The 72,089-nt window shown below is 40.5% G+C and overlaps 2 protein-coding genes across 2 annotated transcripts; one reads left to right on the plus strand and one right to left on the minus strand.

Moving 5' to 3' along the window:
* Positions 1 to 3,781: 3,781 nt before the first annotated feature.
* On the minus strand, positions 3,782 to 35,971 carry LOC148755029 (zinc finger protein 487-like; the record flags this gene model as incomplete). The annotated part of the gene is made up of 3 exons (XM_088793422.1): positions 3,782 to 6,111; positions 33,874 to 33,955; positions 35,852 to 35,971. Coding segments are annotated over 3 exons (726 nt in total), but the record flags the coding sequence as incomplete, so codon positions are not given.
* Positions 35,972 to 49,313: 13,342 nt separating this feature from the next.
* On the plus strand, positions 49,314 to 69,826 carry LOC148755030 (uncharacterized). The gene is given in 4 exon segments (XM_088792870.1): positions 49,314 to 49,467; positions 61,832 to 61,924; positions 66,633 to 68,385; positions 68,387 to 69,826. Coding segments are annotated over 4 exon segments (2,157 nt in total). The 5' UTR covers positions 49,314 to 49,328; the 3' UTR covers positions 68,559 to 69,826.
* Positions 69,827 to 72,089: the final 2,263 nt, after the last annotated feature.

Here is a 72,089-nt window from a genome sequence, read left to right on the forward strand (position 1 = left end):
TAGTTTACATAATATATACAAAGGTGCGTGCGTGTGTGTCAAAACAGCAATGTTCCCAAGTCCTGAGCCGAGGGACAGAATGGGATTTCACACCCTTTTCAATTCATTAACTGATTTAACTCATTTTCACAGATAAAAACTGCTCAGTCTCCTAGGAGCTTTCACAGCTTTGCAAATAGAACTCACAGGGACTTCCCAACACCTCCAGTCAGGGTACAGGCACTTACCTCTCCTTATGCTTTATAATTAAAGAGCTCATTGTGCTTTGGTTGTGTTCTTTCCTGAGAACCAATGGAGTTCATTTCCCAGTTTCCCATCTCTCATCATCCCACGGTGTGGGGACGCAGACCTCAGTGTCACTGCATTAGAATGCACTGCCCAGCACAGGTGTCTAGGCAACTTTCCCTCGAGACACTGTGACCAACCAGGGGTCTCTCTAGCTGCCTTACAGGGCACCCCACTTCTGGGCAAAATCTCCAAATACTCTGGACCACAGTCTACTCACAGTCAAGACAGAAACAGATTGCTCAAAATCTCTTCCCAGAATGAAGCAATACCCTATAAGTAAAGAGGGCCTCCAAGGCATCAAGCCGATAAAAGATTGTAAGGCTCAGGGCCTCATTATCTCCTGAACAGATCCATAAGGCAGGGAGGAGAGAGGAACATTCATGTTTAAGGCTCAGATAACATTCTCTATTAGACGAAGTGGTGTGGGGAGCGTCCTCTGGACATGTGCCAGCAAAGAGGGGAAGCGGGAAAGGCCTGGGTCCCACATCACTAGGACTCTGCCTCTGGGCTTCTCAGGAATGAATCTCAGCCAGTTGGTTAAGTCTGTTCTACCTTGTGGATACCTGACTGAGATGAAATGAAATGCTATTCCAACCACAATTTTTAAATCTTTATTTAAGGGGGCATAATATTCTAAATATTTTGGCAAACACTTAACATTTTCCAAAATATGAATACAGGATTTGCTCTATAATGCAGACTGTTACAACAGCAGATTAAATGTTCTCATGATCAAAAGTAAAAGGATGGTTTGACAAAAGCAAAAAGGTTTCAAAAAAATAATACTGGACACAGGATCCAATCTGGATGAACATCAGCTGGCTTTGTCTCAGAAGATTGACCAACAAAACAAAACTATTAACACTAATTAAGGATTATAACCTACTGCATGAAGCCAGTATCTGATCTATACAAATATAAATTTAAAATTTTGGAAAGAGGAAACCTGTTTCATACCATGATGAGGACAGAAGGAATACTGGGAAAAATAGCATGATTTTTCCAACTATGGTTAAGTTGATTTGGCCAATGACCAGCAATAAATGCTAAAATTGGTGAAAATTGAGGATTTCGAAGACATAGAGTTATAGCCTGAATGAATCTCAGAAAATTACTAAATGACTTTTTTGGGAAGATGGAAGATACCACAGTAACCAAACAATGCAATTTATTATCGCTATTCATGTGACCAATTAACAAACAGCATGTGCGTCCTGGTATAATGTACCAGGAAATCTTCAATACTGCTTTTGTATTGCTACAGATTACACAACCTAAATGTAATTATAAGAAAACACCAAACAAATCCTGTTATTTACATGATTAATAATATAGAAGAGCTATGGTTAATAGCTACTGATCATTCAGGAATTGTCAGAGATTCCCTCCATGTGACTCTTCTGATACATACCCAATTGTCACTTTCACAGAGGTCACAGTCACAGCTTGATAGCTGAGAGATGTCTAAGACAGGTCAGTAACAGGTAGATTAAAACCAACAACAGGTCAGCAGAGAACAAGTTCTTTCTTCCTTGTAAAAGTCACACTGTCAGAGGAGGAAACTATTTTAGACTAATTCTTGAACCATGACTCCTTCCATGTGCTACTCTTCCCTCATCATTGTAGGGAAAAGGAACAGCACACAATACATAGCATGAAAATGTTTTAATGGGACTTGTTTAAGCACTGACAGATATATTTCACTACGATTTGGTGACATTACCGCATTATGATGAAAGAGTGCATGGGAAATTCAGAGTAGTCGTGAGTCTAAGAAGAAAAGGAAATGATTATTGGTGAACATGTAGTATACAGGATAGGGATCTCTATTAGCTTTATTATTTATGTATATTTTATATTGAGGATTGACTTCTGGTCTTTGATCCATTTTGAATTAATTTTGGTACATGGTAACAGATAGCAATCCAGTTTCATTATTTTGCACATGGCTATCCAATTCTGCCAGCATCATTTATTGAAGAGGCTGTCTTTTCTCCATTGTATGTTTTTTGCTTCTTTGTCAAAAATTATCTGTCCATATTTATGTGGGTTTATTTCTGGGTTCTCAATTCTATTCCATTGGTCTGTGTGTCTGTTTTTCTTCCAATACCATACTGTTTTGATTATCGTTGCCCTGTAGTACAAGTGGAAGTCAGGGGGTGTGATACCTCCAGCATTGTTCTTCTTTCTTAGGACTGCTTTGGTTATTGGGGGTCTTTTCTGGTTCCATACAAATCTGATGAGTTTTTGTTTTGTCTTTAAAATAATGCCATTGGGATTTTGATGGGAATTGTATGAAATCTGTATATTGCTTTGGGTGATATGACCATTTTAACTATGTTGATTCTTCTAATCCATGAACATGGAATGTCTTTCCATTTCCTTGTGTCTTCTTCAATTTCTTTAAAAAATGTCTTATTGTTTATAGTATATAAGTCTTTCACATTCTGGTTGAGTTTATTGCTACACATTTTATTGTTTTTGTTGCAATTGAAAAATAATTGTTTTTTCAATTTTCTTTTTCTGAGGTTTCATTGTTAGTACACAGGAATGCAATAAACTTTTGTACATTGATTTTGTAGCAGGTAAATGTACTGTATCCATTTATTGTTTCTAATAGCTTTCTGGTGGTGTCTTTAGTGTTTTCTATATATCGTGTTTCCCCAAAAATAAGACCCAGCTGGACCATCAGCTCTAATACATCTTTTGGAGGAAAACTTAATATAAGATCCGGTCTTATTTAACTATAAGACTGGATGTTATAACACCAGGTCTTATATTTATGCTCCAAAAGAGCATTAGATCTGATGGTCTGGCTAGGGTCTTAGTTTCAGGGAAACATGGCGTAGCATCATGCAAAGAGTGACAACTTCATTCCCAGTTTGTATGCCTTTTACTTCTTTGTTTTGCATGATTGCTTTGGCTAGGACTTCCATACTATATTGAAAAGCAGAAGTGATAGAGGACAGCCTTATTGTGGTCCTGAACATAGAGCAAAGGGCTTCAGTTTTTCAATTAATTGATATTAGCTGAAGGTAGGTCATATATGGCCTTTACTATGTTAAGGTATTTTCCTTCTATACCTACTTTATTGTTTAAATCATGAATGTATACTATATCTTGTCAAACGCTTTTTCTGCATCTATTGATAAAATCATGATTTTTGCCCTTTATTTTGCTCATGTGGTGCATCACATTGATTGATTTGCATATGTTGAACCATCCTTGTGCCCCTGGGATGAACCCGACTTGGTCATGATGTATAATCTTTTTAACTGCATAAACACATCTTTTTTTTTTTTTTTTTTAATTAAATTTATTGGGGTGACAATTGTTAGTAAAATTACATAGATTTCAGGTGTACAATTCTGTATTACATCATCTATAAATCCCATTGTGTGTTCATCACCCAGAGTCAGTTCTCCTTCCATCACCATATATTCGATCCCCCTTACCCTCATCTCCCACCCCCCACCCCCCGCCCCCCTTACCCTCTGGCAACCACTAAACTATTGTCTGTGTCTATGAGTTTCTGTTTCTCATTTGTTTGTCTTGTTCTTTTGTTGTTTTTGGTTTATATACCACATATCAGTGAAATCACATGGTTCTCTGCTTTTTCTGTCTGACTTGGCATAAACACATCTTAATGAAACAATAACACTCTTCTCCCATTGGTGTCCTCGAATATTGACCTTCCCAAAACGAACCAGTTGTAGAAGTTTTAAACCACTTTTTCTTTCTCTGGACACTTGTTTGCAAAAGTATTGCCCTTTTATTTAAATGGCATACAAGCCTCTAGCTCTGATCACCTCTTTGAAGTTTTCATTACATTTATGTGAGAATCTCCATATACGTTTGAAATAAACCATTTTTTTCCTGCTGTCTTCCAATTTTTAGGGCTCCAAGCACTGAACCTAGCAGAGTACAAGAAAAAGTTATCTTCCATCCCCCTGGCATTTTACATCTGCCAACTCTCTGATGATTTTCCCACATTGCCACCTTTATAAATCTTTACATAAGATTTTCCCCTTTGTGAGTTTTCTGATATTTTCACAGGTGAGAGTCATTGCTGAAGTGCCTATGTAAATCACTCCACTCCACTGTGTGAATTGTCTCATAAGTTCAATTTTGAGAATTAAGTTGGAAGCAACAGCTTTTCTGCATCAGTTACATTGTACCATTTCTCACTGTGCAGTCTCTGACATAGCATGAGGGCTGATTTCCAAAGACAAAATTTCTCACATTTCATACATTCACAGAGATTTTCCTCCACATGAATTCTCTGATATCTTTTGAAGTATGACATGAAAATAAACTATTCCAGATTCATAGGTTATCTCTCCTGTGGTGAGTGTTCCTATGTTTTTTAAGTTGTGACTTCTGGAGGAAAGTCTTTCATATTCATTACATTCGTAGGGTTTCTCTCCGGTGAGAATTCCCTCATGAATTTTAAGGTATGATGTGCTGCTGAAGGTTTTTCAACAATCAATGCATTCATACGGTTTTTCCCCCGTGTGAGTTCTCTGATGTACAATGTGCTGTGACATGGAGGTGAAAGCTTTTCCACAGTCATTACATTCATATGGTTTCTCCCCTGTGTGAGTTCTCTGATGACTTACAAGGTTTGACATCTTACTTGAAGTTTTTCCACATGCATTACATTTATAAGGTTTTCCCCTGTGTGAGTTCTCTTATGTACTGCAAGGTCCGTTTTCTGTGTGAAACTTTTCCCACATTCAGTACATTCATAGGGTTTCTCCTGTGTGTGATTTCTCTGATGTTTTACAAGGCTTGACTTCCAGGCATAACTTTTACCACATTCATTACATTGATAGGGTTTGTCCCCTGTGTGAGTTCTCCGATGTACAACTAGGGACACTTTCTGGGAAAAAGCTGTCCCACATTCATTGCATTCATACATTTTCTTACCTGTGTGACTTCTGTGATGTAAAATTAGGGATGATCTCCTACAAAAGGATTTTTGACATTCATTACACTCATAGTGTTGTTGCCTCCTGTGGGGTCCCTGCTGTATACCAAAAGCTGACTGGGAACTGAAAGTTTCCTTACGTGTCTTATCATCACAAAGTAGCTCTATTGTGTTTTCTCTCGTACGTTAATGGCTGAATTGTAGTTGAAGTTTTTCCCACACTCAAGGAGTTGTCCTCCTGTGTGACTTCTCTGATATTCTGTGAACTGTGCTTTTTGACCAAAAGTTTTCTCTCTTGTATCAGTTCTCTGAAGTTGAGCAACCCTCCTAAAACTGTTCCACATTTTATTACATTTAGCTTCATGAAATTCAGTGACTCTTCTCTGTGTGAACACTTGGAGAAACAAGAACAAATTCATCAGATAGCTTTCTTTGAAATTCACAATGAGATCTCTGCTTTTTGTAAGCAGTGTTCCATATAATGAAGGCAGCCTTAGCATGCAAAGCATTACCACGTTCATTACATTCAAAAGACTGCTTCAGAGTAAGTTCCTCCACACTACTAAACGTTTGCCCATTTTGATTGTAACCAAAAAGCTTCTCTCTAGTGTTGGTTCTCTCATCTCTAGTATTGAAATGAGATGCATTAAATTCATCAATCTTCTTTTCTGAGTCATTATGTGGAGCCAATGGGTAGAGATCCATGTATGTAAGCCCCATAGTGTCACATGAAGATAGTATTTTTCTTGAAGGAACAATGTCTGTGCCAAGATTAAATGGTTTTCCTGAAACTTTCTCTTGCTCTGTAGTCAATGGTCTGTTGGTGGTGAATGAAACTTGACATAAATACTTGACTTGCTTTTCCTTCTCTGAAAGATCAAGTTGACAGTCTTCTACAAATGGGAAAATTAAAAAATTCCTTATGAAATTTATTTTTAATGTAGAAAGCAGTACAGACATTTACCATTTTATATATTTCACAATTTTATTTTTTGTTAAGTCTTCCAACACTGCGGTAATTTCAAGTATATATTAACTATATTCTCCTTCCTGTGGAGGGAAGAGGCTTGCTATATGGAGAAAAAAGGAAAACAACTGGAGGTGGCTATGAGAAGTATTTTGGCATTTTAAAATATAATTTTTAAACTTTGGGGAACAAAGGGTTTGAAGATAGGTGGGTTCCGCGGACAAAACAAATCAGAGAATGGTATGAATTCAACAACAACCAAAATAAATAAATAAATAAATAAATAAATAAATAAATAAATAAATCATGGTTAAGTGTTTTTATGGTTTCCAGCAAAGAAAGGGTTTGGATTAGGAGATTATCAGGATCTAGGTTCTTAAACTATCAAATGCAGATTAAAATGGTAGGATACTCACCAGTCTACATGCTTCCACTTGGAGGTTCCCCATTTTCAGTCTACATATCAATACCAAAATTAGTTTACATTGGAACAAATTTCCTCATATTTAAAGAAATAGTCCTAAAACCCAAGCTCTGATTCTCCTGGCTGTCATTCTTCAGAACACAAATGCCCAGGAGGAAGTGTAAATTAACTGGAGGAAAAGCCATCTTTCCACCTGGATGGGATTCACTGCCCTCTTCTGGCTCTAGTACTTTGGTTTTTATTACTGTTGTTCAAAAGTAAATGATTTTTGAACAGAATATCTTAAGTATCACTTTTAAATATGCTCACTCATGTTCTAAAAACCAGTTTCAACTATGTCCCATATTTAACTCTACTTTCTATACACTTTTCAACATACGTGGTTTTTAACAATAGTGAGAACATTAAGGATCACATGTTTCTACCTCCTCCCATAAATTTTGGAAATATCCTTTATGTTTAGCTATCATTAAAACAAATATTGTGTGTACTTGACTATTACCCTACTGCTACCCATATGCCATTCAAGCATGTCAGGGTTAGCTAAATACCTAAGATGATGTATTGCCTACTACCCAACTCCCACCCCTCAAAAGATGAAAGAATTAAGAGATATCCTTCTAGAAAATTTAGTTTTACATTACCTGTATTACTTTACATGTTCCAACTATCATTACACAAATGTACAAATCCACAGTATTTTCTACCATAGTCTGGTCCAGCCTATTTTCCTCTACAAGGGTTCATTTCAAAAAGACCACCTGGTACTCACATTCTTTCCTGACTTCCCCGTACATCCACTTTTGCAATACTCATACTCTAGGTAGCATTCAGGGAAAACTGTTTACACACTCAAATTAAAATATTACCTAGAGATAAACATAAAACAATTCATTTACAGAATCTGTATGCTGAAAATCCAAAAACAGTGATGAAAGAAATCAAAGAATATCTAAGTAAATGGAGAAACGCACTATGTCATGATTTGGAAGACTCAATCTAGGAAAGATGTCAATTACCAAAATTACTCTATAGATTTAAGCCAAGTCCCATGAAAATCCCAGCAAGATTATTTATAGACATGTTTTTTCTCAAATTTATGTGAAAAGACAAAGACACCACAATAGCTATAACAATTTTGTAAAAGACGAATAAAGTTTACTTTATATTCAGCCTTATTAAGTAGCTATAGTAATCAAGACAGCGTAGTATTGACAGAGAAACAAAAATATAGATCAATGAAACAAAAAAGAGAACTAAATAACTGATCAACACAGGCACAGCCAAATGATTTCTCACAAAGATGTAAAAGTAATTCAATGCAAAAATAGTCTTTTCATCAATGGTGCTCACCAACTGGACCACCATGGACAAAATAATGAATGTTGGCCTATACCCATCATGTACAATTATTAATGCAAGATGTGTCATGGATTTAGATGTAAAGCATAAAACTATAAACTTATTTTTTTAATTGGGAAGGGGAACAGGACTTTATTGGGGAACAGTGTGTACTTCCAGGGCTTTTTTCCAAGTCAAGTTGCTGTCCTTTCAATCACATTCAGCTTCGAGTTGTTGTCCTTTCAGTCTTAGTTGTGGAGGGCGCAGCTCAGCTCCAGGTCTAGTGCCGTTTTTTTCTAGTTGCAGGGGGCGCAGCCCACCGTCCCTTGGGGGAGTCGAACCGGCAACCTTGTGATTGAGAGGACGAGCTCCAACCAACTGAGCCATCCCAGAGCTCAGCGGCAGCACAGCAGGCAGCTCAGCTCATGGTGCCATGTTCAATCTTAGTTGAAGGGGGCTCTGCCCACCATCCCTTGTGGGACTCAAGGAGTTGAACCGGCAACCTTGTGATTGAGAGCCCACTGGCCCATGTGGGAATCGAGCCGGCAGCCTTCGGAGTTAGGAGCACGGAGCTCTAACTGCCTGAGACACCGGGCCAGCCCAAAAGTATAAAACTTTTGAACAGACAAATAGGAGAAAAAATTGGAGACTGAGGGGTAGTCAAGGAGTTTACAGACAAAAGAACAAAACAATCCATTTTTTAAAATGTATTAAATTGGACGTTATCAAAATTGAAAATGTTGTTGCAATGAAAGACTTAAGACTCTGAAAAGGCTGGTTATAGACTGACAGATAAAACGTGCAAAAGATAGAACAGGTATTTCCCTAAAGATGATATAAACATAACAATAAAAGTACATGAAAAGTCCTGCAACATTATTATCCATCAGGGAATGTAAATTAAAACAAATTAAGACATCTGCACACCAATTAGAATGGTTAAAAAAAAACACACTGATAATAAATGCTGATGATACTGCAAAAAAAAAAAAATGGATCTCTCATACATTGATGGTCAAAATGTAAATTAGCACAGCCTCCCTGGAAAACTAGTGGCAATTTCTTATAAAACTAAACATGTGCATACCACATGAACATAAAGTTGAATCCTTCGGGTACTTTATCCAGGAGAAACGAAAATTATGTTCACTCAAAAATCTATACAAAAATATTCATAGTAGCCTAATTTACAATAGGAAAACACTAGAAACAACCCAATTATCCTTCAGTGGGTCAATAATCACTCATACAGGCAACAATTTGGATAAACCTCAAGGGTATTATGCTTGATTAAAAAAAAATTGAATCTCAAAGGTTATGTGATATATGATTCTATTTATATAACTTCCTTGAAATGACAAAAGCATAGAAATGAAGAGCACATTAGTGGTGGCCAGAGGAAACAAACAACCTTTAGGGGAATGGTGGTGAGGAAGTATAAATAAAAAAAAGGTAGCACAGAGTCCTTTATGTTAATGTCACAGTTCTGATTGTTAACTGTGGCGGTACTTACACAAACATATTTATGAGATAAAACTTCATGGACCTATATGCTCGCACTCGCGTGCACACACACACACAAAGACAGAAATCAATGCAAGTTAAAAGAATAGTAAAAACTGAAAAAGGTCTGTGGTCACCTAATTAACAGTAATGTACCAATACCAGTTTCCAGGTTTTGACACTCTACTCCAGCTACTAAGATGTCACCATTGGAGAAACATGGCGAAAGTGTTCACAAATTATTTGTTTTATTTTTGCTACTTCCTGTGAGTCTATATTTTAAAAAAAAGTGAAAGAAATGCCAAACCAGGTTTGTTTGATGTTATTACTGTTATAGGAATTCCAAAGGAAGATGGAAAAATCAGAAGAGATGATCAACTTGCCTTACATTAAATTTGTACATGTAAAGCATATTTACCAAAACTGTCATTAAACACCTCTATGAAGTTTTCCTGTATTTATCACAGTATTGGTAGCACTTTGCATAATATTTTGCAACAAAACTATAGTATCGTCAATTATCATTTCAGTTATTATCTTCAATGTTTACGTAGCCAAAACCCTACTTCTGTATTTAAACCTCTAGACCCTTTTAGGTCAGTTATTTTCAACTGGGGATGTATTACAGACTTACTGATGGAGATTTATACAATGACGTTTCTCTGGGCCTTACTCCAGACTTACAGAATCTGTTTACTTGATGTTATTGTATATTAATGGGTATATTATTGGTCAACTATGACTCAGGATTATTATTATAATGTCAGTTTCCCTCTAAAAATTGTTGTTCATGCATTTTGATGAATTGAATGTACAACCACTGACTTCTTTGAAAACAGGCTTATTTCTTGTCCCTAAAGATTGTTGTGCCTAAACCTTTTTTTACAAGTGGGTTTATTATATTTTTCCTATCAAGGAAACAACCAAATTTTCTTGTCACTGCATTATTCTTATTATGAAGCCACGGCAGCTTTTTCCTATTTGAAAGTTATTACTTACAATTATTAACCACAACCATGAAAATTCTGACATCTACACATGGTGTTTAACTCTGATGCTTGCCTGAAAGCTCTGCTATAAGCTAGGCCAGAGTTCGTCTCATCAACAAAGGACAATCTCTAACCCTCGGGAAAAGAGGGGGTACTAACTATTTCAAACTGCTGACACTTCAATGAAAAGATTCTTATACAGATGCTTTCGAACTAACATCATTCAGAAAACTTTCAGGTCATTAACGTGCAGTGTCAGAATTTTTTTAGTCAAGAAGCAGAAAATTTCATGAGACTGGCAACCCAAGACACAGCAGAAAAATAATTAGTTACATGTAACTGAAGAATTAATTACATGTTAATTATATATAATTGATGGGGGGACAGAAACTTCCCTTGGGCATTGGCATTTTGGATAGAACTTTCAGAGTGAATCAATACGAAATACCTCTCATCTACCTGCCTTTGGATGTAATAAACAATGTAATTATAGACTTTTTATTCATATTACTTATCAGAGTAAGAATGAACAAAACCGAGACCATTCTTTTTAATAGATTTCCAGGATGGGAAAGTGCTCTTTCAAGAAATGTATGTAGTCTGGCATAGAGTATGTGAAAAGTTTCATTTTCTTGTGAAATAGCCATGAGATGGATTGGGAGATTTACAAAAAGGAGAAATTAAAGTAGGCTAAAATATCCTATGAATATTTATTTTATAGAAGTAGGAATTTTAGCCAAAATTTAATGTGCAGTAATTAACAGAAATAAGAGACCTTCCCTAGTGGCCAGGCATGCTCAGAAATTTAGTGAATTTAACAACCTATATAGAAAAAGCATACAATAATGGAGAGTGGGATGTAGGGAAGAATGTCACAAGGATTGGTGACACTTAGGAGACTGGATCAGATAAGCTCTGGCAACAAGGTAGGCAACATAAATACATCTGATGATGCAACAGGGGTTCACATTGGACAGTCAGTAATATAACAGTAATTTAAATTTCATATATTGTTATATAAAACCCTACATTTATAAGCCATATGTTATTTTGTAAACCCCGAGCAAGGTGAATTTGATGCATTATGTAAAAATGAACACTAATTAGAAATAACAATGGCCAAGGCATTAAAGAGGAAGCCTCTAGTTTTGGGGAATGTTATGAAGTCAGTGAGAATATGAAAAGACTGAGTAGAAAGAAAAACTAAAGTGTCAGAAAGTGTTGAAGGATCAGTATGAGGATGACCGAGATGAGCAATCAGCACTTTCAAGTGATTTCATGGTTGTGTTATGAGAGTAGGTAGTAGAACAAAATAACTATGTCAGAAGTGAAAACATAAGGATTTCTGAGTTGTGAGAGAAAAATTTCATCTTCATTTGGTTCTTCTGAGAATAAAGACAGCATAACACTGAGGTACAGCTGCCCTAAAGGTGAGATGAGGTCATCGGGATGAGGCAAAAAGGCTGGAATTACAGGAATGGATGACACAGGCATAGAGGGAGCTACTGTACAGGAAGAAGAGCTCAAAGACAGACAAATTAGGAGGAGAAAGAGACTGGGAATCAAACTTTATTCCCTCACAAATATCCACTGTATGCCTATTCCTGTTCCTTATTGTGATTGAGGTACTAGGGATACAACGTTACACCAGGCCAACGACATGTGAGCAAGCAACTCAGGGAAGCACAGACAAAAGTAGGATCAAATCCAAGGAGGGACTGAGATCGGGAATCATGATTAGTAGGATCACAGGAAGCAGAAAACGTGTGGGAGGGAGGAGTAGGCCTCTGAAATTTTCAAATAGGACACACAGGTGGAGATTTTGAAATATAATGTCAGAAGTAAGGGGACCTGGTGAGTGCTTAGGAGAAAAATAAAACAAGACCATAGATGGACTGACTGCTGGAGAAGAAGAGAGCTGATATAAATAGGGCGTCCTGGAAGGACATAGTTAGAAAGTAATGACAAGATCTGAATTCTTCATAGAAACAACACATTTGTGAGAAATGTATATAGCAAGTGCCTCCCACTCATTACTCTGTCCCTTCTTAGCAGTTAGAACATGGAAACCAAAACAAATACACATAAATGCCTTCCACATAAATTCACCGAAAATTGACATTTGTGGTAGTGTATAAAGTTTTCCTAGAAATGACTTTTGCAACTCTGCACTGTCACCCTGATCATAAATCAGTTGTCATTAGAGCACGCAGTTGTTTCTGGGGTCTGTACTCTGTTTCAAACGTCTATAATTATTCCCATGCCAGTACCATTCTGTACCGGTTACAACAGATTTACAATACACCTTTAGTACCTGTTAGAAAATATCGTACAACATGTCACTCTTCAAGTATGTTGATAAACATGGGTGAGGTGAGAATTCCAATCTCTGAACATGATATGTATTCATTTCTTTCAGTTTTACTTCATGTTGCTTGGTTTTTTAAAATTTCCATATTTGTGCAGCTGTATTTCTATTTGCATTGCAACTTTTTCTCTTTTTTCCAGCATATAAATTCTGACAATTAAGTTTGCGAACTTGTTGCAATGATGTTGCTAACTTTTTTAGACATCAGAGGGATTATTCATTATGAATCTGTACCAAATGGACAAATAGTTAATCAAGTTTATTATTTGGAAGTGCTGAAAAGGCTGTGTGAAAAAGTTAGACAACCTTAACTTTTCGCCAACAATTCATGGCTCTTGCATCAACAACGCACCAGCTCACACAACACTGTTTCTGAAGGAATTTTTAGCCAGTAAACAAATAACTGTATTGGAACACCCTCCCTACTCAGCTGATCTGGCCCCCACTGGTTTCTTTCTTTACTCAAAGATAAAGAGAATATTGAAAGGAAGACATTTTGATGACATGCAGGACATCAAGTGTACTACGAAAAGAGTTCTGATACCATTCCAGAAAAAGAGTCCCAAAATTGCTTTGAAGGGTGGACTAGGCACTGGCAGTGCATAGCTTTCCAAGGGGAGTACTTCGAAGGTGACCGTAGTGATATTCAGCAATGAGGGATGTAGCTCTTTTTGTGAAATGAGTTTGTGAACTTAATTGTCTGACCTTGTAGGACAACTACTATATGCATGTTATTTCTTTTTATTCCAAGAACGGTTTTGCATATACTTAATTTATACCATTATAGCTTTTCAATTAATCCATATATATATATATATATATGTAATTTTTTAAAATTAATTACTTCTGTTTTTGTTAAGTCTTCTCAAAATTCTTTGTTTTTCAAACTTTCCATGAAGAAGTACTACATGCATTCCCCAAAAGTTATATGCAGGAAAGATTTAATTCAGCAGGTTTGGGGTTTTCTCATCCTGCACATTCCAAAGAAATGATTGCTTTCTGACCAACTCTTGGGGGTAGCTTGTAAGCCCATGGAACATTCTGCCTGGTAAGAGTGTGCTTACATACCTGGGGGCTGGGGCCACACCAGACAGTTCAGGCTCACACTGGGATTTATGGTTGGGGCCTTGGGTCTCACTGGAGGGGCTACACGCTGAGTAAACAATGTCAGTAACATGGATGCTCCAGCCCTACATGACAGACCCCCAATAAATACTTGGACACAAAGCTCGGGTCAATTTCTTTGCTTGGCAATACTTCATTTGTGCTGTCATACATCGATGCTGGCAAAACTAAGCACTTCCATACAATTCCACTGGGAAAAGAGAATAGTTTGTATTGAGTCTCTCTTGGATTCTGCCCTCCGTGACTTTTACCTTTGCTGATTTTATCTGTACCCTTTGGCTATAATAAACTGTAAGGGTTAATATAGCAGCTTTGCTGAGCTACCAGAGACCTGTGGACCAAGGTTCACAAATACATTTTATATTTTTATAGTTATAATTTTGAGGTACCTCTTGATCAAATAGATTTTTCAAAAGTGTATATATATATATTTATTTTTAATTTACAAATGGCGTATTTTTTCTCTTGGCTAGTTGAGGCCAAGTCTTACTCCAGTGTCATTCCTGATGACAGCTGTAGCAAATGTTTGGGCCATCTTAGGTGGCCTCCCTCCTCGTGGGATCAAACCTGGGTCAGTCTGTGAGGGCAAGGGCAGCAACCATTGAGCCTGTCTCTGATCTTTTTCTTTATCGATCTGTACCCTAGACTCCCTTTCCACTTCATCCCCATTAAAGATCTGAAAAACTGTATCTAAGAGGACTGGGAGAGGAGTCTGTGGACTCCGCTCTAAAATCTGAAGCTTCCCTCTGATGTCTGGAACTGATTGTCCAATAAAATGCAAGGCAAGTACAGTGATACCCTCGCAGTCAGATGGATCTAGGTTAGTATATTTATAGAGGCCGTCAGCTAAGCAGAATTGAAAGAAGGCTGGGTTTTCATCCAGTCCTTGAGTAATAACCCTGTTTCTCATGGTTAACTGGTTTAATAATGCCTTTTTTAATGCCCTCAATAAGACAGGTAACCATATGGTCTTGTCTAATCCTGACCTATAGACCAGCTTGATAATTCCAATCAGTTTTATGTTTGAGAAGAGCCTCGGCCCAAACCCTGTATTGTCCTAGATTCTGGGCAGCTAGCTCGTCTGCATATCTTTGGGCAAGAGCCCAGATACAGGTTTTTCTTCTAAGGAACAGCAAGTGGTTAAAATGATGTGAACGACCTGCCAAGTAAGATCAAAGGCTATGGTTAGGCCCTGGAATTCCTTAATGAACTTACAAGGGTCTTCAGAATAGGTCTCTAATTTTGTCTCTGAGCTAGATCTGCCATAGGGAGAGGGACATGAACATTAATTGTACCGGCCTCTCATTTGTGATCTCCTGGAGGGCATGGAGTCTGCGTTAAAACCAGCTCCACTACATGTGATGCCTGCAGGACTGGGAGCTGGGGCAGAATAGGGAGGGGGAGCTGGAGAAGAGGTGCAGGGGGCAGAGAGATTTGAAGAAGGAGAGGTAGGAAGGGTAGGAGGTGAGCTTCGAGGAGCTCTAGGAGGGACCTGAGATAAAAAGGGGTCGTCTGAAACATCCGGAGGGGGACAATGAGGAAATTTAACAAGACGCATGTGGCATTACTTCCGGAGGTCTGGGTTCTGGCTCAGAGCCATAAAGGCTTGGACATATGGAGCCTCAGACCACTTGCAAAGGCGCCTACACAAAGATCTAGTTGCATGACGGTATTATAGTTCAGAGTGCCATTAGTCGGCCTGACCTCCTGATTGTCCAGTTTATATAGGGGCCAGGAGGTTCTGCAAAAGAAAAGCATTTTGTTCTATTTGAGAGGAGAGGGCGAATTTGGTCCAATTCTTAAAAAGACAGCTAAGGGAGGCGTCGAGAGGGACAGAGCAAGGGCCACCCATGGTGCTAAGGATGGTGGTCTTGTGATAGCCAGCCTAGGAGATCAAGGGATGTCCCCCAAGGTTCTCTGGAGTCTCTGGCTCAGGAGTTGTGGAATTAATGCAGTTCTTACTGCATACTCTGGAGAAAGACAGAAATGACCATTAATTGTGAGGCCATCCCCGCCACACCTAAGGTTGAGGGTTGTGGATCCCGTCCATGGAATTCCCGGTGCCCCACAGATGTCTCAAGGCATGTCACTTACTGAACAAAGGCCTGTTGTCCCATGGGGGTGGCAATGGAAGTCCAGAGAAGCAAAAGAAGGGGGAGCAAGTCATCAAAAAGAACTACAGGGAGTGGCCAGTGGAAAGCGAGTCTGTGTACCTTTGACTTACGTGCATATCTGATGAATGCTTCTTTGTCTTGCCCCTGGTGGGACCTACACATGGAGCCCCGACCGCTACCAGATTATTCTGCCACAGAATTCTTTAAAGTGGCAGACGCCTTGGAGGAATTCATGTGCCCATCCCATATCCACTAAGAGGGCGGCCAAGGAGACTTGCCGATCCCAAGAAATAGAAAGGAGCCTCACACAAGGTCTGGCTATGGGATTCCCCAACCATCAGAGAGCTTGGACTTAGGATTCCACCAGAGAGTAGCCCTGGCCAGGAAATGTCAATTTCCTACCCTCAAGGGTGAGTATCCGAGAGAGGCTCCGAATGTGGATGCGGGGAAAAGGAGGACTAGTCCAACTCCTGGGTTCGGCACGAAAATGTATTAATTAGAATTAACCCCTGGTCTTTTGCAAAAGTTGAAAGGATTCACAAGTCTCAAAAAAGTGGGAAAGCAAACACAGTTTTATTGAAGGTTGGGCAGAGAGAGAATGCCCATGGCTAAAGGAGACAGCTGACCCCAGGTGACAGAATGTAGGGGTTTTATTTTTTTTTTATGCTGACGCAGGGGCCAGTTATCTTGCAATTGTTTAGTTGAGTCTGGGCCCTTCTGAGAACTATTGTAAGGCTGGCTTCATCCAAAAACTGTCCAGGTGTTTGTCAGTCTGCAAGGGTAGTGGTATCCGGAGTATCAGAGTTTAAGTGGTTAATGTTTAAACCTATTCTTCTAGCTCGCAGGCTTATTACTAACTTTTTCAGACTCATCAGTTAATCTTTAGGCATATTCCTGTTAGCTCCTACACTCATTCCCGTTAGCACTTTTTATGACTCATCACTCCTTTTAGTTGTTTCCAGTCCCAAATAATATCAGAGGCCAAACACTCACTATAACATTATTGTTTCCTTTCCCCCCTTAATTTCCACCTGGAAATACAGAGGGTATCAAAAAAAATGTATACACATTTTAAGAAAGGAAAAAACAGTACTAAAATTGTAACATGTACCGATAACAAAAGATGAATACAAGTCATGTTTGACTTCTGCAATTACAAGAGGAGCTCAAACTGCTTACCATCAGCATCCAGACACTTCTGATTATGGTGAACTACTGTTGGAACAACATTGACCAAAGTGTCCACTGCCTTATTTTTTGAAACCCCTGATAGAACTCAACATGGGGCATCATTTTAAAACAGTCTTCACAAGACAAAACGTGAAACTGGTGGCACATATGTCAATGCCCAGCAATGGTATGAGATTTGGAAGAATACTTTTTTCTTGGGGAGATATTACACTAAATACAGGTACTTCTCAGATTAGGTACTTCTCAGAACCTTAGGGGAATTGCTGTAGCTACCACCAAAGTACTAGCCAAAAAGGAAAAATCCATAAATTCCCTTGCATGACTTGTATTAGAGAGCAGAATTGCTCTTGACAATCTAGCTAAACAGGGTAGGGGTTGCTCTAGCGTTAAGAACTCCTCTTATACTTGGATAAAACACCTCTGGTGAAACAGAGATGGAACTAGATAAAATATGGGCACAAGCCAAGTGATTAAATACAGGGCACACTGACACCTCCATGGTTCTCGAATACCTTCAGCTGGCTGCCCTCAGGTATTGACTCCTGCTTCAGGTCTATTCTACAAACTGGACTTATCCTTTTGCTTGTTATTACATGAATATTTGCTGCTCTAAAACTTTGTTTTGCATAGGTCAACGTTATAAACACACCACTCTGACAATGGTCACTCAACGTTTTGAGATGATCACTAAGGCCTTCGAGACTTCACAGGAAAAACCTCAAGAAACTACAGAAGATGTTTGTCCTTAAAGAAACATAATGATAAAGACTTCCTGTGCTCTGGTGCAATTGCTCAAATGTGGCCTAAGGCTCCTAAGGAAAATAAAATCATGCTCCCTTCTATGTGGGACACAATATACTGGGAATGAGACTTCCTGGCGACAAGAGAGCAAGGATGCTTTTCATAAGTGATCAGTGTTGCTTTACCACGATTGATCAGTGAGGCTTTCAAGAAAAGACCTCAATCAAAGGGGAGAAACACAAAAAGTAATATAAATGCAGACACTTTACAATGGAGTTAGAGCTGCCATCCCAGAGGAAGTACCTTGCACATCTTACTCCACAAATCCTTGGAATGTTAAAACTGGGCAAAAGAACCTTTCAAATGGCCCTAAAGCAGCATTTCAGCATAACCAGAAAGCAGATATTATGACTACTGGCTGGAATTTTAAATATTCTTTAGAATTAGCATCAGTATGGGCTGAAAATTAAAAATGTTTTAGAATTAGCATCACAATTTTAACTTGTCAACACATATAGAAATTTCTTCCTTCTATTCATGTAATTGTTCCCCTTCCCTTTCTCATAAATGCCCCTTGCCATGCCTTCTAATTGAAACCCTGTAGTGTTTCTGCCTGAATCAGTGCTTCACCAATAGCCATTCGTTTGGATATAAAATAAATGCTTGTTGCCCCTCATGTTGGTCTTCTACTTTTAGGTTAATAGTTTATAAATGGATTTTGTAAACAATTCAAAGTATTATCCCAAAAATTTATCAGCAAAAACTCTAAGGCCCTGCATGTGTCTGTTTTTTATTGGGACAGGCACAAGTGGAGGAGAGAGCGGAAATGTTGGAGACAAATCAACTGGGCAATTTTCTCACAGCTCCTGCCTTCCCTATGGTTTATATAATATATAGAAGTGTGTGTGTGTGTGTGTGTGTGTGTGTGTGTGTGTGTGTGTGTCAAAGGAGCAAGCTTCTGAATTTCTCAGCCAAAGGACAGGATGGAATATCACACCCTTTTTAACACATTGATTCAACTCATTTCCACTGATAAAAATTACTCAGTCTCCTAGGGGCTTTCATACACTCCGAAATAGAATTCACAGGGACTGCCCAACACCTCCAGTCAGTGTACAAGCCTTAGTTCTTGTCTCTCCTTCTGCTTTATGGTTAAAGACCTCCTTGTGCTTTGGTTGTGTTTTATTCTGAGAAGAAACAGTGCCCATATCCATGTTTCACATTTCTTATCAACCCACATTGTTGGGACACAGACCCCAGTGGCACTACGTTAGAATGCCCAGCCCGGCACGGCCCTGCCACAACGCAGGTGTCCGTGCAGCTTTCCCTCAAAACACTGCTACAACCAGGGGTCTTTCTAGCTGCCTCACGGGGCACCCACTTCTGCGCAAAACCTCCAAGTGCTCTCGACAGGATCCAAAGAGTAACCCCCAATAAGACTCAAACAGATTCCTCCAAACCTCTCCCCAGAATGAATCAATACCCCATAAATAAAGAGGATCTCCAAACAATCAAGCCGATAATGAAAGATTATAAGGCTCACGGCCTCATTATCTCCTGAACAGATCCATACGGCAGGGAGGAGAGAGTTCCATCCGTGTTTAGGGCTCAGAGAACATTCTCTAGTGGAGGAAGTGGTGTGGAGAGCGTCCTCTGGACATGTGCCAGCAAAGAGAGAAAGCGGGAAAGGCCTGGTCCCACATCACTAGGACTCTGCATCTAGGTTTCTCAGCAATGATCTCAGCCCCAACCAAAATTTTTAAATCTTTATTTAAGGGGGCATAAAATTCTAAATATTTCTGCAAACACTTAACATGTTCCAAAAAAGTATATGAATAAAGAACTTGCTCTATGATGCAAAATATTACAATGGCAGATTAAATATTATCATAATCAGAACACTTAGGCTTGGTGAAGATGGTTTGGTAAAGCAAAAAGGCATCAGAAACATTAATATTGAACACAGGAGCCAATCTGAATGAACATATCTTGGCTTTATCTCATGATTTGACCATCAAAACAAAATTAAACTAATAACAATAGTAAAGGATTAGAACATAGAACATGAAGAAAGAATCTCAACTTATACAAACACTAATTTAAAATTCTGGAAAAAGGAACTGTTTCATACCACGATAAGGATAGGAGGAAAAATGGGAAAAGTAGCATGATTTTGCAAATATGGTAAAAGTTGACTTGGGCAATGACCAGAAATAAATGCTAAAATTTTTAAAAGCTTGAGAATTATGATAACACACAGAGTATAGCCTGAATGTATCTCCTCAAGATACTTAATGACTTTTTTGTGAAGAAACATGGAAGATACCACAGTAACCAAATAACACAATTTAGTATTTTGCTTATTGAGACCTATTAACAGTACGTGCATCCTGGTATGATGTACTGAAAAATCCTCAACGCTTCTTTTGTATTGCTACAAAAGGTACACAATATAAATGTAATCATCAAATAAATGAAACTTGAAACAAAGCCTGTTATTTATATGAATAATAATAGAGAAGAGCTCTGGTTAATAGCCACTGATCATTCAGGATGTTGTCAGGGGTTCCCTTCATGTGACTCTTCTGACACATATCCACTTGTCACTTTTCACAGAGGTCCCAATCATAGCTTTTCATAGCTGAGGGATGTCTAACACAGGTAGATCCAAACCTGTAACAGCTCAGCAGAGAACAAGTATTTTCTTCCTTGCAAAAGTCACAGTTAGAGGAAACTTTTCCACACATTTCTTGAACCCTGACTCCTTCCATGTGCTACTCTTCCCTCATCGAAGGGAAAAGGAACAGCAGAGAAATATATAGAACGAAAACGTCTTCATAAAACTTGTTTTACCACTGACAGTCATATTCTACTACCTAAAATTTGGTGACACTACCACATTAAGATGAAAGAGTGATTGGGAAATTTAGACTAGTCGTGGGCCTAAGGACAACAGTAAATGGTTATTGGAGACCATGCAGTATATGGCATAGGGGTCTCTTTTTATTAGATTTATTATTTATATGTATGACATTGTGGACTGACTTGGCAGGATTTCCCAAATCCATTACCTTTGTAAGATTTCTTTCATCTGCTTAATATCTTATGAGGTCTCTATTGCTCTAAAAGTTTGCAAATTTTGACTGTAATCCAAAGAATTCTCTCCAGTATTTCTTCTCTCATTTCTAGTATTGGAGTGAGATGCATTAAACTCATTAGTCATCTTTCTTGAGTAATTATGAGGAGCCCATTGGTAGAAATCCAAGTATGTAGGCCCTATAATGTCATCTGCAGATAACATTTTTCTTGAAGGAACAATGTCTCTGCCCAGATTAACCGGTTTTCCTGAAACTTTCTCTTGTTCATTAATCAATGGTCGGTTGGTGGTGAATAAAGTTTGACATAAATACTTGTCTTGGTTTTCTTGGGTCTTCTCTAAATGATCAGGTCGCCAGTCTTCTAAACATGAGAAATTTAAAAACTGCTTATTAAATTTAACATATTTTATGCCAAAAGTCTTACAGACATTTGCCCTACTATACATTTAACAGCTTTATTCCTTGCTAAGTCTTCGAACACTGTAGTAATTCCAAGTATATGTTAACTATACTCTCTTTCCTTGGGTGGCAGGAAGCTTGCTGTAAGTGGAAAAAGGGAAAAGAAATTGGAGTTGAATATCATGTGTACTTTGGCATTTTTAAATATAACTTACAAACTTGGTCATAAAGGAAAGGAACAATGAATTGAGAACCAAAGGTTTTAAGAAAGTTGGGTCCTGGGAACTGAAAAAAATCAGAGAATGGTATAAATTCAATAGAAAAAAATAAAAAAATCAAGCTTAAGGGTTTTTAGAGGTTCCAGCAGAGAAAGGGTTTGGATAAAGTTGATTACGGGCGATAACATCATAGAAATGGTGACGTGAGGTGAGCCTCTTGAAATCTCGCCAGCAATTTACACCAAATTGAACATCTATAATTTCACAAAGGACTCCTTGAACAGCAGACAGGCAAAACTAAGAGAAATGCAATTGAAAGCATCTAAAGGTGGGCAAATTGGGTTAGTGGGAGAGATGGGAAGTTGTAAGTTGGAGATGTGGGCCGACCACAGGCTACAGGACATATGCAGACTGGAACTCCGAGCTCCAGAGCTACCACAGTCGCAGGAGAGGGAAGAATTCAGATTGCTAGTGCTTCCCTTATGGCCCACAGTCCTGCCTAAGGGATCAGCATGTAACACAGCTGAAACCCACCCTCACAGCAGAGACCTCGGAGCAAAGACTAAGGGAAGAAGGGTGAAAACAGTGGGTTAAACCCTCACTGCCCATCAGAGAATGGAAGGCTTATGCATGGAGCCTAGCTGACCTCTTCTCATCCTCCCAGAGCTCGCCCCACCCCCACCTTCCCAGTGCTAGAAGTGGAACGGTAGCACTGTCAGTTCAAAAGAACAGGATATTTGCAGGTTTGAGAACTGCGGCCTGCAGTCATGGACTCATGGCCCAACTAGTTCCGGCAAAGGAGAAAGAGTCTTGGGTGCAGGATGGACAGCGCTGGTGGTCGCCGACATTACTCTGGACCACCTGTCACAACCCACCCACCTTTGCCCCCACCTATCTGGGCAGATCCCTTCAGGGATAAATAGAGCCGCTGAAATACACAGGCCCTGAATCTGGTTCAGGAAGAGCTTCGAAACTTCAGAAGCTCTCTACATCCCCCAACAGAGGCAGTACCCTAGACCAAGGTGACCTGCTCACAGAGTAGAAGCCCACCTTCCAGGGAATCTCCCCAATGTGTGAGAAGCCGGAACAACACAAAGAAAATATAACACTACAGCGTGAGAGAGAATAAAAGGCTGCAATCAGAGAGCGGCCACTCTACCAACACCTACTGGAAAGCAAAAGAAAGACCTCTTCCTATCAACCTGCTGCAGAACCTACTCCTGTAGATGCCCAGGAAGAGAAACAATAATTCATTAATTGCCATGAATAACCAAGGTAACAAAGCAGGTCAGAAAGAAAATGAAAAGTTTCCAGAAAATGAATTTAAGTACATGGATATATGTGACTTAAATGACAGAGAATTCAAGATTGCAGTTCTTTAAAAAGTCAACGAGATACAAGAAAACACTGAGAGGCAGTTTAATGAACTCAGAAACACAATCAAAGAACAAAATGAACATTTTACCAAAGAGATTGACATTTTAAAAAAGAACCAAATTGAATTTCTGAGATTAAGAACTAAATAGAAGAAATGAAAACTGAAGTACCAGCTTAGGTAATAGAGCCGACAAGATAAAGAAAAGAATCAGTGAAATCGAAGATAGAAATTTGGAAATGACAGAGATGGAAGAAGAAGAGAGAGTTGAAAGTTAAAAGAAATGAAAGAACTCTACAAGAACTTCCTGACTCAGAAAGGGCAATATAAGAATAATGGGCATACCAGAAGGAGAAGAAAGGGCGAAGGGAACAGAGAGTGTACTCAAACTAGTAGTCAACGAGAATTTCCCAAACTGTGGAAAGAACTGAATCCTGGAATCCAAGAAGCAAATAGAGCACCTAATTATCTCAACCCCAACAGACCTTCTCTAAGGCACAGTGTATTGAAGCTATAAAAAATTAACGACACAGACTCCTCAAGCCAGCCAGGGAAAAGAAGACGGTAACCTACAAAGGAAAGCCCATTAGATTATCATGAGATTTTTCAGCAGAAACTCTACAAACCAGGAAGGAGCAGACTAAAATATTCAAACTACTGAAAGAGAGAAATTATGAGCCAAGTATAACATATCCAGCAAAGATATACTTTAGATATGAAGGAGGAATAAAGGCCTTTTCATACATATAGAAGCTGAGGGAATTTTCTAACATATGACCTGCACTAAAAGAAATACTGGAGGCTATTTGACCTGAAACAAAAAAGCAAAAGAATACAAAACCAAGAGTAGAATTATGAACAGACAGACTGAAGCAGGAAATGGCAACCGGTACACCAAATAGGACACTACACACTTGAAGATAACATACAGGGTAAAGAAGAAGAAAAAAAAAAACATTTGAAAAAAAAAAGAAGAAAAAGACGACTTGCTACTGCAGCGCAGAAACCGACTCTCAGGATAAATAGGGATAATTTGTGACAACAAAAACATAAAAGGGGGCCGAGTAAAGGCCTGAACCGGAATACAGGAATGGAGAAAGTAAGCATGGTGAAGAAAATGGAATACTCCAAATATGAAACTTTCTTTTACATAAACTTAATGGTAACCACTCAAATAAAATCCAGAACTGAAATATATAATATATAAAAAAAGAAACAATCAACAAGACAAACAATAACAAATGTTGGAGAGGCTGTGGAGAAAAAGGAACCCTCATACACTGTTGGTGGGAATGCAGACTGGTGCAGCCGTTATGGAAGGCAGTGTGGAGGTTTCTCAAAGAATTACGAATAGAATTGCCATATGACCCAGCAATCCCTCTTCTGGGTATCTACCCAAAAAATCTGAAAACATTTAGAGATAAAGACACGTGTGCTCCAATGTTCATTGCAGCTTTGTTTACGGTGGCCAAGACATGGAAACAACCAAAATGTCCTTCGATAGATGAATGGATAAAGAAGTTGTGGTATATATACACAATGGAATACTATTCGGCAGTAAGAAAAGATGATATAGGAACATTTGTGACAACATGGATGGATCTTGAGAGAGTAATGCTGAGCGAAACAAGTCAGACAGAAAAAGCAGAGAACCATGTGATTTCACTGATATGTGGTATATAAACCAAAAACAACAAAAGAACAAGACAAACAAATGAGAAACAGAAACTCATAGACACAGACAATAGTTTAGTGGTTGCCAGAGGGTAACGGGGGCGGTGGGTGGGGGGTGGGAGATGAGGGTAAGGGGGATCGAATATATGGTGATGGAAGGAGAACTGACTCTGGGTGGTGAACACACAATGGGATTTATAGATGATGTAATACAGTATTGTACACCTGAAATCTATGTAATTTTACTAACAATTGTCACCCCAATAAATTTAATTAAAAAAAAAAAAAAAAAAAAAGAAAGAAACAGAGGGGAAAAGCATAGAATATCACCACACTGAAATAACAGCAACAAAAAGGCAAAGAAACAATGGAGACAGCATCCTACCAGAAAACCAAAGACAGAATGATAGGAAATCATCACATATCAATAATTACCCTAAATCTAAATGGACTGAACTCATCAATAAAAAGGCACAGAGTAGCAGAATGGATCAAAAAACTAAACCTAACCGTATGCCGCTTTCGAAAGACACATCTCAACCACAAGGACAAATACAGACTGAAAGTGAAAGGGTGGAAATTGACACTCCAAGCAAAAGGGATTTGGAGATAATCAGGTATAGCTATACTGATATCAGATGAAACAGACTTCAGGATAAAAAAGGTACAAGAGACAAAGATGGATATTTCACAATGATAAAAGGGACTGTGCAATAAGAAGATATAGCAGTCATCAATGTTTATGTCCCCAATCAGGGAGTATCGAAATATATCAAGCAACTACTAACAGAACTAAAGGGAGAAACCGACCAAAACACAATTATACTAGGGGCCCCAAATACATCATTGAAAGCTATGGATAGATCATCCAAATAGAAAATAAATAAATAGCAGCCCTAAATGACACACATTAGATAAAACGGACATAATTGACATGTATAGAGCACTTCATCCTAGAACATCAGACTATACATTTTTTTATAGTGTACATGGAACATTCTCAAGGATAGACCATATATTGGGACATAAAACTATCCTCAACAAATTTAAGAAGAGTGAAATCATACCACGCCTATTCTCTGATCACAAGGACTTGAAATTGGATATCAACTGCAAAAAAAAGCAGGAAAATCAATAAATGCGTGGAGATTAAACAACATACATTTTAAGAACGACCGGTTCAAAGAAGAAATAAGAGGAGAGATCAGAAGATACACAGAAACAAATGAGAATGAAAATACATCCTACCAAAATTTCTGGGATGCAGCAAAAGCAGTCTTAAGGGAAATTTATATCATTACAGGCCTATCTCAAGAAACAAGAAAAATCTCAAATAAATAACCTCACGTTAGAGCTTAAAGAACTAGAAAAAGAAGACAAATGAAACCCAAGCTCAGTAGGAGAAAGGAAGTAATAAACATCAGAGCAGAACTAAATGAAATAGAGAACAAAAAGACAATAGAAAAAATTAATGTGACAAAGAGCTGGTTCCTTGAAGAGATTAACTAAATTGACAAACCCTTGGCTAGACTCACCAAGATAATTAGAGAAAAGACACTAATAAACAAAATCAGAAATGAAAGAGGGGAAGTTATCACAGGTGCCACAGAAATATAAAGGGTCATCCAAGAATACTATGAGGACTATATACCACCAAATTCAATAACCTAGAAGAAATGGACAAATTCCTAGAAACATAGAGCCTTCCTAGGCTGAATCATGAAGAATTGGAAAACTTAAATAGACCGATCACCAGTAAGGAAATTGAATCAGTCCTCTAAAACCTTCCCAACAGCAAAATCCGGGACCAGATGGCTTCATTAGTGAACTCTACCAAACCTTCAAAGAGGATCTAATACCTGTCCTGCTCAAAATCTTCCAAAATATTGATGAAGAGACAGTACTCCCTAACTCATTTCATGAGGCCAACACTACCCTAATACCAAAACCTGGTAAGGACAACACAAAAAAAGAAAACTACACACTAATATCTCTGATGAATATAGATGCAAAAATCCTAAACAAAATTCTAGCAAATCGAATGCAACAATGAATTAAAAGATCATTCATCGCGACCAAGTGGGGTTTATCCCATGGGCACAAGGATGGTTCAACATATGCAAATGCATCAATGTGATACATCACATAAACAAAATAAAGGACAAAAATCGTATGATTATATCAATTGACGCAGAAAAAGCATTTGACAAGATACAAGAGCCACTTATGATTAAAACACTTAATCAAATAGGTGCAGAAGGAAAATACCTTAACATAATAAAGGCCACATATGACAAACCCTCAGCTAATCTCATAATTAACGGTGAAAAACTGAAGCCCTTTGCTCTACGTTCATGAACACGGCAGGGCTGTCCCCTATAACCTGTGCTTTTCAACATAGTGTTGGAAGTCCTCACCAGAGCAATCAGGCAAGAGAAAGAAATAAAAGGCATCCAAATTGGGAATGAAGAAGTTAAACTGTCACTCTTTGCAGACGACATGATGGTGTATATAGAAAACTCTAAAGATTCCACCAAAAAGCTATTAGAAACAATCAACGAATTCAGTAAAGTTGGCAGCTACAAAATCAACGTACAAAAGTCCATTGCATTCCTATATACTAACAATGAAATCTCAGAAAAAGACATTAAAAAAACAATTCCTTTTGCAACTGCAACAAAAAGAATACCGAGGAATAAACTTAACCAAGGATGTAAAAGAGCTATATGCTGAAAACTACAAGACAGTTTTAAAAGAAACTGAAGAAGACAGAAAAAAATGGAAAGACACTCTGTGCTCATGGATTGGAAGAATCAACATAGTTAAAATGACCATATTACTCAAAGCAATATACAGATTTAATGCAATCCTCATCAAAATCCCAATGGCATTTTTTAAAGAAATAGAACCAAAAAAATCATCATATATGTTTGGAACCACAAAAGACCCAAAATAGCCAAAGCAATCCTAAGAAAAAAGAACAATGCTGGAGGTATCACACACTCTGACTTTAGGTTGTACTACAGGGCAACAATAATCAAAACAGCATGGTATTGGCAGAAAACCAGACACACAGACCAATGGAATAGAATTGAGAACCCAGAAATAAAACCACATAAATATGGACAGATAATTTTTGACAATGAAGCAAAAAACATACAGTGGAGAAAAGACAGCCTCTTCAATAAATGGTGCTGGCAGACTTGGAAAGCCACAGGCAAAAGAACGAAACTGGACTGCTATCTGTCACCATGTACCAAAATTAATTGAAAATGGATCAAAAACTTAATCATAAGACCTGAAACAATAAACTGCATAGAAGAAAACATAGGTACTAACCTTACGGACCTTGGGTTGAAAGAGCATTTTATGAATTTGACTCCAAAGGCAAGGGAAGTAAAAGCTAAAATAAATGAATGGGAGTACATCAAACTTAAAAGGTTCTGCACAGCAAAAGAAACCATCGACAAAATGAAGAGGTAACCAACATAATGGGAGAAGATTTTTGCAAACAGTGCCTCCAACAAAGGGTAATATCCAAAATATATAAGGAACTCATACAACACAACAAGAAAACAAACAACCCAATTGGAAAATTGGCAGAGGATCTGAAGAGACATTTCTCCAAAGTGGACACACAAATGCAAATAGACATGAAAAAATGCTCAACATCACTAATCATCAGAGAAATGCAAATAAAATCCCCAGTGAGGTTTCACCTCACCCCGGTTAGAATGGCTATCAAGACAAATAGTAACAAGTGTTGGAGAGGCTGTGGAGATAAAGGAACCCTCATATACTGTTGGTGGGAATGAAGATTGGTGCAGCCACTATGGAAGGCAATGTGGAGGTTCGTCAAAAAATTACAAATACCATTACCATATAAACAAGCAATCCGTCTCCTGGGTATTTACCCCAAAAATCTGGTAACATTTATACATGAAGACACGTGTGTTCCAATGTTCGTTGCAGCTTTATTTATGGTGTCCAAGACATGGAAACAACCAAAATGTCCTTTGATAGATGAATGGATAAAGAAGTTGTGGTATATGTACAGAATGGAATACTATTCGGCAGTAAGAAAAGATGAAATAGGACCATTAGTGACAACGTGGGTGGATCTGAGACTATAATGCTAAGCGAAATAAGTCAGAAAGACAATGTAGAGAACCATATGATTTCACTGATATGTGGTATATAAACCAAAAACAACTAAAGAACTAGGCAAGAAAATGAGAAACAAAACCTCATAGACACAGACAATAGTTTAGTGGCTATCAGAGAGTCAAGGGGGAGAGGGGTGGTAGATGAGGGTAAAGGGGATCAAATATGTGGTGATGGAAGGAGAACTGACTCTGGGTGGTGAACACACAATGTGATTTATAGATGATGTAATACAGAATTATATACCTGAAATTTATGTAACTTTACTAACAATTGTCACCCCAATACACTTTAATTAAAAAAAAAAAAGAGAAAAGAAAAGGGCAAAGGGGAGTCAAATATGTGGTGACAGAAGGAGATTTGACTTTGGGTGGTGAACACACAATGCAATATGCAAATGATGCCTTATAGACTTGTACACTTGAAACCTACATCATGCTATTAACCAATGTAACCACAGTAAATTTAATAAAATTAAAAGAGAGCTAAGAAAAAGAATCGAGAAAAAAGTAAACACTCTATTATGTACATAAAATTCTAGAAGGGTAAACTATTGCAACAGAAAGTACATCAGTGGCTGACAGGAACCAGGAAAAGGGATCGAAGGAGAAAAATGACTGCAAAGAGCTACCAGAAATCTTTTTGGGGTGACAAAAATATTTTATATAATTATTTTGGTGGTGGTAGTCTATAGACATTTCCAAAACTACTCAAATTATACAATGAACATTACTGACTTTTAATTTCTGTTAATTACACCCCAATAAAAGTAATTTCAGTATTAAGAGAGAGAGAGGGAAAACGGAATTGCATTCCAGAGGGAGTGAGATGGTCAGGTCTGCTCACCCACACAGACCATGTGGCTATAGATCTCCAGCATCACATCTCTGTAAAGGGCCCGATGAGCAGGGCCCAGGTGCTGCCACTCCTCCTGGGTGAATTCCACAGCCACGTCCTTGAAGGACACTGAGGCCTGTAACAGCATATTTCTTACTCAATCACAAGGGTTCAGAAACAGGTGACATGGTAAATACCTTAGCAAACTAATTTTTATCAGAATTACTGTTGAGATTTTAAAACAACTTTTATAACGGAAACCTATGATGGCGTATCACTGTCTTACACTGTAAGGGTACTCACATAATTGGTACAAAGATTAGTCTCATGCCCTGATATATTTGTATTTATTTCTAAATTACATACCATAGACTGTCAGTTAATATACTAATGATAAAGCTTAGGGACTTGTGTTTTAGATACAGTTTTATAACCAGGAGTCCTGTCATCTTTTCCTGTGCCCTAGTGGACTGTCCTGAGCACTCTCTAGGGTACACACACCCACTTGGAGTTCTCTTCTGGGGTTATAGGGAACCAACAAAAAGACACAGGTAAGAACTGGAGGTTGTATGCATCATCAGATTTGGCTTTTAGACGCAATGCTGTGCAACAGTGAAGAAAGTTTTACTTAGCAAAACAGAAGACACCAACTTAAGGACCTTGAGGACATTATGCAAAGTGAAATAAGTCAAATACTACATGATCTCTCGAACGAAGGGCGAACATTAAGTTCGCAAATTTTGGCAACGATGTTGCTAACCTTTTTTGATATCAGAGGGATTATTTATTATGAATTTGACCAACTGGACAAACAGTTAACCAAGTGTACTATTTTGAAGTGCTGAAAAGGCTGCATGAAAAATATAGATGACCTGAACTCTTTGCCAACAATTCATGGCTCTTGCATCACGACAATGCACCAGCTCACATGCCACTGTCTGTGACGCAGTTTTTTGACAGTAAACAAATAACTGTATTAGAACACCCTCCCTACTCACCTGATCTGGCCCCCAATAACTTCTTTCTTTACCGGAAGATAAAGAAAATATTGAAAGGAAGACATTTTGATGACATTCAGGACATCAAGGATAACATGACGACACCGCTGATTAGGGTGTCTGGGCTGATGACCATTCCAGAAAAAGACTTCCAAAATTGCTTTGAAGGGTGGACTAGGTACTGGTGGTGGTGCATAGTTTCTGATGGAGAGGGCTTCGAAAGGGACCATAGTGATATTCAGCAATGACGTATGTAGCACATTTTCTAGGATGAGTTCGCGAAATTAATTGTCACACCTCGTATATGTGGAGAGTACAAAGAAACAAAAAAACACATGAGGTCATAGTGACAATAGATTGGTGGTTGCCAGAGGCAAAGGATGATGGGTAGGAGAAATGGGTGAACTGTTTTTCTTTTGTTTTTTTAGTTTACATAACTTGAAAATTAAAAAGAGAGAAAAATGACGTATGGCAACAGATCCCTTAAAGAGAAAGGAACAAAATTTTGATCATTATATTTCTTCACAGCTGTACCTAGAGAAGCCACATGAGCAACTGGGTAAATGCTGATGACACTGTGAGATAAGGGAAAATATGTATATAGATGCCCGAGTTCTGATGATTTGACTTACAATTTTTACCGTTATGATACTGTGAAAGTGATACACCTAATAAATTACATGAGATATTCACTTTATAACTCTATCTGCTATGTGTCAGATGATTTTTGCCCAACTGGAGGCTAATATAAGTGTTCTGAGCATGATGAAGGGAGACTAGGCTAAGCTATGATGGCCGGTAGGTTACCTGTACTAACTCCATTTCTGACTTACGACATTTTCAACTTACAACGGGTTTATCAGGATGTAACCCCATCCTAAGCAGAGGAGCATATGGATATATGGGTCTCCGCCCCTGGTTCCCAGTACAGAGCTCCTAAAACCCTTGTAAATTCCTAAGTGATAAGAGCACCAGGAGCATCGTTTGTTTTAATGAGGTGACTGTGGGTGGGCTCCAGGATGGGCACTGGTCACCAGAAAGACCAAGCCATAATCGGAAGCTTGGAATTTTCAGCCCTGCCTCCCACTTCTCTAGAGAGGAGAGAGAGGATGAAAATAAAGTTAGTAAGTGATCATGACTACAGGATGACTCCTCCAAAAACCACAAAAGTACGCATTTGAAGAGCCTCTGGGTTGGTGAACATAACAGCCACGTATCAGGAGAGGGATGCACCACAACGCTTTGGGGACAGAAGCTGCTGTGCTCAGGACCCGCCCAGACCTCACGTTATGTATCTCTTCATCTGGCTGTTCACCTTTATCCTTTACCATGTTCTTTAATAACCCGGTAAATGCCTTTCGCTGAGTGCTGTGAGCTGCTCTAGCAAATTAATCAAACCCAAGGAGTGGGTTGTGGAAACCTCACATTTATAGCTGATTGGTCACAAGCACAGGTGACAACTGGGACTTGCAGTTGGTACCTGCAGTGGGGTGGGAGCAGTCCTGTAGAACTGAGCCCTTTACCTGTGGGATCTGATGCTATCTCCATGTACATAGTATCAGATCAATGAAATTGTAAGATGCCAACTGGTGTTGCACACACTTACTTGGTAGGAGAACAGAACCCACACATTTGGTGACAAGACGTGTCAGAAGTAACATATTCTGTGTGAGCAGCAAAGGAGACACACAGGAGGGATGACAACTGGGTTTCTCTAACTCAGTCATACACAGAGATTAGAACAAAAGCAAGGGAATGGGTAGAGGTTCATGTTGAGACGGATGTTCTTCATTTGCACTCAAGACACCTACCAACAAAGAGATGGAATTATACACTGCAGTGTTGGTTATATGATTTTGGAACATAAAAGGGAGGTCTAAAATTGACGTATAGAGTCATTGGAATCACACACAAAATTAGAGCACATTTTGAAGATAGAAAGGTAGATTCTAAAACTTTTAGAAAGAGGTAAAGGATTTACACTATCCAGTACAATTATGAAAACAGAACAAGGTTGAGAGATTCACAATACTGATTTCAAGACTTAGTTTAAAGCAACTGTAATCGGGCCAGTGAAGTATTAGCAAAAAGATTGACACATATCAACAGAACAGACCACTGACTTGAGAAACAGAACCACAAATAATATAACATCAAATGATTCCCAACAAAGGTGCCAAAGCAATTCAGTGGGGAAGGTATATTCTTTACAAGAAATGTTGTTGGTATTATCAAACACGCATAACCAAAAGTAAACAGTCTTGATCTATACCTTGCATTATAAAAGTTAACGCCAAAGATCATAGACTGTAATTATAAAACTTACAAAAACAAGACAGAAAATCATTGTAACATTAGATTAAGAAGGTTTGTAAAATATGACCAAAAAAGCATAACTAATAAAAGTCTAAAAAAATCTGAAAACTTCATTGACTGAACAGTTCTGCTCTTTGAAAGATACATGGTTAGAGAAAAACAGGAGAGAACTATGATATTGAATAAACATACTTGGTACTCAAAATATTCACACAACAATCCCCTGTAAACAACTTTTATGAAATAAAATACAGGGGAAGAAAACATTATACAAAGGGATTAAAAAAAAAAGGAATGAAAGTCACTTCTTTTTATGAGACTAATATAAGCCTAACACCAAAATTAGATGGAAACGCGGGAAAACGAAATGATAAGCTACCTAAATATGATACAGATACTTCTTTATAAGTACATGAAGAAAGATCCCAGCAACTCTTCAGCAATTAGGGTGCATACAGGAAATCAACCATGAATTAATATTAGAAAATTAATTTAGCTACTCAAAATATTTACAGATTAAAGGAAGTAAGTTCTGTCTGTATTTTAATGGATACACAAAAAGTACTTAATATAATTTGACGTACATTCATGACTAAAGTGAAATCTCAGCAAACTGGCAATCAGAGGGAATATACAAATCAAAGGTTAGTTACCAAGACCCCACAACAAACACCAGAGCTAATGCTGACACTGTGTATATTTTCCCTCAAGACTGGTTTTATTTCTAGTTCTCCTTTTGCATTGAATATATGTACCCTTATGGGCCTCATAAATCCATTACAATGCAGTGTGGGAAATGAACAAAGTGCTCACCTGAGATGTGTTCATTCTGCTGCTCTCGGGAAAGTGTAGAGAACTGGGCGATCAAGGAAGGACCCTGCAGGGGCGGCACCACCTGTCCACATAAGACGGGAAGTTGTCACACGGACAAAACCACACAGCTTTTCATTGACTCAACTTCTCTCTGGTTAAAAAACAATGTAGTTGATTTTCTGAATGATTAACATAAACAACTTAGTTACATTAGAGTACATACAGGATAAGGCATTGCTTTTTCACTAATATTAACATGAAATACTCAGGCTGCATCACTGAAGTCTTTTCCTATTAACACTGCTTATATCTCTAAGGAGAAAATCCACAGAAAGACCAGTAAAAGGAATATGGAGGGCTTGAAGGCAGGAAAGTTTCATTTTAGTTTTAACTGGGCTACAGTTTCTTCAAAGGTCCTTTTCATAAGATGTTTTTGGTGACTTCCTGTGAGAAACTGAACTGCACTTGTTTTCCTCCTGGCTCTGTCACAAACTGCGTTTTCCTTGGCAAGTCACTGAACCTCTCTGGTCCAATTTCTTTAAAGCATTCAAGAGTCAGAAGTATATAGCCAAGGAAAACTCTTCAGGATCCATCGTTTTGGGATTCTGTGAGGTCAGGATAAGTCAATGTCACATGGACACATGTGAGAGCAGGACAATGTTGTAAACAGTGAAGAGACGGGAGCAGGGGACCACTGAGCAATAGTGGAAAAACAATTTCCACCTGGTGTCTGGTTGCCACTTACCCCAGACCTCATCCTCACAAACTCTCCCACAAAATGACGTTCCTTGGGCAGTATACTCCTGGGCCACCCCAGCTCATCCCCAACTCAAAGCTGACCCAAATCCTCCACCTCCACTGTCACACCAGTGTGGTGGCTACAGTACCGTGGCAGTATCTCCAAACCAGGCAGAGGGGCAAGAACTTCTGACCGTGCAATGTTAGGACCTGCTGTTTCCTGTGTTCTTTTGCCTCAGCTCTGAAGCTCTGGTGAGGAGAGTAAGAACAGGGCTGTTCTCTTCCAGGGTACATTCCTGTTCCTGGAGCCCTCCCGATTCCTACATCACAGGAGCTGCTTTGTTCTAAATAAATGTTTCCCAAAATCTGGGACCTGGCTCTGGGAAACAATTCTCTTTAGGGTCACAAATCTTACACTTTTGGAATCCTATAATTTCAGACGTAAAACACAGACAACCTGCCAGGGCAGGAAGAGCTAGGAACCTCTGTCTGACCTCAGAATTCTGATGAGACACCAGAAATTCCAAAATACACTTGACAGTGCTGAGAGTTCATTCACATTCACATTCAGTTCCAATTTTATTTGTGGATGTCAAGTGCTGTGAAGGATGTAATGATGGTTTTCGGAAGGTGCTATATTTAGATGAATTCTGAGATTGAAAGCACACTTGCTCCTAAGTGGAAGCTCCCTCACCGTAAGCTTGTGTCCTGAGCATATCGCTCCACCAACCTGAGCCTCAATAGTTTTCTTTTGTTTTAATGCGGATGGTTATGCCTACCTCATATACTGGATGTGAGGTTTACATAAGTCACCCAGGGAACAGGAAAAACCTAAGTGTCTTCTGAACACAATGGCAGTTGTTATTTACTCAGTTGGCTATTTGCTTCATAGGCGAGAACCTCTCAGAACGCCAGTTTTCCAATGGGAAACCGGACTCTGACGCAGGTTCCTTCTGTCGCCCCCGCCTAGGTGACAGAGCTGGACTTTACCCGATAGTTTTAGCTCCAGAGTTTGTCTCTCATGAGACTCACCGCCCGCGCTTTCTGGCTCTCATGGTCTCATTATAAACGCGCTTTCCCCTCCTGCGGATCAAACTGGGTTTTCTCCCTTCCGGCTGCAGGTGGGGCCAGGCACAAGGTCCCTACACCCCGGCCGCACTGGGCTCCTGCTCCTGACCGCGCTCAGTCCTATCTGCGCCCCGGGAACTGAAAGGGCCGGTTTCCCCCAATAGGTAGGTACCTGCCGGCTCTGCACTGAAGATCCCACCTGGGGGGTTCCCGGGACCTCCCGTTCCCTCCTCCACAGACACAAGGCCCCACGCGCTTCACGCTGGTCTCCAGGTCTGTGCCCAGATTCCCATCACCCCCGCGCCCTCACTTTCGATGCGAATCTTCCGCGTCCGCGTGGAAGACGAGGTCCACGATGTGTTGTTCTCCAAGCGACCACAGACAGAGCAGAAGCAGGGAGGCGGGACTAGAGCTTTACAGAAGCCGATGGAGCCCAGAAGACCGGATCCCAGGGTCCTGCGCGGCCAGCCAGTTCCATAGACTACATTTCCCATAAAACACCGCTGCCACTTATTTTCCCGATTTAGCAACCTTTGCACTCCTTTACCTGGTTGCTAAGATGTTGCCCTTGACCTTTTCTCTTGCCCCGGGGTTGTGTCAGGAGCCCCAAACCTTAGGGGTTAAACTTGAAGTTTGCCGCCACGTACAAAGCCTCGTTTCCAAAAAAGAAAAAATAAAACAAAAAAACACACCCGATTCAAAAAGCAACACCTGTCAAAGACATTGGATACAATTGGGGAAAGCTGGATATGCACGGGGTTATTCTTTAGTGTAAAAATAATAGTGCAATAACAGAAAAACATATTGGTTTTATAAAGGCACTCATAATTAAAGTATTTATGATTAAACTGATATTTTTGTAAATTAATCTCAAAAATTTCCAAGAAAATCAATCAAAGCAAATATGGCAAAATTATTAGTTTTTTACATACAGTAAATGGGTGTAGAAAAACACGTATTGTGTGGTTTTCTGTGTGGCTTGAAAATTATGCAATACAAAGTAAAAAAGGAGAGAGGAGAATATGGATACTACCTCCATGAGTGTACCTTTTAAATTCACAGCTGCCATGAGATTTGGAAGTTCACAGAGATATCTCTTTGGAATAAGGCTGTGACATGGGAATAAAATAATTAAAATTGGAGCATGGCAACGTGTAATGCAGCGTGTCATGCGGGGTCTCTGGTCTCTCTCCCCACATAAGAACGCAGGACGTGGTGAGGCCAAAAAGGAACACCCACGGAGCCATACGTAGGGGAGTCATGCCACTATATTCTCACTGCGGCTGGGTTGGAGACACAGGAAGCAGTAGCCACACTATCCACATCCTGCCGTCCACTTCTCTGTGTCAACTAACCTCACTCGCTAACTGTAATCAGCGCTTCCTGGCTCAGCCACCATCTTCTTGCTAGCCCCCATTTTCTGTTAGCATAGCCACGGCAGTTATATTAGTGGCCAATGGCTCACTGGTTACAGCTGACAGCCAACTAGCCACAGCTGATGGCCATCCAGTCACAGTTGATGGTCATTTACTACCTGAGCCAGCAACTTTCCACATGACGCCGAGAGCCTGGAAACTGCACTCCTGGCTCTGTCCCCACACAATACTAAAGAAAAAAGATTTTACTGCTTGTCAAATATGACTACCAACTTTGGCCTGTAATGATTTGAATCAAATACAGTTTGTAACAGCTCAAGGACTCATCCCTAGGATGACATTAAGCCCCCTTAAAGTGCCTGCCCAAGAAAATCAAGTCAGCCAAATAATTTTTTGTTACAGCCAACACCTGAAGTTAGGGAACCTGTCTCCCAGTCTCTGTGAGGGGGTAGGAACCCAATTTCAATAAGTACCTGTTAGCAAACTCAGATGGATTTTACAAGGACCGATTCCTCTCTGCTTTTGTGCTTTTCTACTTACCCTGGCTCTACTAAGCCCCAGCCCACCCTCCCTCTCTTTCCTCATTTTCCCTTTTAAACTCCCAGAAACCTCTGTATAAATCAAAGTAGAGTTCGGTTCATTCTGGATGTGGGGGCGGAGCCCCAGAGAGAAGTTTCCAGGCTCTCGGCCTCACATAGACAGGTGCTGGCTCAGGTAGTAAATGGCCAACTGTGATTGCATGGCCATCAGCTGTGGCTAGTTGGCCGTCAGCTGTAACCAGTGAGCCATTGGCCACTAATATAACTGCTGTGGCTACGAGGAGGAGAAGGAAGAGAAGAAGGATGGGGCTAGCAAGAAGATGGCGGCTGGGCTGGCAAGCGTGGATGGCGGTTTGTGGACAGTGTGTATCCAGCCTCCAGTGAGAGTATAGTGCCGCCAGAGAGAATAAAGTGGTATGACTCCCCTACCTATGGCTCCGTGGGTGTTCCTTTTTGGCCTCACCATGTCCTGCGTTCTTATGGGGGGAGCGGGACCAGAGACCCCGCGGGTCCCCCGCATGACAAATGGCGCAGCGAGCAGGGTCTCCCGCATGACACATGGCGTAGTCGGCAGGATACGGTGCCGGCCAAAGCTCTCCAAAGGACGGTGGAGCAGTTTGTGTGCATGAACACTCAGTCTCAGGAAGACCAGGAGGAGCAGCTGCCGGAGAGCTGGACCCCCGTGGAGGGGTGGGAGGACGTGGACGGTTCTCCCACCAGCACAGGAAAAGCCATGCAGCTGCTGGAGAGATGGAGCCCCGTGGAGAGGTGGAAAGATGTGGACGGTTCCCCAACCAGCACAGGCCGGAGAAAGCGAAGGTCGTTGCAGCCCTGTGGGCCGGGGAAGTTCCTGCTCAGGCAGCCCGGATGCAGGACTTGTAGTCCCAGGAGGTAACGCTTGCTGAGTCCTCCGTGGGAGATAAGGGTGAGGTCAAAGTCATCCCTCACCCCCAGGACAGCCCTGGTGAATGACTATGGACTATGGGGAATTGCCTTCCATCCCTAATTTAATGGACTGCTTGACTGTTTGTTTGGGAACTGTTGTTAGTGGAACTGGGGGATATTTGCTTTTGTCTCTTGACTGGCCGCCATTGAGAATATGTAAGCACCTTGATTGTGAGTCGCTGTTGTTCCAGCAGGGTACCCTGAGAGGCACAGAGAGAGTGGCAGTGCACTGAGAGGTCTGGCTGAGCCCTGAAGATACCCTGGCTGTGCCCAGGAAGTCGGGCTGTTCCCAGAGAGAGTGGCAGTGCCCTGAGAGCCCTGGCTGTGTCCAGGAAGTTTGGCTGAGCCCTGAAGATACCCTGGCTGTGCCCAGGAAGTCGGGCTGTTCCCAGAGAGAGTAGTAGAGCCCTGAAGGTACCCTGGCTGTGCCCAGGAAGTCGGGCTGTTCCCAGAGAGAGTAGTAGAGCCCTGAAGGTACCCTGGCTGTGCCCAGGAAGTCGGGCTGTTCCCAGAGAGAGTGGCAGTGCCCTGAGAGCCCTGGCTGTGTCCAGGAAGTGTGGCTGTTCCCAGAGAAAGTGGCAGTGCCCTGAGAAATCCTAGCTGTGCCCGGGGAAACTAGTGGTACCCTAAGAAGTCCAGGAAGTCTGGCAGTGCCCAGGAGTACTGGTGGTGCCCTGAGAAACCCTAGCTGTGCCCGGGGAAACTAGTGGTACCCTAAGAAGTCCAGGAAGTCTGGCTGTGCCCAGGAGTACTGGTGGTGCCCTGAGAAACCCTGGCTGTGTCCGGGAAGACAGGTGGTACCCTAAGAAGTCCAGGAAGTCTGGCTGTGCCCAGGAGTACTGGTGGTGCCCTGAGAAACCCTGGCTGTGTCCGGGAAGACAGGTGGTACCCTAAGAAGTCCAGGAAGTCTGGCTGTGCCCAGGAGTACTGGTGGTGCCCTGAGAAACCCTGGCTGTGTCCGGGAAGACAGGTGGTACCCTAAGAAGTCCAGGAAGTCTGGCTGTGCCCAGGAGTACTGGTGGTGCCCTGAGAAACCCTGGCTGTGTCCGGGAAGACAGGTGGTACCCTAAGAAGTCCAGGAAGTCTGGCCGTGCCCAGAAGCACTGGTGGTGCCCTGAGAAACCCTGGCTGTGCCCAGAGAGCCTGGCTGTGTCCAGGATATTGCATTCACCCCCAGGCTCCTCGCACAGGTCCCCTCGCGGAAGACGCTTGTCGCGTAGATTGTGAGGCGAGAGCCTGTAGGGGTGGAGTGTGGGGGCGGAGCCCCAGAGAGAAGTTTCCAGGCTCTCGGCCTCACATAGACAGGTGCTGGCTCAGGTAGTAAATGGCCAACTGTGATTGCATGGCCATCAGCTGTGGCTAGTTGGCCGTCAGCTGTAACCAGTGAGCCATTGGCCACTAATATAACTGCTGTGGCTACGCTAGGAGAGAGGGAGAGAAAGAGAAGAAGGATGGGGCTAGCAAGAAGATGGCGGCTGGGCTGGCAAGCGTGGATGGCGGTTTGTGGACAGTGTGTATCCAGCCTCCAGTGAGAGTATAGTGCCGCCAGAGAGAATAAAGTGGTATGACTCCCCTACCTATGGCTCCGTGGGTGTTCCTTTTTGGCCTCACCATGTCCTGCGTTCTTATGGGGGGAGCGGGACCAGAGACCCCGCGGGTCCCCCGCATGACAAATGGCGCAGCGAGCAGGGTCTCCCGCATGACACTGGACTATTTTCTCTACTGCAATTGTATATTACCAATTAAATCTGTACTCTCCATTTTGTGTCCAATTTTGTTTACCTTTGACAAATAAAAGGATAGTATCTATAAGTAGCAGGACTTACCTCAGGAAAGATTTTTTAAAAAAAGCAAGTAACAGTCATACGTAATAATCAAACTATACACAACCCAATATAAGAACATAGTTATCACGCAAGTGGTTCACATCCCAGAAAAAAAAAAAAAATCCTATTTAAACGCAATGTGAGCATCTTCTGGTGTTATTAGCAAGTTGGGCTGTGGTCATTGTGGGGACAGAGCCCCAGAAAGTAGTTTACAGGCTCTCGGCCTCACGTGGAGGGGTGCTGGCTCGGGTAGTAGATGGCCATCAGCTGTGGCTGATTGACCGTCAGCTGTAGCCAGTTAGCCAATTAGCCGCTAATATAACTGCTGTGGCTACGGAGGAGAGCGGAGGAGAGCCGAGGGGAGTGGAGGAGAGTGAAAGAGAGTCGTCGGTGGGTTGCAGACAAAACGGACAGCAGGTCGCATGTCCAGTGAACCCAGCCTCCAGTGAGACCGTAGTGGTATGACTCCCCTACCTATGGCTCCGTGGGTGTTCCTTTTTGGCCTCACCATATCCTGCGTTCTTGTGTGGGGAGCGGGACCAGAGACCCTGCAGGCCTCCCCGCATGACAAATGGCGCAGCGAGCAGGGTATGGCGCCGGCCAAGGCTCTCCGAGGGATGGTAGAGCAGTTTGTGCGTGTGAAAACGCAGTCTCAGGAAGCCCATGAGGAGCCACGCCAGAGAGGGGGAGCACAGTCTGCCTGGGAGAGACGTGATCCCTCGGTGAATTGGTGGTCCTATCGAGCCTCCGGATGGCATGCCGCCCTGTTGGCCATATCAGGCATTACCGGCTTTTTGGTGGGCTGCTGCTGTAGGCTCCGAGGGCTGTGGACATCTTACATCGAGGCCTCCACCCACTCAGACACCTGGCACGGTGAGCAAGATTCCGACCAGGTAGGAATGGCGTCTGACTCTGGGCAGGAGGATGTATGGACCCCACACAGTGTGTGGTGTCCGGTGGCCACTGTTCTCAAGGGTTGGGCCCCCAAGGAGGGGTGGGAGGACATGGACGGCTCTCCGGCCAGCGTGGAGAGGGCCGTGCAGGCTCTGGCTGAGCAGTTGCCAGAGGAGGAGAAGGCTACGGCCGGCCGTGTGGGCTGGATGTTCCTCAAGGCCTTGAGTCTCAACACGGAAAATGTGCTTAATGAAGTGGCCCGGGTGCCTGACCAGGTGTCCCGGTTGGAAGCGCTGGAAGCCAGGGTCCGCCTGTTAGAACAGGGGCCCCACAGTGGAGACTCTGAGGCAGAGGCAGAGGCAGAGGAAGCAAGTGGAGACAATGTAGCTCCCAGCCCCCAAGCCCGGCCAATCTTGAAGCAAAGGGTAAAACGTGAGCAACCTTTGGGACCCGGGGGCGTTGCTGCCGGCAACCCAGCTGTGACTGAGTTCACTACCTACACCCCATACACTCCCACTGAGTTGCAGGAGCTGGGGAGGCGGTACAGACAATGCCCTGGAGAGCCAGTCTCGGCTTGGCTGTTACGTTTATGGGATGAGGGAGCAGACAACATTCTCTGCTCCCCAGGCGAGATGGAAAAGCTAGCCTTCGTGACAGTGCATCCATCCCTGCGACAAAGGTTACAAAACTGCCATAGGTTGGCCAACAACCAGGGCAACCATTCTCTAATGGCGTGGCTCATGGCTGCGGTACGCACCGTATGGGAACAGGCTGGCGAGCTGCCAGACACTGTGAGTCAATGGCAGTCATATACAGAACTTACGCAAATAATCCGTGAAATGGGTATGAGACATGCTATTTTTAACCTCAATATGCAGGGCCCAGATAACGAGCTTTTTACTGCCAGCATGAGATCTGGTTTTGGACACTGCACCTGCGAGTGCTTTTGGATCCTTGGTTGCTATTCTTACACCGTATGTAGGGCGACGGATCCATGAAGTTACAACTGCCATGGCCACCCTAGGGGATGTTGAAAGCCAGAGGCGAAGGAAGTTAAGACAGGAGGTCCGCACAGTTGAGACCTGGAAGCCCAAACCAAAGGTAAAGGGGCGAGGTCGCGGGCCTCAGAGAGTAACACGCGCAGAGATGTGGCGTGATCTCGTGGCAGCAGGGGTCGATAGGAAGAAAATAGACCAGCAACCCAATGCACTCCTGCTTGAACTTTGGAAACAGTTGCGTCCGGAACAACAATTCCGGAGAAACATAAAGGAGGAGTCTGGCAAAGCGCGACCCGTGTCCCTCCAGGACTTCATGCAGCCGCTTGAGGCTGACTCCTTGCAGCTTGATTAGGGGTGGGGCCAAGGTACCCGGTCAGAGGGGACGAGCAGGGACCGGAGGCCCCACGTGGAACTGTCCATACATTGGTCCCCTTCGAATGTACAGAGGGTTTTGGCTCTAGTTGACACTGGTGCTGACTGCAGTCTCGTTTATGGGAACCCAGAACTGTTTCCCGGACCAGCAGTCTGCATTGATGGCTACGGGGGAAAAACTGTGACTGTGAAAGCCGTTTCCTTACCACTGGGTATAGGAAGGCTCCCTCATCGTACCTACAAGGTTTATGTCTCCCCCGTTCCGGAGTATATTTTAGGGGTGGACGTGCTACATGGCCTCAGCTTACAGACGTCGGTAGGAGAGTTCCGTCTCCGGATCCGGGTGGTGAAAGCGGTGACACGCGGGCATGCTCAACACCCTCCTCAAGCGTTGCCACAGCCCTGGCGCGTGGTTACAGTGCGACAGTATCGCCTGCCAGGAGGACAGGAGGAGATTGGTCGTAAAATATTGGAATTGGAGAAGGCATATATTGTGAGGCCAACGCACAGTCCCTTTAACTCCCCAGTATGGCCTGTCAAGAAGCCAGATGGGACCTGGCGAATGCCTGTGGACTATAGGGAGTTAAATAAGGTGACGCCACCCTTGCACGCTGCAGTGCCTTCAATTCATGATTTAATGGATCGTCTGACTGTCTGCCTAGGGACATATCACTATGTAGTGGACTTGGCCAATGCTTTTTTCTCCATTGACATTGCACCCGAGTGTCAAGAGCAGTTTGCTTTTACGTGGGATGGGCGTCAGTGGACTTTTCAAGTCCTTCCGCAAGGATATTTGCACAGCCCCACTATCTGCCACGGGCTTGTGGCCCAGGATTTGGCACAGTGGGATCACCCATCCTCTGTGGCCTTGTTTCATTATGTTGATGACATTCTGTTAACCTCAGATTCTCTTTCTGATTTAGAGCAAGCAGCTCCCTCTCTTCTCCGCCACCTGAAGTCACGCGGCTGGGCGGTGAATGAGGAAAAAGTCCAAGGCCCTGGCTTATCCGTCAAGTTTTTGGGTGTTGTGTGGTCGGGTAAGACAAAGGTTATACCTGAGGCAATCATTGACAAAATACAAGCCTTTCCCCGGCCGACCAAGTTCTCCCAACTGCAGACGTATTTGGGTCTGCTAGGATATTGGCGGGCGTTTGTACCCCATTTAGCACAAATGGCAAGGCCCTTGTACAATATGATAAAAAAAGGGGGCCTCATGGGATTGGACTGAGGCTATAGAGCAAGCCTTCGTTGCCACGAAACGGGCAGTGCAGCAGGCACAGGCTCTGCAAGTAGTGGACCCAGGCCGCCCATTTGAACTTGATGTTCACGTAACCCAAGAGGGGTATGGATGGGGCCTCTGGCAACGGCAGGAGCGTCTCCGGTTGCCAGTGGGATTTTGGTCCCAATTATGGAAAGGAGCGGAGGTCCGCTACTCTCTAATAGAGAAACAGCTGGCTGCTGTGTATGCAGCCCTAGTGGCCACAGAAGCCATCACAGGAACGGCACACGTATTGGTTCGAACAACCTATCCTGTCCAGGGGTGGGTCCGTACATGGACCCAAGGACCCAAAACGGGGGTGGCACAGACCACCACCCTCGCCAAGTGGGGTGCCTACTTGGAGCAACGTAGCACCCTTAGTTCAAGCCCTTTGAGCACAGAGCTACAACAGGTCCTGGGGCCTGTGGAGCTTGTAGCCCAGGCTGAGCCAAGTGCTCTGCCTAGAGGGGAGGACTTGGAGCCCTCGCCCTACAAAGAAGGACAGTCCCCAGTACCTGAGGATGCCTGGTTTACCGATGGTTCTAGCCGAGGGGCTGCAGCTGTTTGGACGGCTATTGGTGTGCAGCCCAAAACAGACACCATTTGGTTTGATACTGGGATGGGCCAGAGTAGCCAGTGGGCTGAATTACGGGCTGTGTGGATGGTGATCAGCCACGAGCCTGGGCCCCTAGTTATTTGCACTGACAGCTGGGCGGTGTTCCGGGGCCTAACGTTGTGGCTCCCTACATGGAAACACCAAAACTGGTTGGTGGGACACCGTCCACTGTGGGGTCAAGCCATGTGGCAGGACCTCTGGGACCTAGGGCAGAAAAAGGAGGTGACCTTAATGCATGTCACAGGTCACTCCCCCTTAGTGTCCCCAGGTAATGATGAAGCAGACGCCCTAGCACGGGTACGATGGTTAGAGCGGGCTCTTGCCACTGATGTGGCCCATTGGCTGCATAGGAAATTACAGCACGCTGGAAGCCGAACCATGTGGCAGGTGAGCAGACGCTGGGGCCTGCCTTTGAAATGGCAGGAGATAGCAGATGCCTGCTATGACTGTGCCGTCTGTGCCCAGGACAGCCCCCAAAGGCGGAGGCTCCCCTGGGAGACACAGCAGATTACGCGAGGGAGGGTGCCCCTCACTCGCTGGCAAGTGGATTACATTGGACCCCTGCCTAAGGCCCACAATGCGATATATGCATTTACAGCAGTGGACACTGCTACGGGGTTGATGTTTGCTTGGCCCTGTCCGGCTGCGGATCAGCGGCATACAGTGGTCGCCCTTACACGGCTGTGCGCCCTCTATGGGCGCCCCCAAGTCATTGAAAGTGACAGGGGTACCCATTTTACGGGGCAAGAAGTGCAGCGCTGGGCTGCCAGGATGGACGTGCAATGGTTGTTTCACACCCCGTACAATCCACAAGCAGCTGGCATGATTGAACGTTATAATGGTCTTTTGAAGCAAGGTCTCCGGGTGTCAAAACACCCTCCCACGATGCGTGACTGGGCCTCGCGTCTATGGGACGTCCTGAGAGTCCTGAATGAGAGACCACGGAAGGGAGGGCCCGCGCCAGTAGAAGCTCTGCTACATCGAATGGCCCCTCCCATTCAATTACAAGTTACCACCAGTGAGACTCTGTTAAAGCCAGGCTACGGCAGAAATGGGAACATTTTGCTGCCAGCACCCACATGCTTGAAAGCAGGGGAACGGCAGCAATGGACTTGGCCCTGGCAGGTCAAAAGCCCCCACTGTCGGTGGTTGGGTCTGATAGCCCCATGGGGGGCCGGTTTGACTCATGATTTGCAAGTGACGCCAGGGGTGGTGGCTGAGTGGCCACCACAAGTGACTGTAGTATACAGAGGTCCGGATACCGGGATGATTTTGCGAGGAAACTATGTGCTCTCACTATGGCCTATTATGGGGTCCCCTGTTCTGTTACATGCTATGATGTCTCTACTGCACTGCACATTTTCTCCTGTACTGAGAAGGGTGACTTTAGCTTGAAGTTATCACACATTTATCACATTTTACATTTTCTTCATTGTGTGAATTCTGTACTCCAAGAGATTCAATCTTTGACAGAAAGCTTTCATTTTTTCACTACAGTCAGTATTTTCCACAGTAGAAGTGCTGACAATTGAGTTCCTACAGAATATTTGCTACCATGTTTCCCCAAAAATATGACCTATCCAGACCATCAGCTCTAATGCATTCTTTGGAGTGAAAATTAATATAAGACCGGGTCTTATATTATTTTTTGTTCCAAAACACACATTAGAGCTGATAATCCAGGTGGTCTTATTTTCGGGGAAACATGGTATATTCATTACGTTCACAATGTTTCTTTCCCCACAGAGTTTTCTGATGTCCGCTAAACTTATCCTTAGTGGCTGAAAGACTGTCTTATACATTTCAAGGGTTTCCTTCCAGTGTAAGTTCTGAAAGGACACAAACTGAATGTTTCTGTCCTCCCCGAATTCATCTGTTGAAATCTAAACCCAAAGGTGCTGGGATATGGAGGTGGAGGCCTTTGAAGGTGATGAAGTCATTAGGACAGAGTCCTTATTAAAGAGGCCCTGACGAGTTCCCTTTCCCCTTCGATCATGTGGGGCAGCCTGCAGGGTCTCTGGTCCCGATCCCCACATAAGAACGCAGACCATGGTGAGGCCAAAACGGAACACCCACGGAGCCATAGATAGGGGAGTCATAGCACTATATTCTCGCTGGCGGCTGGGTTGGAGAAACAAGAAACAGGAGCCACACAATCCGCAACCCGCTGTCCACTTGTCTCTGCCAACCAACCTCACTCGCTAGCTGCAATCTGCTCTTGCTAGCTCAGCCACCATCTTCTTGCTAGCCCCGATTTTTCTGCTAGCATAGCCACAGCAGTTATATTAGTGGCCAATGGCTCACTGGTTACAGCTGACAGCCAACTAGCCACAGCTGATGGCCATCCAGTCACAGTTGATGGTCATTTACTACCTGAGCCAGCAACTTTCCACATGACGCCGAGAGCCTGGAAACTGCACTCCTGGCTCTGTCCCCACACAATACTAAAGAAAAAAAGATTTTACTGCTTGTCAAATATGACTACCAACTTTGGCCTGTAATGATTTGAATCAAATACAGTTTGTAACAGCTCAAGGACTCATCCCTAGGATGACATTAAGCCCCCTTAAAGTGCCTGCCCAAGAAAATCAAGTCAGCCAAATAATTTTTTGTTACAGCCAACACCTGAAGTTAGGGAACCTGTCTCCCAGTCTCTGTGAGGGGGTAGGAACCCAATTTCAATAAGTACCTGTTAGCAAACTCAGATGGATTTTACAAGGACCGATTCCTCTCTGCTTTTGTGCTTTTCTACTTACCCTGGCTCTACTAAGCCCCAGCCCACCCTCCCTCTCTTTCCTCATTTTCCCTTTTAAACTCCCAGAAACCTCTGTATAAATCAAAGTAGAGTTCGGTTCATTCTGGACTATTTTCTCTACTGCAATTGTATATTACCAATTAAATCTGTACTCTCCATTTTGTGTCCAATTTTGTTTACCTTTGACAAATAAAAGGATAGTATCTATAAGTAGCAGGACTTACCTCAGGAAAGATTTTTAAAAAAAAGCAAGTAACAGTCATACGTAATAATCAAACTATACACAACCCAATATAAGAACATAGTTATCACGCAAGTGGTTCACATCCCAGAAAAAAAAAAAATCCTATTTAAACGCAATGTGAGCATCTTCTGGTGTTATTAGCAAGTTGGGCTGTGGTCATTGTGGGGACAGAGCCCCAGAAAGTAGTTTACAGGCTCTCGGCCTCACGTGGAGGAGTGCTGGCTCGGGTAGTAGATGGCCATCAGCTGTGGCTGATTGACCGTCAGCTGTAGCCAGTTAGCCAATTAGCCGCTAATATAACTGCTGCGGCTACAGAGGAGAGGGGAGGAGAGTGAAAGAGAGTCGTCGGTGGGTTGCAGACAAAAGGGACAGCAGGTCGCACGTCCAGTGAACCCAGCCTCCAGTGAGACTGTAGTGGTATGACTCCCCTACCTATGGCTCCGTGGGTGTTCCTTTTTGGCCTCACCATATCCTGCGTTCTTGTATGGGGAGCGGGACCAGAGACCCTGCAGGCCTCCCCATTGACGAACATGTAGGTTTATGAATGCCGTAAATTTTATGAATCTGTGGTATCAATAGATAGTAAAATTCATGCTAAGTTTCTGTTTTAGGGGTTGATTTTAAAAGTCTGGAATGGATTAATCCACTTTTTATTACTTTCTGTGGGAAAACCAGGCCGCGGTTTTCGAACGTTTCAGAACTTGAAAGGTCTTCCGGAACGAATTATGTTCGAAAACCCAGGTACCACTGTATCACTGCCTTTGAAGTACTCCCCTTCGGAGGCTATTCTCCTATGCCAGCGCCTAGTCTACCCATCAAAGCAATTTTGGAAATCTTTTTTTGGAATGGCCATCAAAGCTGTTTTCATACTACACTTGATGTCCTGAATGTCATCAAAATGTCTTCCTTTCACTATTTCCTTTATCTTAGGGTAAAGAAAGAAGTCCTTGGGGGCCCGACCAGATGAGTAGGGAGGGATTTCCAATACAATTATTTATTTACTGGCTAAAAACTCCCTCACCAGCAGTGCCCTATGATCTGGTATATTGTTGTGATGGCAGAGCCATGAATTGTTGGAAGAAAGGTCAGATGATGGAACTGTTTTCACGAAGCCTTTTCAGCACTTCCAAATAGTCAACTTGGTTAATTGTTTGTCCAGGTGGTACAAATTCATGAGCCACAATCTCACTGAATTCAAAGAAGGGTAGCAACATTGTTGCAACAATTCACGAAATAATTGTCCATCCTTCTTTTCGAAAGATCATCTGGTATTTGTCTTTCTTATTTCACTTTGCGTAATGCCCTCGAGGTCCTTAAATTGGTCTCCTCTATTTTCCTAAATGAAACTTTCTCCGCTCTTGCACAGCACTGTGTCTGATGGCCAAGTCTCATGATGCGTATGACCTCCAGGACTTACCCGTATCTCTTCGTGTCTCTTCGTTGGTTCTTTTACCCTAGCGAGAACTCCAAGAGGGTGTGTGTACCCTAGAGAGTGCTCAGGACAGTTCACTAGGGCACAGGAAAAGATGACAGGAAGCCTAGTTATAAAACTATCTAAAAGACAAGTCACTAAACTTTATGATTCGTATATTAACTGACAGTCTGTGGTATATAATTTAGAAATAGATACAAGTACATCCGGGCACAAGAATAGAATTTGTTCCAATTATGTGAGTACCCTCACAGTGTAAGACAATGATAGGCCATCATAGGCGTCCTTTATAAAATTTTCTTTTAAATTCTTAACAATAATTCTGATAGAAATTAGTTTGCAAAGGTATTTGCCATGTCACTGGTTTCTGAACCCTTGTGATTGAGTAAGAAATATGCTGTTACAGGCCTCAGTGTCCTTCAGGGACGTGACTGTGGAGTTCACCCAGAAGGAGTGGCAGTACTTGGGCCCTGCTCAGCGGGCCCTCTACAGAGATGTGATGCTGGAGATCTACAGCCACCTCGTCTCCGTGGGTGAGCAGACCTGACCACCTGACTCCCTCTGAATGCAATTCCATTTTCCTTCTCTCCTTCATATTGAAATTACTTTTATTGGGGGGTAATTAACAGAAATTAAATGTCACTAATGTTTAGTGTATAATTTGCTGAGTTTGGAAATGTTTATAGGTGATTACTACCGCCAAAATAATGATATAAAATACTTTTGTCACCCCAAAAACTTTCCTTGTAGCTCTTTGCAGTTATATTTCTCTCCCTTTCCCTTTCCCTGTCAAGCACTGGTGTATTTTAGTCCCAATACTTTTGCCTTTTTAGAATTTTATGTACATCGTACATTATATACATATTTTTCTTGCTTCTTTTACTTGCCTCTTTCTTATGTTTTATTAAATTATTGACGTGACATTGGTTAATAAAGTGATAGAGGTTTCAAGTGTACCGGTCTATGATGCATAATTTGTATATTGGTTTGTGTGTTCACCACCCAAAGTCAAATCTGCTTCTATCAGCAGATATTTGACTCTTCATTTACACATTTTCTTCTAGCCTTTCCCTCTGGTAAACACCATACTGTGATCTGTCAATGAGTTTTTGTTTGTTTGTCTTTGTTTTTTGTTTTCAGTTTCATATCCCACATATGAATGAAATCATATGGTTCTAGACTTTTTCCGTCTCACTTGCACTTTGCTTAGCATGACAATCTGAAGAGCCATTCATGTTGTTGCAAATGACAGTATTGCATCTTTTGTCATGGCCAAGTAATCTGTTGTATGTACGTACTACATCTTCTTTATCCAATCATCTATTGAAGGATGGTCTGTTTGTTTCAACGTCTTGACCACTGTGAATAATGCTGCAGTAAACATAAGGGTACATAAATCTTTATGGATAAATGTTTTCAGATTTTTTTGGGTAGACAGTGAGAAGAGAGATTGGTGGGTCACATGGTAATTGTATTCTTAATTTTTTGAGCGACCTCCATACTGTTTTCCATAGTGGCTGTTCCAATTTGCATTTCCACCAGCAGTGTATGAGTGTTCCTTTTTGCCCCACAGTCTCTCCAACACTTTTGATGACTTGTCTTGTTGATAATACCTATTCACACTGGTGTGAGATGGTATCGCACTACGGTTTTGATTTGTATTTCCCTGTAGCTAGTAAAGTTGAGCATCTTTTCCATCTCTCTGGTGGCCGTTTATATGTCTTCTTGGGATGAATGTCTGTTTCGGGCCTCTGCCCATTTTTTTTTGGAGGGCGCAGTTCACAGTGGACCCATACGGGGATCGAACCAGCAACCTGGGTGTTACTAGCACTGTGCCTTAACCAATTGAGCTAACTGGCCACCCCATAATTGGATTGTTTAATTTTTGTCGTTGTTGAGTTACGTGTGTTCCTTATATATTTTGTATTTGGCCCCTGTATGGTAGGCGTTGCAAATATCTTGTCTGATTCGGTTGGTTTCCTCTTTGTTTTATTGAGGGTTTTTTTGCTGTGGAAAAGCTTTTGAGTTTGATAATAGTCCCGTTCATTTATTTTTGTTTTTACTTCCCTTGCCTTTGAGATCAAACTCATAAAATCCTCTGTGAGACCAAGTTCCATGAGTTTAATACCAATGGTTTTTTCCATGTATTTTATTTTTTCATGTCTTGCATTTAGGTCTTTGATCCAGTTTTAGTGAGTTTTGGTGTACGGTGACAGATATTATAGCAATCTACTTTCCTTCTTTTGCATGTGGCTTTCCAATTTTCCCAGCGCCATTTACTGAAGAGGCTTTCTTTGCTTAATGGTATGTTTTTGGCTCCTTTATTGAAAATTGTTTGCCCGTATATATGTGGGTTTATTTATAGGCTCTCATTTCTGTTCCATTGTTCTGTGTGTCTGTTTTTCTGCCAATACCATGTGGTTTTGATTATTGTCTCTTTGTAGTATAATTTTAAGTCAGAAGGTATGACCTTCCAGCATTGTTCTTTTTTTCATGATTGCTTGGCTAATCAGGATCTTTTGTGGTTCCATACAAATCTGATGATTTTTTCATTATATTTCTTTGAAAAAATGCCATTGGGGTTTTGATGGAGATTGCATGAAGTCATCATATTGCTTTGGGTAATGTGGGCATTTAACTGTTGATCTTCCAATCCATGGAAGAATTTCTCTCCAATTCTTTGTTTCACGTAGCGTTTGAGATTCAGGCATGCTTTTGTGTATGTCACCATTCTTTTTATTTCTAGGTAGCATTTCTTTGCATGTGTACACCACCATTTGTCATCCTTATACCAGTTGATAGACATGTAGGGTTTTCCTTATTTGTGTTGTTAGGAATAGAGCTGCAGTATGCATTTAAGTACAAGTTTTGTTCAGACATTTGTTTTCATTTGTCTTGTGTAAATATTCCGAAGTGTGGTATTATTGTTCTTATGGTCACTTTATGAACCTGCCCAGTGTTTCCAAAGTGGCTGTGCTGGTTTGCCTGCCCATTAGCAGTGTCTGATAGTTATGGTTGCTCTACATTCTCACCAACATTGGAGATGGGTTGGAGGTCATTATGGTTTTTTGTTTTTGTTTTTAATAAACAACAAATGATCGTTTCTCACAATAGTGGAGGGTGGAAGTCCAGGATCATGGGGTAGACTCCATGTCTGGTGGAGACCCACTTCTGGGTTGCAGGCTGCCAGCATCTCACTGTGTGCTCACATGGTTTCCATTACTTAGTTTTTGTTTTGTTTCTTTTACAATCATAAATGAAATATTTAAAATAAGATGAAGAGAGCAGTTAAAATTGTGGGAGTAGAAATCATTTTTCATTTTAGTCTATTCCTTTCTACATTTCCATATTTTTGAAGCCCAATAAATGTTGTTTTTGAATGTACCTGTGACTTTTAACCATTAGTGCTTTCTTTTTTTTTTTTTCTACAACTTTGTGCCGTAATGAATTTTCTGGATGTGCACAAAGAACTGGAATTTATGTAATAAACAGCTGGCAAATACATTTTACATATCACATAACTGCATATTAAATACCTGCATATTAAATAACTGTGTGCTTTGATCACTTTTATCTTGGAGCATGATTAAATGTGGTTTTTTTTTTTTGTTTTTTTTTTAAAGATTCTAGTAGATGTTTTTGTTTCTTACTGGATTTTCATTTGTGTTTTCCTGATGACTAATGAAGTTGAACATCTTTTCAAATACTTTTTGGTCATCCATATATTTTGTTTCTTGAAGTCTGTTAAAATATTTAGCCCATTTTTCAAGACTGTTTTAAAGAGTTACATTGAATTGACAGAGTTCTTTATATAATCTTTATGCATGATTAAATAAATCTTTTGCTAAGTTTTCTGCCTATCTGTTGTTTTTTGTTCTTAACAGTGTCTTGGAACAGCAGAATTTTTTGTTTTTTTAAGATATCGTTTGTTTCTGTTCATGTTATTTTCATCATTTGTTATATTTCATGGTTTTTGTGTCTTTTTAAATATTTTTTTGCGAAATCCAAGGTCACTAAAATTTCCTCCCTTGTTTTCTTGAAGATATTTTATCATTTTACATGTAGGACTTTGATTCACTGCCAGTGACTTTTTTAATGTGCTGTGAAATAAGAGTTGTGGTTCACTTTTTGTATACCTGTGTCTAGTTATACCATTTGCTGGAAGGATTATTAGTTTTCCATTGAACTGGCTTGGGTTCTTTGTCAAACACAAATTGACCATATATCCGTAGTTCTGTTTGTGGACTCTATTCTGTTTAATGGTTCTGTGAGTCTGATACGCACCTTGTTGATTATGTAGCTTTTTGGAAAGTTACCAAATAAGGAGGATTTAGTCCTCCAAATACGGTTTTCATTTGAATATTATTTTGATTATTATACATTCTTTGTCATTTCCATATAATTTTTAGAATTTCGAATCAATTTCTTCAAGACTTTTGCTTGGAATTCTGGTTGATACAGTCTTGAGTCTTCAGAATGGTCTGGGAAGGATTTACGTATTAATAATATGCGATTTTCTGATACATTAAGTGCTGGTGTATCTCTCCCTTTTATTTAGGTCTTTACCGTTTTTGTTTGCAATGAGTTGTAGCTCTGTGTATATTTTACACATATTTTGTTAAATATATTTTATGAAGTTGATGATACTGTAAATAGCATCTAATTTACAACTACAAATTCCAATTGTTTGTTGGACGTGCATAGAAATCCAGTTGATTTATTTATATTCTTTGTGTTTTGTAACTTTATTATTCTTATTGTAGCAGATCTTTTGGAGCTTTTCAAGGATGTTTTATATGAACAGTTATGTTATCTGAATAAAGATATGTTACTTCTTCATTTTTAAACTATACGCCTTTTATTTCTTTTTGTTTTGTCACTGGCTAAGACCACTAATGTAACATTGAATACAAGTGGTGACAGAATATACTCATGTGTTGTTTCTAATCTTAGAAGTAAAGCATTCATTCTTCACCATGACGTAATTAATTAACTGAATCAATTGTTAGTTTTTAAAACTGACCTTTATCAGTTTCAGGAAGTTCTCTTATCTGTTGAAAGCTTTTTTTTTTCAAATCATTGATAATTACCATTCAGTTTGTGACACATTCTTTATTGAGGCAGTCACATGTTTTTTCTCTTGTTTTTAATTATGTTCTGAATTACATTGATTTTTCAATGTTCAACCAACCTTGAATTCCCTGGATAAACAGTATTTTTGGTATTCCTGGATTTGGTTCACTAACGTTTTAAGGATTTTTCAACCTATATATTTTAAGGCTATTTTCAGATGTAACATCTCAAGACAAGTTGTCATGGTAATACTTACAAATTGAGTTCACCAATTTGTATTATTTTCTAGAAGACATTGAATAGAACTGGTATTGTTTCTTAAATATGATGTTGACTGTATGATTTTTATAAATTTTCTTTATCAAATTGAGGAAATTCTCTGTCCTAGTTAAGTTAGAGAACTTTATCATGAATGGGGTTTAATTTCCTTCTTTCTCGTTATTTGGGCTTCATTTGTTCTTTTTCTAATTTCTTGACATAGAAGCTCGATTATTGACTTGAGAGTGTTCCTGTTTTCTAATGTAAGCATTTAGTGGTATCAATTTTTATCTCAGCACTGTTTTAGGTACCTCCCACAAATTTTGATATGTCTTATTTTCATTTCATTTTGTTTAGTGTATTTTTTTTTTTAATTTTTGAGACTTCCTCTTTGAAATACTATTTACAAATGTGTTGTTTAACTTCCAAATCATTGGAGATTTTTGTAAAACTTTCTGTTGCTGTTTTTTAGTTTGATTTCATTGTGGTCAGAGAATACGCTTTAGTTCATTTTTATTAAACTTCTTTTTTGTTGTTTTTTTAATGTCCCAGGATAATGGCGATCTCAGTACATATTCTGTAGGGTTTTGAAAAGTATGTGTATTCTGCTGTTACTGTGTTTCTATACATGTCTATGAGAGCATGTTGATTGATGGTTTTGTTAAGTTGTGTATCTGCTTGTTTTTTGTCTAGTTCTATCAGTTGCTAGAAGGGGATGTTGAAGGGTCTGATTATAATTATGGATTTATCAACTTCTCTTTAAATCTCTTATTTTTTGCTTCATATATTTTGAATCTCTGTTGTTGCTATATACATGTTTCATATTGACATGTCATTTGGTGGATTGTTCCTTTAATCATTATGTACTGTCCTTCTCTTTCTCTCTTAATATTCTTTTCTGTTCAGGTTACTTTATATGATAGTAATATAGACCCTCAGCATTTTCTTTTCTTTAAATGTATGCACTGTATACTTTTTTGGTGTATTACGTTTAAACTTGCCTACATCATTACTTTGAAGTGAGTTCCTTGTAGACAGTATATAGTCAGATTGTTTGTAAATCCATCTGATTGTGTTTTACAAGTTGTCTTTAGATCTTTTGCATTTGACGTAATTATTGATATTGTTAGGGCTTAAGTCTGCTGTTTATTGTTTTCTTCTATTTCATTTTTTCTTTCCTGTGGGCTACCTCAGAATTTTATGGAATTCCATTTTGATCTGCCCATAGTGTCTTTGAGGTTTTGTATAGTTCTTTTTAGAGCTTTCTCTAGGAATTCCATTTTATATAACTTATCACAGGCTGCTAATGTTCATATTTTATTAGTTTGAGTGAAGTGTGCCTCCTTTTACCTTCCTTAATTTATAATGTAACTTTGTCAAACATTTTCTCTCCACATACTCATAACTATATCAGACAGTTATAATGCTGCTTCCACCATGAAGGAGTTTAGAAAACGTAAGAGAAGGAATGCGTGTTGGATATACCGTAGTCCCCCCTCATCCCTGGTTGTGCTTTCCATGGTTTTAGTTACCTGCGGTCAACCGAGGTCTGCAAAAAGTTCAATGGAAAAATTCCAGAAATAAACAATAAGTTTTAACTTGTGCGTTATTCTGAGTAAGTAGTGTGATGAAATCTTGGCTGTTCTGTGTGGGACATAAGTCATTCCTTTGTCTAGTGTCTCCACACTGTTTGCTACTGTCACTTAGTAGCCATCTGGGTTATGAGATCGACTGTCAGGGTGTTACAGTGTTTGTGTTCGAGTCATCCTTGTTTTACTTCATAATGACCTAAAGCGCAAGAGTAGTGGCTGGCAATTCGGACATACCAAAGAGAAGCCGTAAAGTGCTTCGTTTAAGTGAAATCCATACTGGGGCTCAAATTACAGTTAACACGGGGATTCCTGTGACTTTTAACAGGATGCTTTCTGTAAGGGCAGGTGTTGTATAGAGGACAAATAGTTATGCTTCACCTGAACCATTGGAATGATTGCCTTAACCAACCTCACTGTGGTGACACAGCACCCATTGTAGTGCATCATGGACCTAGTGACCCAAGAAAGGTAATGAAATTACATGTCTGACACTTACGCTTCATTAGCTGGACAAATGTAACTCAGTGAACCCACCCCTCAGTTACGCCATTGCACACAGTCTTTGCAGGCGAGATCTTAACCACATCCAACTTTCAGGAGCACAGATAGGATTATTACATTGATGACATGCTCCTCTGAGGAGATGCATTTGACACAGTCATTCAGGACATACAGATACTCATAAAAGAGCTCACGAAACATAGTGCGTCATTGTCCCATCCTTAGTACAAAGCCGCACCTCCTCAGTTAAATTCCTGAGAATTTTTTCGTCTGTTGAGGGACAGCTGTATTCCTGACATTCATGACATAGCTCTTAGCACTCTCCATATCCTCAACGTTACCAATACCTGTAGTTTTTTTTTCTTCCTTTGGTTTTTGGTGACAACATATTCCTTTTAAAAAATTTTATAATATTAGTCACAAATCATCCACTTTGAATGGTGTTTCCTACAACCAAACGCTGTATAATGTGCCTAAATTATTATGTAAGAGGCACTTTTATCACTAAGAGACTCTTACTATAGAGGCTTTAGCAACCTCTTCTCATGCCTCTTGGACTTTCTGGACCACCCATGCTTCACATAAAATGCCCATGAGCCTCCGATGCAGGAAAGTGCCCCCATTATCATGTGACATGCCATTGGAGCAGCATTGTGGACTGCACGCTTGCCTTTCCTGGAAATAGATACATGTCCTGACTCTGACTTTCAGTACCGAGCTGAACGGTGTGCTTTGTGTCCTAGAAGCAGTGTCCGTCAACCTCGGGATGGCCAGTGAGACCTCCTGGCTGAAGTGCAAGTGGTGTTTACAAGACAGATACATACGAGCTCCCTGGCACATCCCACATGCAGCAGGAGGGGGCCTGGCCTGCCCTGTGCTCAGTCCGTGGGTAGATGGTGCAGTGCTGGAGGAGGTCATCCTTATTCCAGACCTCTTGACCCCCTAGGTAACCCCTTGGGATCAACTGAACGAACAGCAGAAGGAGTTCCCTCATTTTGCGGATGGCAGTGCCACTGTGACTCATAACGGATCTCCCTGGAGAACTGCTTCTTTTCCTCCTTTACCTGGGATTTCTGTGATCAAGTCTGGACCCAAGATAGTACAACTGGCCAAACTTCAAGCACTCATCTTGCTATTTGAGGATGTGCTAACCAATATTGGTCCCATCTGCACCGTTTTACAGACATTTCAGCTATTGCCAATGAACTGACTGTGTGGTTCATCCAATGACAATGACAATTTCCTCTCCAGTTTAGTCCCCTTTGGGGGAAAGACTCTGGACATCTTGCCTCCCCGATACCCAAACATATAAATCACGGTTACACGTGAGTCTAGCCTTACTAAAGACATGATACAAGGCGTCATTAAGATACTCCTTTGAAGTTCTTGATGTCATAGATGATGACCAAAGCGTTTAATGTCACTTCTCAAAATACTGGGCTGAAAAATAGTAGTGGGCTCTTGAACAAAAACCTTTTACTTTCTTTACACCTCACGCTGCAGTCCTCATAGAGTGCCATATTAGCTAATGAGTTCAAATCCAATTAACGGTAACATGGCACCTCTCAGTCATCAAACATCAGATGTGATTGTAATGGAGTCTGACTCCATTATTGATGTTTGACTTCTAACAGCCCTTCTTCGAATTCTTGCTACGTAAGATATTTTCATTTGTGAATCAATCTTCCCTCCTTTCCTTCCTTCCTTCCTTCCTTCCGTCCTTCCTTCCTTCCTTCCTTCCTTCCTTCCTTCTTTACTTCCTTCCTTTCTTCCTGCCTTCCTTTTCTTCCTTCCTTCCTTCCTTCCTTCCTTCCTTCCTTCCTTCCTTCCTTCCTTCCCTCCCTCCCTCCCTCCCTCCCTCCCTCCCTCCCTCCCTTATTCTCTCCCTCTCTCTATCCTTTTATCTGGATAACTTTTTGTAGCATAATTGATCCAGTTGGAACCTCAAGTACAATAGTGAATAGAGGTGTTCAGAATGAACATCCTGTCTTCTAATATTAGGTGGAAGCTCCAGGTTCTGATCATGAACTGTGATGCTAGCTGTGGGGTTTTCTTAGATACCCGTTATCAGATGGAAGAAGTTCCATTCTGTTCTTAGTTTGTTCAGCATTTTTATCATGAAAGAGTGTTGAGTTTTGTCATAATGCTTTTTCTGTCTATGAAGATGATCGTGTGGTTTGTAATCTATTGATACGGTGAATGACATTGCTGGATTTTTGGATGTTACACCAGCCTTGCATACTTGGGATAAGTCTTACTTGGTCATGGTGTATAATACAGTGAATGTGTTTCTAGATTCAGTTTGCTAGTATTTTGATGGGGATTTTTGCATCTGTATTCGTAAGAGATATTGGGATGTAGTTTTTTTGTGATGTCTTTATCTGTTTTTGGCATCAGGGTAATGATGGCCTCATTCAATGAGGTAGGAAGTGTTCCCTTTTCTGTCATTTGCAAGAGTTTGTGAAGAATTGGTATTATTGGTTCTTTAAATGTTTGGTAGAATTCAGCTGTAAATCCTATGGGCATAAGCTTTTCTTTGTGGGTAGTGTTTTGGTTACTGATTCAATCTCTTGTGATAACTCTAGAGTTTCTAGTTTTTCTTGACATAGTTTCTATAGTCTGTGTCTTTCCAGGAATTTTCCCTTTTATTAAGTTATCTAATATATTGCTGTACAATAGTTCATAATATTCCTTTATACTCATTTTTTATTTCTTTATAGTCAATAGCAATGTCATCTCCTTCATTACTGATTTGAATAATTTGCGTTCTCCCTTTATTCTCTGGTTAATCTAGGTAAAGATTTGTCAGTTCTGCTGATATTTTCAAAGAACCAACTGTGGTTACTTTGATTTTGTACCTTTCTTTCATGAATTTCTAATCCAGTCTTTATTGTTTGTTTCCTTTCCTTGTTTTAGGTTTAGTTTGCCCTTGTTTTCCTTTGCATGAAGATGTGAGGGTTAGGTTGTTGATTTGAGATCTTCTTTCTTAATACTCTTGAACCTTGAACAACATGAGTTTGAACTGCATGGGTCCCCTTCTCCACATATGTTTTTTCAATAAATATACAGCTGGCCCTGCACATCCCTGGGTTTTGCATTTACAGATTCAACCAACTGTAGATTGAAAACAGTATTTTCAGTCTGTGGTTAGCAGCCCATGGATGCGGAGGGCAGACGGGATGCATTGTTTTATGTTATTTTATATAAGGGACTTGAGCAGCTGTAGATGTTAGTCCCCATGGGATGGGATCGTCCTGGAGCCAACTTCCCATGTATACGAGTTATGACTGAGTTTTTCGGGAGTCAGAATTTATATGTGGATTTTCACCTGCTCACAGGTCGGCACCCCAACACCTGCATTGTTGAAGAGTCAACTCTAAAGGTGTTTGTAGTCATAAATTTCCCTCTAAAAACTGATTTTGCTTCATACTACAAGGTTTGGTATATTGTGCCTTCTCTTTCTGTCATCAAAAAGTATTTTCAATTTCCTTTGTAATTTCCTCTTCGATGTATTATATATTTAGGAGACTGGTGTTTAATTTTTACGTATTCGCGTATTGTCCGAATTTCGTTCAATTACTGGTTTGTGATTTCATTCCATTGGGCCTGAAAAGATACTTTGTATTATTTGTATAGTTTTAAATTTATTGAAGTTTGTTTTGTGCCTAATAAATAGCACATCATGGAGACTGTTTTATGTGCATTTTAGAAAAATGTGAATTGTGCTCCTGTTGTGTGGCGTGTGTTGTATATATACGTCTGTTAGGTTTAGTTGGCTGATAGTTCTGTTGAAATCCTCTATTTTGTGTCTAGCTTTTCTCTCCATATTGAGTGTGACAGTGAAGTCTCCAACTATAACTGTTTAATAGTTTATTTTTCTTTTCACTTGCCAGTTTTAATTTTATGTATTTTGGGGCTCAATTGTTGGATGTGTATATGTTTATAATTGTTACAATATCTTCATGATGGATTTACCCTTTTGTCATTATCAATATTAATATCTTTTTATCTCTAATAACATTTTTTACAGTCTATTTTGTTTCATATTATTATAGCTTTCCTATGGTTGCTGTTTGCATGGAATATCTCTTGCCACCCTCTTACTTTCAACATCTTTGTATCTTTGAATTTAATGTGTATGTCCTTACACCGCATATAGTTGAATATGATTGGAGCTTGTTGTTTTTCTTTTTTTTCCCTAGTCAATCTGACAGGCTCTGCTTTTTGTCTGGATTGTTTAGTTTGCGCACATGTAATATCATTTCGTATACGGTTGGATATTTGTACGCCATTTTGCATTTTGTTTTCTACATGTTTCGTGTTTTTCTCGTCTATTTCTCTGCTATTTTGTAGTGTAAATATTTTTTCATGTAACATTTTAGTTTATTTAATGATTTTATTCACAACATTTTTTAGAGTTCATTTAATTAGTTATTCCTTTAGTGTTTACCACATACACCTGCATTTACCAGATCTACATCAAGTTATCTCAACTTAATCTTAGAGATGTATAGACAGGTTCTTCTTATGTAAATTTATTCTTTCTACACTCTCTTTTGTGGTATTGCTAGGGTTCATTTTTTGTTACATATGTTAGTATGCTGTTAATTTTTGTTTCTCTTCATTTTTTTATTGTGCATTTGAGTTACCATTTGGTATTATTTCCTTATTCTAGTATAGCTTGACTCCCTGCTACCGCTTTTATGGTTTTATTGGAAAGATAAAAACACATGTGTGTGTGTGTGTGTATGTGTGTTAGAAACCCAATGTTGCACACATGTACTCATTGTTGTATACAATTACTTTTCAAATCAGTCAAGACAAATTTCTTTACTGTATCTTGTCATGCGAGTCTACTAGGAGGAAACATCTCTCAATTTTTGTTCATCTGGAAATATTTTCACTTCACCTTTACCTTTAAAAGGTCATTTTTTTTTTTTTTCTTGGATTCTTCGGTGATAGTCCTTTTCTTTGAGTAGTTAAGAGTATATCATCACCCCACTACCTTCTGCCCTTTATGGTTCTGATGAGGAATATTACTGAGGAATCTTTGCCTCTCTACTCTGGAAACAGAAGCTTCCCACTTCTGTGTGTGCCTTGGTGATTTTTCATTCTACTTTTTTGTGGTAACTGCCCACCCCTAGGAAGTTTCTTCACGTGTGACCCAAGTTAGTATCCAATCAAAAATTGAAAGGACCCTTTTGTAGATCTCCATAGCTCCTTCTGTCTCTCTCGCACTGTAGCTACTAAACATGAACGTTTATTAGGATTTAATGTTATTTAGGCTTGTGATTTAGGGGTTTAAGAAGATGTCCTTTGAGCAGCTGAAAATATTTCTGTTTTACACCTCCCCTTAGAGGTGGTCAAGTGAATATTGTTTCTGTGCCATTCTTAAAGCCGCATCTTCCTAAACATTTAGAATCATCAAAGCCCATGAAGTGAAACCATCTCCTAAATTATTTCCCATTTACAGGGTATTGTTCTATAAAACCAGAAGTGATCTTCCAGTTGGAACAAGAAGACCCATTGTTAGTGGTGGACAAATTTCTAAATGGGAGTTATCCAGGTGAGTTTTAGAATACTGGTAGAAGGTATCCCTGGAAAACTAAATCCAAACTGGGATCAGTTCAACATTGGGCACCTTTGGAAGTTTAGATACGAGTAGATCCAATAAAATGTGGGTATGGCGGGTGTAATTTAAAGGATACAACGTTACCTGTTTTTATCTTTTCAATGAGGCGACAGTCTATCATTTATACCTAACCAAATAATCAGTTTTTATTTAACCAATGTAAAGTTAAGTATAGAGGAAGATTATAATGCCAACTAAAATGGAAGTTCAAAGCATGGCAAGAGAGAGAGAAGAGATACAAGGTCTGACAGTTAAGTTCATGAATTTGCCACCATGTGCTTACATTGGCAGCACTGTACAAACAGCTCACCAAGGTTTCATAATCTTGGTACATCAGTGCCTCGCAACCGTGTTTGTGTCGACGTGTGGTGGTGTCTTGCTGAGTGTCGTACATTGTTGTTGTGTGTTTTTGTGTGCTGTCACAAGAATGTGTGAGCTAGAATTACAGCAATGAACAAACACTGAATTTCTTGTTAAACTTGGCAAGAGGGGAAGTAAAGTCAGAGACATGTTAGTCCAAGTTTATGAGGACAATATCATGAAGAAAACAGCAGCGTACAAATGGATTCAACGTTTTTCTGAGAGGAGAGAACGCATCACTGATGAAGAGAAGTCAGGTTGGCCAGTCACAAACAGAACTGATGAAAACATTGTAAAGATTCGTTGAATTGTGCGTCAAAATCATTGGCTGACTATGAGTAGTATATCAGACCAAGCAAACATTGATAGAGAAACAGTCAAGAAAATCTTAACTGAAAATCTTGGCATGAGAAAGGTGTGTTCAAAAATGGTCCTGACGGACCTCTTGCATCGCAGCAGTGCACAAGCTGACACCACACTGTCTCTTGAGGGAGTTTTTAGCCAATAAACAAATAAGTGTATCAGAACACCCTTCTTATTCACGTTATCTGGACCTTGGTGACTTCTTTCTTTACCTGAGATGAAGGAAATATTGAAAGGAAGACATTTTGATGACATTCAGGACATCAAGGGTAATATGACAGCTTTGATGGCCATTCCAGACAAAGAGTTCCAAAATTGCTTTGAAGGGTAGCCTTGGCTCTGGCGTCAGTGCATAGCATCCCAAGGGGAGTACTTTGAAGGTCGTTGGTGATATTCAGTGATGAGGTATGTAGCACTTTTTTAGGATGAGTTTACGAACTTAATTCTCCGATCTTGGATATACACCACTCGGATTTCAAACAAGATACAGTGGACGGCAACTGTGATTCTAGGTCAAGAGTTGGTAAGTTATGTTACTTGAGCTAAATGCAGCTAGCTATGTGTTGTTATAAATAACAAGTTTTTTTAATACATTGTTTGTGTATTGGTTATGGCTGGTTTTGTGGTACAATAAAATGGCTGAATAGTTGTGACCGATATGATATGGCCTACGATGACTAAAATATTCACCATTGTGCCCTGTACATAAAACGTTGGTTGACCCCTGCTCTAGATACTAATCGCATGTTTTATGACATGCTAATAAACATTGATATGTGTTTTTTAAGCTCTGTACTCTGAAAATATAGTATAAGCTTTCTCTGAAGAGTCAGTGGAGTAACAAAGCATAATTTTATTTTGGGTTAGAAGAAAACATTAAGTTCATAATGTAATATAATTTAATAGAACTAGAAATTACAGACAGTATGAGAATAAAATACCCCATATTTAAATTAAAAATACATGTAACTTTTGGAAAATCTGTTTGGTTGAGGGGTCATCTGATTTATAAAAGTATAAAATATATTCGTGAACCTGTATGCGGATGTCTCTGGTAACTCAGTAAAGCTGTTATATTAGAGTTTATTATAACAAAAGGTTACAGATAAAATCAGCAATGGAAACGTCACACAGGGCAGAATCCAAGAGAGACTCAATGCATAATTATTTTCTTCCTCTGTTGGAGTTATATGGAAAGTGCTTAATTCTGCCAGCAGTGATGTATGACAGCACACATGAAGTATTGTCACGCAGAGAAATTTACCTGAGCTTTGGTGTCCAAGGTTCTTATGTGGGTCGGTCATGTGGGTCTGGACCACCTGCATGATTGACTTCATTTACTCAGCATGTAACCCGTCCAGGGATGCCCAAGGCCCCAACCATAAATCCCAGTGTTAGCCTGAGCTATTCATTGTGGCCCAAGCCCCCAGGTATGTAAAGACACTATTATCAGGTAGGATGTTCCACGGGCTTACAAGTCATCACCCACGACTTTGTCAGAGTGCAGTCATTTCTTTGGAATGTGCAGCCTGTGAAAACACCAAACCTGCTGAGATTACCCTTTACTGTGCACAATTTTGGGTATGAGTAAAGCATCTCTTAATGGAAAGTTTGAAGAACAAGGAATTTTGAGAAAACATAAGCAAAACAGAAGTAATTACTTAAAAAAATATATAAGTGGATTAATTAGAAAAGTGTAATAGTATAAATTAAATAAAAGCCAAAATATGGTTCTTGGAATGAAAAGAATAAATAGAATTCATATAGTAATTATCCTATGATGGTAATCATCAGAATGCATTGTATAAGAAGTTACAATGGAAATGTGCTTAGAAATACATCTGCACAAAATATGGAAATGTTTGAAAATCTTTAAGCAACATGAAGTTGAAGTAAATGGAGGATATACCATGTTCGTAGACTGGGATACTATAAAATTCTGAATTCTTATCCATGTTGTATAAACATACCTGAACAATGGGATGGTGTAGGATCTTTTCTAACAGGTACTAAAGATATATTGTAAATCTCTTGTAAATACTTCAGAATGGTACTGGCATGGGGATAATTACAGAGCTTTGAAACAGAGTAGAGAGTCCAGAAACAAATGCATGCTCTAATGACAACTGATCCATGAACCGGATGACAGTGTAGAAAGCTGCAAAAGATATTTACATGAAAAGTGGCATTTTGTTCCAGCTTTATACCCTACCATAAAACTCAATTTGCTGTGGGTTCATACGGAAGGCATTTATGTGCATTTGATTTGGTTTCCATGTTCTAAAAGCTGGGAAGGTACAGAGTAATGAATGGGAGACACTTTCTATATACATTCCTCACATATGTGTTGTTTCTTTGAAGAATTCAGATCTTGTGATCACTTTCTAACTCTGTCCTTCCACGGCACCCTATTTATAGCGGCTCTCTTCTTCTCCAGCAGTCAGTCCATCTATGCCCTTGTTTTATTTTTTTTCCTAAGCACTCATCAGCTCTTCTAACTTCTCAAATAATATTTCAGAATCTCTACTTTTGTGTCCCATTTGAAAACTTCATAGGCCCATACTCCCTCCCATACGTTGTTTGCTTCCCGTGGTGGTGCTAATCATGATTCCCGAGCTCAGTCCCTCCTTGGATTTGATTGTACTTTTGTCTCTGCTTCCCTGAATGGTTATTCACATTTCATTGGCCTGGTATAACCTTGTATCCCTAGTACCTCAATCACAAGAAGGAATAGGAATAGGCATACAATGGATATTTGAGTGAATAAATTTTGTGTCCTAGTCTCTTCTCCTAATTTTTCTCTGAGCTCTGTCCTCTCTATCTGCTCTTTCTGTCCAGCAACTCCCTCCATACTTGTGTTCTCCATCCCCGTAATTCAGACCTTTATATCTCATCCTGATGACCTCATTTAAGGCGGCTGTACCTCATTGTTATGGTGTCTTTATTTCAAATATGACCAACAGAAGATGAAAATTTTTTCTCACAACTCACATCCTTGTTTTCCACTTGCATAGTATTTTGTTGAATTTGAAACCTGATCTTAAGGTTCTCACAGCTGGTAGATATCAGGTATGTTGAAAAGTGTATGGAAAGCAGAGTTAAATTTGGGAAAGTGTTAAAACTGATTTTTAGAACATGAGTGAGCATATTGAAAAGGTGATACTTAGGATTTGCTGGTAAAAAAAGTTTACTTTTTGAACAACAGTAGTAAAGTCTAAAGTGTGAAAGCCAGAATAGAGCAGTGAATCCCATTCAGGTGGAAAGATACCGTTTCCTCCAGTCACTTTTAAACTTCTTGGGCATTTGTGTTCCTAAGAATGACACCCAGGAGAATCAGAACTTGTGTTTTAGGAATATGTCTTTAGATATGAGGAAACTTGTTACATTATAAACTAATTTTGGTATTGATGTGTAGAATGAGAAAGGGAAACGTCCAGATGGGACATGTGGACTGATGAGTATCCTATCTTTTTAATCTGTATTTGCTAGTTTAAGAACCTAGATTTTGATAATCTCCTGAATCCAAACCCTTTCTCTTCTGTAACCCCTAAGAATACTGAATCATGACTTTTTGGGGGTGGGAAGGTGTGTTCTTGGTGAATTCATAGCATTCTCTCTGATTTGTTTTGTCTGCAAGACCCATGTTTTTTAAAACCCTTATGTTCCAAGTTCATCCTTCCATTCCTTTATACCCAAGATCAAAATGCCAAACTGTACAATAGTCACCTCCAATTTCTTTTCCCTTTTTCTCTTACACCAAGCCTCCTGCGTCCCAAGAAAGGAAAATATACTTAATATGTACTTGGAAGGCTTACCAAGAAATAAAAATGTGAAATATATAGTGGGGCATATATCTGTATAGTTTCTACATTAAGAATGTTAAATTTCATAATGAATTTTTTAACTTTCTCATTTTTAGAAGACTGCCAACTTGATCTTTTTGAGAAGAGCCAGGAAAACCAAGACAAGTATTTATGTCAAGTTTCATTCACCACCAACAGACCATTGACTGCAGAGCAAGAGAAAGTTTCAGGAAAACCATGTAATCTGGGCACAGACATGGTTCCTTCAAGAAAAGTGATCTCTATATGTGACAGTATAGGGCCTACATACTTAGATCTCTACCTGTTGGCTCCTCATAATGACTCAGAAAAGAAGATTGATGACTGTAGTGCATCTCATTCCTATGCTAGAAATGAGAGAAGAGATACTGGAGAGAAATCTTCTGATTACTGTCAAAATGTGGAAACTTTTAGTTACGTGCCGGAATTTTCTTTGTGGCAGTCTTTTGAATGTAATGAACGTGGTAGTGCTTTGCAAGATAAACCTGTCTTCATTACACGGAATAGTGCTTACACAAAAGCGAGGTCTTGTTATAAATTTGGAAGAAAGCTATGTGATGAATCAGCCCTTGTTTGTCCAAGTATTCACACAGAGAAGAGTCACTGTGAATTTCATGAGGATAAATGTAATAAAATTGGGAACAAATTCAGGAGGGTTGCTCAACTTCAGAGAGCTGATACAAAAGAGAAAACTTTTGGTCCAAAAGCACAGTTCAGAGAATATCAGAGAACTCACACTGGAGTGCAACCACTTGAGTGTGGGGAAAACTTCAACTACAACTCAGCCACTAACGTACAAAACAAGACTCACACAGTAGAGCTATCTTGTGGTAATAATACACGTAAGAAAACTTTCACTTCTCAGTCAGCCATTGATATACAGCAGAGACCTCAAGCGAGTGAAGAACAGTTTGAGTGTAATGAATGTCAAAAATCCTTCTCTAAGAGGTCAATCCTTATTTTACATCGAAGAAGTCACACAGGTGAAAAAATTTATGCATGTAGTGAATGTGAGAAAGCTTTTTCCCGGAAATTTACCCTAGTTGTACATCAGCGAACTCACACACTAGAGAAACTGTATAAATGTAATGAGTGTGGAAAAGCTGTCACCTGCTTGTCACTCCTCAGAGAACATCAGAGAACTCACACAGGGGAAAAACCCTATCAATGTAATGAATGTGGTAAAAGTTATACCCAGAAGTCAAGCCTTGGAAAACATCAGCGAACTCACACAGGGGAGAAACCTTATAAATGTAATGAGTGTGGAAAAGCTGTCACCTGCTTGTCACTCCTCAGAGAACATCAGAGAACTCACACAGGGGAAAAACCCTATCAATGTAATGAATGTGGTAAAAGTTATACCCAGAAGTCAAGCCTTGGAAAACATCAGCGAACTCACACAGGGGAGAAACCTTATAAATGTAATGAGTGTGAAAAAGCTTTCACCTGCATGTCATACCTCAGAGAACATCAAGGAACTCACACGGGTGAAAAACCCTATGAGTGTACTGAATGTGGGAAAACGTTCAGGCGCAAAATAGTCCTTGAAGTACATCAGAGAATTCACACAGGGGAGAAACCCTATCAATGTAAGCAATGTGGTAAAACTTTCAGTCAGAAGATAGGTCTTGCAGAACATCATAGAACTCACTCAGGGGAGAAACCCTATCAATGTAATGAATGTGGGAAAGCTTTGATATCCATGTCAAGCCTCACAAAACATCAGAGAACTCACACTGGGGAGAAACCCTATCAATGTAATGAATGTGGTAAAACTTTCAGCCAGAAGTCACATCTTGGAAGACATCAGAGAACTCACACGGGAAAAATGTCATCAATGTAATGAATGTGGAAAAACTTTCAGCCAGAAGATAGGTCTTGCAGAACATCATAGAACTCACTCAGGGGAGAAACCCTATCAATGTAATGAATGTGGAACAACTTTCAGGCAGAGGTCAAACTTTGGAAAACATCAGAGTACTCACAAGAGAGAAACCCTGTGAATCTGGAAGAGTTTCATGTTCATGTCATATCTCAAAGGGCATGACATAATTTTTGCAGACAAAAAAAACCCTATGTATGAATTTTGGTAAAATTTTTCTTTGGAAGTCAGCCATCATAATACATCAGCGATTGCATGCAGGGAAGAAATGCTATGAATGTAACTAATGCAGAAAAGCTGTTGTTTGCATGAAGACTCTCATCCTGTATATTTTTTGCTGTTGCTTTCCCTTCATTGATGATGGAAGAGTAGCACATGGAAGGTGTCGTAGTTCAAGAATTACTGTGTGGAACTCTTTCCTTCTGAAAGTATGACTTTTGCAAGGAAGAAAAATCTTGTTCTCTGCTGAGCTGTTAAAGGTTTGGATCTACTTGTTACTTTCCTGTCTTAGACATCACTCAGCTATCACAAACTATGACTGTGTAAAGTCACAAGTTACTATGTATCAGAAGAGTCAAATAGAGAAATCCCCTGACAATATCCTGAATGATCAGTAGCTATTAACCTTAGCTCTTCTGTATTGTTAATCATGTAAATTACATGATTTGTTTGATGTTTTCTTATGATTACGTTTAGATTGTGTATCTTTTGTAGGAAAACAAAAGAAGTATTGAGGTTTTTCTCCGTACATCACACCAGGACACAGATACTTTAACATGGTCCCAAAAATGGTGACATGACATTGGATTATTTGGTTAATGTGGTAGCTTGCATATTTCTTCACAAAAAAAGTCTTAAGTGTCTTGAGATACATTCGGACGATACCTGTCTTTGTATTCATCAAGCTTTCACAAATTTTAGCGTTTGTTTCTAATCATCGCCCAAATCAATTTTTATCATAGTTGCAAAACCATGCTACTTTTCCCAGTATTCCTTCCAGTATGTCCTCATCATGGTATGAAACAGTTCTCCTTTTTCCAGAATTTCATATTTATGCTTGTATACACTCAAATTCTTGCTTCACGCAGTACGATATATTCTTGAATGCATGTTGTTAGTTTTATTTTGTTTTGATGGTCAAATCATCTGTGATAAAGCCAGCTTATGTTCATTCAGATTGGCTCCTGTGTCCAATATTAATGTTTCTTATATCTGTATGGTTTTACCAGACCATCCTTTTACTTATTCTGATTATGATAATGTATAATGTGATTTTGTAATAGTTTGCATTATAAAGCCAGTACTTTATTTATATTTTTTGGAAAAATGTTAAGCCTTTTCTAAAATATTTAGAATATTATACCTCTTTAAATACATATTTAAAAATTCCGTTTGGAATAAGATTTCATTTCATCTCAGGTATCCACAAGGTAGGACCAACTTAACCAACTGACTGAGGCACAGTCCTAGTGGTATGGGACTCAGTCTTTCTCTCTTTCCCTCTTTGCTGGCACATGTCCAGAGGATACCTCCCAAGACCACATCCTCCGCAAGAGATTGTTATCTGAGCCCTAAACATGTCTCCTCCCTGCCTTATGGATCTGCACTGGAGATAATGAGGCCCTGAGCATTAGTGTCTTTTTATTATGGCCTTGATGCCTTGGAGGGCCTCTTTATTTATAGGGTATTGATTGATTCTGGGGAGAGGTGTTGAGGAGTCTTTGAGTTTTGACGGTGGGTTGTCTTTGGATCCTATTGAGAGCAGTTGGAGATACTGCCCAGAAGGAGGTGCCTGGGGAGGAAGCTAGAGAGACCCCTGGTTGGTAACAGTGTCTTCGAATGAAAGCCGAATGGACACCTGCGGTGCCAGGGCCATGCCTTGCAGTGCATTCTAACGTAGTGCCCCTGGGGTTTGTGTCCCAACACCATGGGTTCATGTGAAATAGGAGACTGGGACAGGGCACCATTGCTCTTTAGGACAAAGCACAAGCAAAGCACAAGGAGCCCTGTAACTATCAGGCATGAGGACAGGGATGAACTAACCCGTGTACACTGACTGGAGGTTTTGGGAAGTCCTTGTGAATTCCATTTGAGAGTCTTGGAAGCCCCTAGGAGACTGAGCAATTTTCATCAGTGAAAATGACCTAAGTTAGTTTATGACTTAAAAATGGAATGAGATTCCATCCTGTCCCCTGGCTCAGAAATTCTAAAGCTTGCTGCTTTGACACACCTTTCTATATGTTATATAAACTAAAGGGAAGAGAGGAGTGGTGAGAAAATTACCCAATTGAATCCAACATTTCTGCTTTCACCTCCCCTTGTGTGTCTTCCAATAAAAACACACATGCAGGACCTTAGAGTTTTTGTTGATTAAAGATTAGGATAATTCTTTGAATTTTTTACAAAGTCTATTTATCAACTCCTAAAAGTAAAAGACCAAAGTGAGCGTCAAAAAGCATATATTTGAGATCCAAAAGAATATCTACTTGCGAAGCTCTGATTTAGGCAGAAACAGAAGGGTGTTGATTAGTAGGCAAGGCAAGGTATATTGATGAGCAAGGGAAGGGGAACAATTACATGAATACAAGGAAGGAATTTATGAGTAGAAAAGCTAAAATAGTGATGCTCATTCTGAAGAAATTTTAAATTTTCAGCCCGTAATGCTGCTAATTCAAAAGATTATTTAAAAAGTGCCACCGTAGTAATACTGTCTGCTTTATTGTTATTCTGAAATGCTGCTTTAGGCACAGTGCAAAGGTTCTTTTGCCCAGTTTTAGATTCCAAAGGTGTGAGGAATAAGACGTGCAAGATACTTCCTTTGGGATGGCAACTCCAAGTCCATTTTAAAGTGGCTTTGTTTCTATTACTTTTTCTATTTCTCCCCTTTGATTGAGGTCTTTCCTTGAAAGCCTCACTGATCAATCATCAGAAAGCAACAATTGATCACTTATTAAAAGCATTGTTGGTCTCTTATCGTCAGGAAGACTCCTTCCCAGTGTATTCTGTCCCACATAGAAGGGAACGTGGTTTAATTTTTCCTCAGGAGTCTTAGGACACACTTTAGCAGTTGCTCCAGAACACAGGAAGGCTTTACCATTTTGTTTTTTTAAGGACAAACATGTTCTGTAGGTTCTTGAGGTTTTTCCTATGAAGTCTCAGCGGCCTTAATGATCACCTGAAAACGTTGAGCGACCGTCTTCAGAGTGGTGTCTTTATAACATTGACCTATGCAAAACAAAGTTTTAGAGCAGGAAATACTCATGTAACAACAAGCAAAATAAGTCCAATTTCAAGACTAGACCTGAACCAGGAGACAATACCTGAGGGCAGTCAGCTGAAGATATTAAAAAACTAGGAGGTGTCAGTAGGCGCTATATTTAGTCTCTTGGCTTGCACACATATTTTATCTACTTCCAAGTCTGTTTCACCAGAGGTGTTTTATCTAAAAGAACAGGAATTATTAACACTAGAGCAACCCCTACCCTGTTTAGCTATATGGTGAAGAGCAATTTTGTTGTGTAGTATAAGTCATGCAAGGGACTTTATAGATTTTTTCCTTTTGGCTAATAGTTTGGTTGTAGCTCAAGCAATTCCTCCAAAGGTTTTTGAGAAGTTCCTAATCATGTTTTTATGTATTGCAGTATGTGTCAAT

The sequence above is a fragment of the Rhinolophus sinicus genome, chromosome 16, assembly GCF_057876585.1.
Source record: "Rhinolophus sinicus isolate RSI-liver-muscle chromosome 16, RSI-T2T, whole genome shotgun sequence".
Classification (NCBI taxonomy): Eukaryota; Metazoa; Chordata; class Mammalia; order Chiroptera; family Rhinolophidae; genus Rhinolophus; species Rhinolophus sinicus.